The sequence below is a fragment of the Apium graveolens genome, chromosome 2 (assembly GCF_009905375.1).
Source record: "Apium graveolens cultivar Ventura chromosome 2, ASM990537v1, whole genome shotgun sequence".
NCBI lineage: Eukaryota > Viridiplantae > Streptophyta > Magnoliopsida > Apiales > Apiaceae > Apium > Apium graveolens.
Window position 1 is genome coordinate 301,927,225 of NC_133648.1, and position 72,089 is coordinate 301,999,313.

At 34.5% G+C, this 72,089-nt stretch overlaps 1 protein-coding gene across 3 annotated transcripts; it reads left to right on the plus strand.

The window, feature by feature from the left end:
• Positions 1-45,658: 45,658 nt before the first annotated feature.
• LOC141708648 (nudix hydrolase 20, chloroplastic-like) lies at positions 45,659-58,439 on the plus strand. 3 transcript variants are annotated; one of them, XM_074512388.1, is made up of 9 exons: positions 45,659-45,998; positions 46,126-46,190; positions 46,262-46,448; positions 46,582-46,662; positions 55,393-55,518; positions 55,630-55,709; positions 55,842-55,957; positions 56,532-56,652; positions 58,107-58,439. In XM_074512388.1, the coding sequence occupies exons 1-9, from the start codon at positions 45,735-45,737 to the stop codon at positions 58,111-58,113; spliced, it is 1,047 nt and encodes a 348-aa protein (XP_074368489.1). In that variant the 5' UTR covers positions 45,659-45,734; the 3' UTR covers positions 58,114-58,439. The 3 variants fall into 3 exon arrangements, with proteins under 3 accessions (XP_074368489.1, XP_074368488.1, XP_074368490.1); XM_074512387.1 differs by having other exon boundaries at positions 45,660-45,998; positions 58,123-58,439; XM_074512389.1 differs by lacking the exon at positions 46,126-46,190 and having other exon boundaries at positions 45,812-45,998; positions 58,123-58,439.
• Positions 58,440-72,089: the final 13,650 nt, after the last annotated feature.

Below are 72,089 nucleotides of genomic sequence, written 5' to 3' on the forward strand. Positions count from 1 at the left end.
CAATAAGAATGCTATTAGCCTATGCATGTCATAAAAATATCAAAGTATACCAAATGGATGTGAAATATGCATTCTTAAACGGGATATTAGAAGAAGAAGTATATGTCAAACAACCTCCCGGTTTTGAAGATGCAAACCATCCAAATTACGTCTATAAATTATATAAGGCCCTATATGGGTTAAAACAATATCCAAGAGCTTGGTATGAAAGGTTGAGCAAGTTCCTCTTAGAAAATAAATTTAGAATAGGAACGGCCGATAGAACCTTATTTATGAGGCAAGAAAATGATGATATATTGCTCGTACGAATATACGTAGATGACATCATCTTTGGTTCAACAAATGATGCACTATGTAAAGAATTCTCGGAAAATATGAGTAAAGAATTTGAGATGAGTACGATGGGAGAATTAAACTTATTTTTAGGATTGCAAATAAGGCAATCAGATGAAGGCATCCATATCCCTCAATCAAAATATTGTAAAGAGATGTTGAAAAAATTCGAAATGGAAAATGCCAAACCCATCTTTACTCATATGTCTACATCCGATAAATTAATGGAAGATCCAAAAGGAATTCCTGTAGACACAAAGAAATATCGAGGAATGATAGGTAGCTTGCTCTATATCACTGCAAGTCATCCCGATTTTTAATATAGTGTTTGTAAGTGTGCTAGATTTCAAGTCGCACCAAAAGAATCTCATTTATCAGCGGTAAAAAGGATATTGAGATATCTTAAAGGAACCACTTGCTGACTATAATATAAAATTTGAAGTGATCTCAATATTATGTGATAATACGAGTGCTATTGATCTTAGCAAAAATCCCGTATTACACTCAAGATCCAAACATATAGATGTGAGACATCACTTCTTACGTGATCATGTCAATAAAGGCGACATAAAAATGACTCATATAGATACTGAGTTCAATCTCGCTGACATATTCACAAAACCTTTGAATTTCGAAAGATTCACTAAACTCCGCTTGGATTTAGGAATGTTGGAATCAATAAAATAGATAGACAATGGAATTCTTATCTATATTTTGGGATATTTAAGCCTATCTCATGAAAAGGATATTTTCTCGATCGTTTAAGTCTCGTAAATTCAGATTTGTCAATAAAGAAATTTATTGATCAGATTTAGTGAGATCTTATATAGCTTTGATTAACCGGGAAAATAAACTGTTCAAGTAATTATTTAAATTACAATTGAGATTTATAAAGGCTAAATACATATATATACTATTTTTAAGATAAAAATTATATCTTATTATTAGTAAATATATATATATACATAGGTTTATCAAAAATCTATTTTTCGAAATATATACAAATAAATAATTTTGGATTAAATATTATTTTTTTAAATCCATCCCAAACAATAGTCAAGGCCCAAATCCATTATAAGACCCAAAAACATATCAATATATATACATATATATATAACCCAACCCAAATCATTTTATATCAGCCCATTTTTTAAAAAAAACAAAAAATTAAACGTTTTAATCTAGGCCATTGATCATTTGTTAGGTCAATCTAAGCCATCCATTTCGGTTAATATAAAACCGAATACACTGTTTGCACAGTGCACTCATTTTCATTCCTAACCCTAGCATCTTCTCTCATTTTTTCCGCCTCTTCCTTCTCTCTGTAAACCCTAGATCAAGTTCATCGTTTTCTTTCAAAAACTCGATGAATTTACACAGATACTATGCTTATTACTCATATCTCATCGTTTGTAACATACGATTGAGGGTTAATCGTGTTTGGGTTGGAAAAACGAATGATTTTGATGATAAAAATTGATGATTCTTATATGAATCCATCGAGAATCATCAAATCGAACATTCGAACCACGTTTATATACATATATACTTTCGATTTGATTCGATTATAACTAATTTGATGAAGCCCTAACCATTTTATTGAGATAATATGCAGGAGAAGAACGGAATCAAGGCTAAAATCAATCGGAGATAAAGAAAAATGGATGCATGCAGAGTTTTGGAAGTTGACTCAGTCCGCGACTGAGTCAACCAGGTAAGACCTGTAAGCCAGGCCAGGCTACAGGCTCAGGTATAAACAGATATAACCCTAAATGTGTGTTACTGATTTAGTTTTTGTGAAATTGAAGATTTGAAGCATCTGTGATTGAAAATTATTGAAGTATATGTGCTATTTGTGGAGACTACTTGAAAAATATGCTTGTTTCTTTTCAAAATAGACTTGGTTTATGAAATATTTGAGAAAATCGAATTCAAATATAATTAATTGCTTATACAAGATCATAAATTGAGATATATATATATATGTTAGTTGAGGAATTTCTTGAAATATGTCTCTGGACTGATATGAACAAAACTTTATGTGTGATAATATTTGATAAAATTAAGTCAAACATGACTGATTAATCAAAACTTGTATGTGAACTTTTGATTGAGATAAAAATTTGTTTTAATCCAAAAATTGACTCTGTTTTTGTGTTATCTGGGAAAATCAAGTTGAGTGTAAGTGTTTAAACATATGTGATCATAACTTGATATAGACATGTGTTGTGTATAATTGTATTCTTGGTATGTGTCACTGATTTGATTAAAATAAAACTCCAGATGTGATTTATTAGGTAAAATCAAGACTACAGTTGATTATGTGCTATTTGTGATCAAAATTGATATATATATATATATGTGAATTTTTAGTCAATTCTTGTGCAAAATGTATCTTGACTTGAGTTAACTGCTATTCTGGATATAACAGTCTTGAATGAATCAAACTAAACTAAGATTAAGTCAATTTCTGTGGTTTATATGTTTGTCATGTATGCTGAGTGACTCTATACAGTAATTGAGCACTATCACTTGAATGAAATCCAAAATTTAAACTCAATGGTATGATTGATTAATCTGAATGAATTGAAAATAAATGGATAATGATAATCTGTGGTTAATCTGAATACTTTTGATCTATAAACATTGTTTTAAATGCAATTGTATCTTAATTAAGATAATCATGTTAATTTGATATAACCAAGTGCTCTGTGATTAGGTAGACATATATTCAATTAATTTAATTCAAAATATGAACTGCCTTTAGATGTGAACAGATTTGGTATAAACTGATTAAGTGTGAACTTTTCTTGATAAAATCAAACTCAATGTGTAAGATGCATAGATAATACTTAATATTGTATGATCTAAAGAATCTATATGCTCTTATTAAACTGATCTTTTATTCACTTAATCAAATATAACTCAGGTTTGGTTATACTCAATAATTTAATAAAGTTATGTTAACTGATCAACTTGTAATTAACTATAATTTGCTCCCAGCCATAACTACTTAGCAAGATATAAATGATAATCCATGGTTAATCAATTATATGTGTAGAATCTCTTGAATATAACTACAAACTAAAATTGATTAGAGTAACTTAATCACTAAACACTGCTTTACTCACCTGTGTATCTTGAAATAAGTACAAAAGTGTGTAAGTTATTTAGGAATGCATACTGATCCATGGTTATATTAATGGTTATGAGAATTATGTGTTTAACAGTGTATCATGTATTTGGACTCATTGTATCTTATCAGTATCTACTTGAATCAATCTACAATGTGTCATATGCTTGTGATCTTTTGAAATCTGTGCACTTGTTTGCTTTGTCAGATTTATTTGAATTCAAAATATGATATACTTCTTGATTCATTGAACTTCTGTGTACTTCAATCTTTATCATTACCTGTGATATATGTACTCGTGTACATTATGATTGATTATACTTTAATGGTTTAATGTAGAGTTAATATATGAATTCAAAGGCTTAAAGCAAGTAATTAAAACACAAGCACACACTGCCCTCACAGAAAGACCTGGCAGGGGAGCCATGAGCACCTCTGTATCTGGATCACTGATGTGATTAATGGCCACTTAGAGATCTTAGGAGAAAAACTCTAAAATGCCATGAAGAAATTGTGTTTAAATCTGACTTATTGTTTATTTTGTGTGATTGTGTGATATTAATTGTTATCTGAATTAAATGGAATTGCACATGTAATGTAAATGCATCAGTTATGTTAAATATGATATTACTTTCATTTATTCCTTATCATTTAACATAAGCTACCTATAGATATAAATGCATTATTCTGTGTTAAAAACAAAAAGGTTATTCTATTAATATCTTTGAAAAGGTATTACACTTTCTGCATATTCAAGACAGCAAACTGAAAATTCTTAAATGCACAATTTGTCATCTTACTAGAGTCTATGTGTTAGGGTATGCTGCACTTCACCTTTATGTCACACAGTTTCCCAAAATCTGTGCTCTATATACTTAAAACAGTTTTAAAATAGTATAATTAGGCACTTCATGTCACTATTTGCCTATAACTGCTATAAAATATATCATGTCCTAGAATAACTAAGTAAATACCTAGGACTTGGACTTATGTGACACAGCATGCTTTGGCAAACTGCACTTAATTTATTCATGAACAGTGAAAGTGACTTTAAAATGAAATCATTTTCTAAACTGATCTTGGATTTTGTGCAATGTGCATGCATATATACCTGTTACTTATTGCATTCACACACACGCTTAGGCAAAGCTTATTTTCTCTACTTTACAAGTCATGAATCCAAATGCAATGCCATATTACCCTAGACCAAGACCATCCATAACCAATCCATATCTACTTCAAGATATGGAAAAGAAACAGTTTATCCACCACAAAAAGTCTACCTTCAAAACTGTAAACACTTCCCAGTCCAGAAACCCTAACCAAAGAGCCTTGTACAGAAACCCTAGAAAAGGATTTAGAAATCACACCATTCCTTTCTATCAAAGCAGAAAATTCCAAATCCCAAATGCTCAAAACCCTAGACCCTCTAAGCCTTTTCAAGCTAGGGTATATACTAGGAAATCAAACCTCAAAAATGAACCAAACACAAACACAAATAGTTCTAAACCCCCTACTCCAGACCTTGCAAACCCTTCCAACTCAAAGAAATACCTAGATCTTATCCAAAATGTGCAGCCTGGCATTTGTGTGAATCTGACTGGTGAAGTTGAGAAGGTAATTAGAACTGCTAAATGGGATGGGTTAGTCTTTCATTTGTGTAGACAGTACTTCATACATTTGATGGGTGAATTCTATTACAACATGAATATCATAAAGGGAGTAGATGGTGTGTTGCATTTTACTACCACTATGAACAAGAAGGTTATTTGCATTGATAACAAGAGTCTAAACAGAGCTTTGCATTTACCTTTACACTTGTGTGAACTTCCTTGTCATGATATTTATTCCTTGTTTGTGTTTAACAAAGCTGAGTATCAGTTAATGTTGGGTGTTCTTTGTGAGTCTGATGTGCCTTTGGGGTTGTGTGATGTTAACTGTGGTATCCATTTTAAGCATTTTAAAGGGGTATTTCAACACGTAGCTTTAATAATTAGGGCCAATGTGTTACCTAAGCCTAATCAAAGCAAGTATTTTGACTTTTATGATATAAAACTCATTTACCTCCTTTATAATAACAAGATAAACTTCAATATATCCTATGTAATCTTGTTAAACATGATAAATGCTAATCTGGTAGGATACATGCCCTATGGTCTTCTCATTACATGTTTCTTTCTGATGTGTAATGTTCACCTTCCTGAAAAATTTGCTAACTTGGGTGATTCTCATATCACCAAAGACCATATAAGACCTCAGATCTCCCTTACAACCTGTGAACCTCAAGAGGTTGAACCTACTGTACTTCCTCCAGTACTTAGAGAAGAAGACATCTTCCTCTCAAATTATGAGTCTGTGAGAGTCATGATTAGTGAGCTTAAAACTGAACTTAAAAAGGTTTAAACAGAAAATAAGGAGAGGAGATTAAGGACAAGGTGGCTTACCTAGAAAGTGTAACTATATCCTGTAAGAATAGGATTTCCTATTTAGAGAACCTAGCTGGATCAAACCTAGGGGAACCTAGTTTGACTGACCTAAAGATTATGAACTCATTCCAAGTTCCAGTCTCTAATGACTTAGATATGGTTCAGGAATTAGAGGATATAGGCTTGGATGCTAGAGGACCTCCAATTGAACTCTTACCTGATCTGATTCATGTTTGTGATGTGGATGGAAATGTGGTTGGATGATCTGTGTTTGTTGAACTTGAAGTGGTGTTTGATTCCGTGCTACTTAACTCTGCTGATCTGATGTTAACTTTTGTATCTATAACTTTGTTTGTAATGATGGAACTAGATGTTGAACTTGTAATTCTCTGGAGTGTATGCACTCCTTTTGCTTTGTAATGTTAAGATAGGTGCAAATGTTTATTCTCTTTAATCAGTGAACCACACTAATTGAAAAGGAACATTTTTGGCTTCTTGTGAATATAAAATTTGCATTTTGTTACATTTCATTGCAGTACTGTATTTATGCCTTTATGAATCACTAATATGCATCTACAGGTACTGTTGTCAATATACTAAACGGTTGTACTGATAAACTAAGGAAAAGATTTCAGTTTGCTGATAATTGAGATAGTTAAACAGTTTTATATCCTAGAACTACAACTGCTTTGTTTAAATTTGACTAGTCTACTAACCAGTTGTATTCAGTCCACTAGTTCAAAAAATATATATAGATTAGCAACTGTGTATACTAATCATTTTGCAGATTAACAAGTTCATTTCTCAAAAACTCACACAGTGCACAAATAAAATGCAAAAGAAGTGTATTTGATATTTACACACTCACATACATCACTCAGATATGAACGGTACACACTGTATTGTAATAATTGTTTATTTAACTTATAACATGATAAGTTAGAATCAGTTTAGAACAATTTGAATGTAATCAGTTGGTTTCTTAGAATATAGTAGTGTTTATCCCATGTAAATTACAAAAACGATTATGAGGTTAGATAAAAAGCACTGAAGTAGCATGTATTAGTCTTCTGGAAATGTAACAATACAAGACATAGAATATATTAGGCTCTCACATGTGTAACAATTTCTATTGCAAGACTGTACTTTGTATTATTAAATATGTACAACTCGACAGGGTCATACGTACTTCTACTAAAATATCATGCATGCAACTGAACTAAAATCAAGGATAAACAGTTATATATGTTAGTTCAAGTTTAAAAGACTTGCATAAAATAAATTTTTATTTGCAGTAAAAATCTTTTTGTGATTGCTTAAAATGAAACTATGTTTTCTAAATTTCATAGTTTGATTTAATCAAGGTCTAAAATCACAAAATTATATGTAATTGAACTTAGTTAAGGCCTACAAAGTTCGATATATATACTTGATAATTCTTTAAATTGAAAAGATATACATGGAAAAACGCGAATCACAAAACTAGTTTAAAAGGTATAAGTAGGTAAATGTTTTCTTATAAAAAGAAATTATATCTTTAAACTGCAATTAGCATGTTTTAGCAGAGTCTTAAAATTCGAAATTGTGCATGTAACAAGGCCAAATAAAATGTGCATAAATGAATTACACTTAACATGTTTTCTTACTATAAGGACTATAAAACTATCATTGTTTGCTTCAAGCTATGTATACTTAACCAAAAATTTCTCATGCTTAATCAAAAATTAGACTGCATGAATGAAACTGAAAACCAATAAGAAACTACTTGCACTTCTTCACATATTCCATGTCTTAACATGATCATATAGTTTATAAATTAGGATTCACATACTTTTTGTTATCTTCCAAACAAAAGGGGAAGAGAATTTAAAGTGTTTTATTGTAAACTAAAGGGAAATAAAAAGGGAAAAGAGTACTTAAACGAATTTAGACCCCTCAATTTTTCAAATGACTAATTTTGCTAGATAATCACTATGCTTCAATATTTTAAAAATATCTAACAAGGTTTTGCAGGATTTATCCTAAGAGAGGAATCAAGCTGAGTCCCGTAAACTCTATGTGCAAAAAATATTTTAAAACTCATGCATACACCAAGGGGAAGCACACACTTGAAAATTTTAAATTTTATGTTTGTTTGGAAAATACCAAAAAGGGGAAGATTGAAAGGATATCTTCGATATATTATTTATTTTGGTATTTGTATGATTAAACATAAAATTTAAGTACACTTAGATCCTCTCCATTAGGACATGATTTTAATTGATCCAGATCAAAGTCAAATAGTCAAACCAACTAAGTTATTTTCAAAATTATTTATAAAAGAGATATTCGACTATTCTAAAAATATCAAAATTATATTTTATGGAATATATCTCTAAGAAAATTTGATTAAATAAGAAATATCAAGTTATGATATTTTTTAGATCACAGTTGCAACATCAATAAGGAAACAAGCTCAGATAAGGAATATATCGGAAATATTCTTTAGAGATCTCGTGCTAAATCAAAAATGTTTTACTCTTCGCTCCCAAATATATTTTACATCCTTAAAAATAGTTTTTATTCAAAGTTTATTAATATTCATGGTTGAAGTATTAATATCCATTTTTTTCACCCATTCTGTGTGTTCATAAAGTAATTTTCTCCCGTTTCGTAAAATCAGCATTTCTCGGAGAAAATTATTCAAAAATACTCAAAAATATTTCACACCACTCAAATGCATTTTATATATTAGGAAATATATTTTAAGTATCTATACAAGTCAAAAGTTTGGTCAAAATATCCATCTCTTTCATTCCAAGACCAATAGTATTTTTATTCGGAAGTTAAGGCTGACAGAATCGCTTTAAATCTAAATAAATACTTCCACATACTACAATGACTTGAAATTTGGTATGGATCACCTAAATGGTATTTTATATGCATGGTAAAAATTTCGTAGCATTTCGAGAATTTTTGTCCGGGCACGAATTTCGAGGCAGTTGGTCCCACAGTTGACCACGTTTGACCTAGCTAACATTGACCATTATTGACCAAACTTTGAAGGACATCATTTTATAATATTTAGGTAATTATAATATTTTTTATGATATTTATTTAAGATTTTTTGGTGTGGTCATAATTAATGGTGCTTAATCCTTAAATAAAGTAATTAAAGAATGATTAAAGGAAAAAGAAAATATATATTTAATATATATATATATATATATATATATATCAGCTGAGATTTGAATGAATACTAGCTTGTGTTTCCTTCTCACTTGCAAAGAAACACAACCTACTTGCCATGTCATCAAACCATGTCATACACTCCATCCACCATCCATTCCTTCTCAAATCTTAACCATTCATTCCACCCAACTTTCTCTATAAATAAACCCCCACTCCAACCCATTTTAACTAAGCTAAAGAGCCAAATACTTTCTGGGAATTTTTCAAGAAGTGCCTCTCTTCATCTCTTTCAAATTCTATACACACACTTCTTCTCAAAAACCTTCTCTCTCTTAAATATATACACATATACTTAAGGTTTTTGATATCCAAGCTTTGCTTCACCCAACCAAGATTGTTCCCACCAAGTGAGCTCATCCAACACCACTTTCCGGCCTCCCGAAGGGCTGTCCAAGTTCGTCCATAGTGCCAAAATCCAGCCGAACCTCCGACGAATTTTTCCGGAAAAACTTTTCCGACCATTTTCCAAAAGTGGTGAGTTTTTAGCTTCTTCTTTGGTTTTCTTTATTTTGAGGTTTGTACTTAATTTCTCTACTTCATCTCAAGCTCCAATACAAGATCTCCTATAAAGAAGGTTCTCTAATAAAAGAGAACAAAGATTCGAACTCGGAATTCGAATAAGTACTTCATCTTCAAACCGAAGCTCTAAACGAAGAAGATCTATAATATACAAGTACTTAAATCTATAAATAACTCCTCACGAGTGAGATTTCATAAATCTCTAAAGAACTTCCCACGAGTGAGATTTCATATTTGACATCGCGAGTTGGTCAATTACTTGCATTTTATTTATCTCGACCTTGACCAACATATTTCATGAATATAGTATAATTACGAAATGTATCGTTTTATAATCTCGCTAACATCTCTAGTGTTCCGAGAGATTATAAATCGATCAATAGTGATCTTCGTAATTTTGTCAAATATAAGAGATGGATTAAATCACACGAGTTGGCCAATTACTCACACTTCTATTATTTGGATCTTGGCCAACGCATAGTTCGTGTATATAGTCCAATTACGAAAGATATCGTATAATCCCCTTCTAGCACCTTAGTGTTCTATGGGGTTTTTATTCGATATATATATTCTTCGTAATCATCCGTCTAAACTTGAAAGGTGGATTTAATCACACTAGTTGACCAATTACTTTGCATTTCATTTATCTCGATCTTGGTCAACGCATAGTTCGTGTATATAGTATCATTACGAAAGGTATCACTTATAACCCCTTCTAGCATCTTCAGTGTTCCGGGGGATTATAAGTCGATCAATAGTAAACTTCGTAATCATCCATCTAAACTTCAAAAGCACAAATTCAAAGACAATTACTTGCACTTCTATTATTTGGACCTTGGCTAAGAATCATAGAACCTATAAAGTTGCTTGAAGTTAAAAGTATACTTTGACCACATAATCGTCAAATCATAAGTATACTAAATCCATAAGCCTAAGAGCTTAAAAGGATAGGTACAATTCCGAGATTGTAACCAAAGTATTCTTCGATCCATAAATACATAATCGAAATAAGAAGAATACAAAAGAAGTCATAAGCCATAGTGCTTATACATATATAGAAGAGTTCTTATTACTCCGATAAATATATATTTTACAAAGACATAGTAATCATAAGTATACTTGACATATAAATATATATTCCGAGTTAAGTATACGTATTAAGCTTGAAGATCAAAGAAGTCATAATCCATATTAATTATACATATAAAGGACTTCTTATATTACTCCGATTAACATATAATCCATAGAGACGGAGTAATCAAAAGTATACTTGATATAACATTTTATATCTCAAGTCAAGCATACATATAGAGAATTAATATTCTTATTTGAATATTATACTATCTTTTGGTCTAGTACCGTAACATACTAATTCAACACATATTTTCTCTATACTTTGTGTTTTGTGGATTGTCTTATTAGTTTCGCAGTGAGGTGAGGTGATGTTATGTGATCTTCGTTCTAAGACCCAAGTCTCATACGAACTAGCGGGGAGTTAGTCATATTTGCACAGTGAAGAAGAGGAAAGACCCAAGACTGGATACTAAGATCCAAGACCGGTGAAAGCTAAGGAAGCCAAGTCCACACAAGGGATCTACATCAACTTTGAAGAGATAGCGGGGAGTTATTGTCTAAGATAAGTTGTGTAGGAATTACATTTATTTTGAGGTGGTGACCCTTGTGTTACGCACCAAGATAAATATTTGTAAGGGTGTAAAGGTTTCTCCGCTACTAAAGGAGCGAGTTTATATTAAGAGAAAATCCCGAGTCTGGGAGAAGAACTCGGGGACTGGAGTAGGGGTGAGCGGATCTATTAGAGGCTGCACCATCGCGAACCAGGATAAAATTGTCGTGTGGTATTTTCTTTCCTTGCACTTTATTTTCCGCACATATAAACTTCATAACCACTCGGTAAAGTTTTAAAAAAGGATAAAATTATTTTAAAATGCCATAATAAATTGTATATTGGTAATTAAACTATTCAACCCCCCTTCTAGCTTAACATAGCCCTCATCCGGGGCCTAATAGATTCGATCTGATCCGTTAATGATCCGATCCGGATAATTTATTATATATAGAATATATATATATATATTATAATATATTTATCTTATTTTTTGTTAACATTTTACCACTGTGTCGAGTCACACAGGCACAGTGTTAGGAGCAATTGATGATATCAAGTAGAAACTATCAGAAGTTCACATCAGAACTTATGTATCAACGGATGATGATGATGTCAACGGATGATGATATCGATGGATAATGATATCAAGGGATGATGATGTCAACAGATGATGTAATCAGTATTTGTCACATCAGTTGATCTTCGATAAGGAACTGGAAATGGGAACTCAAGGCAGTGAAGGACTTTATCTCCGAAGCATTGTATAGGTTTCCTTGTTGTTAATAGAATAGGATTCCTTATAAATTGTGTAGATGTGCTCTATATAAAGCACATATTAGGTTCATGATATAAGCATTGCGACATTGTTATATCTTTCGCATAACCTAGCAGCTCTCAAGGATGTTTGTTCATCCTTTCGAGAGAGTACGTTTGTAATAAGTTTTTATCAGTTAATATAAAAAATGTTGATTATGTTGAAGCTTTTTTGAATTGATTGTATTAACTGTATTCACCCCCCCCCCCCCCCTCTACAGTTGATTAAGAGCCTAACAATTGGTATCACAGCTTGTTGTTAACGTACAAATAGTTTAAGATCTGAAAATCAATCTATAATGGGAGACAAAGAAGAAGAAACACAGAATCCGAAGCCACCACCCCCAACCACATCACAGATAAGCAGCAACATGAGTGGGTATGAAGCAATCAAGGTGCATATCCTGAAGATACATGAATATCAAATCTGGAAAGTCAGGATAACCATGTGTTTGAAAGCCAATGATACTGAATATATGAACATGATTTATGATGGTCCTCATAGACCAATGAAGGTAGTTGTTTCGCTTGCAGGAGAACCAGAGAAGATGATAGAAATAGACAGGAAGGACTATACTCTTGAAGATCTCTCATTCATCATGAAGGATGATAAGGTCAGACACATCCTGCACAGCAGTCTTGATAGTGTTATGTCCAATAGAGTCATTGGATGTAAGACATCAAAAGAGATATAGGATGCTTTAGAAGTAAAGTGTCAAGGTACAACCGCTATCAAGAAGAAGGACAATACTTACTCAAGAATATGAGCACTTTGACTCAAGGGATAATGAGTCCTTAACTGAGATCTATGACAGATTTCATAAGTTGATGAATGACTTATCCCTTGTCAACAAAGAATATGATTTGAAGGATTCAAACTTGAAGCTCCTACTCGCTATCCCTGAAAAGTGGGACTATAAAGTCACATCAATAAGAGATAAATATGAACTTGATGACAGACCTCTAGATGAGATCTATGGAGTTCTGAAAACTCATGAACTAGAGATGGAGCAAAGAAGCAAGAGGAAAGGATCTAAAACTAGACCAGTTGCACTCAAGGTTAAAGAGAAGAAAAGGATAAAGCTAGGAGGAAAAGATACTCCAAAGGGAAAGCCATGATTGCAAAGTCAGATACTGAATCATCAAATTCTGATGATGACTCAAATACTGACACTAAATCAGATACTGACAGTGATCATAACAACAATGAAGACATGGATCAAATGGCTACCCTACTGGTTAAAAGCTTCAAAAAGATGGTTTATAAGAACTTCAATAAAGGGAGAAGATTTTCCAAAAAAGATTCTAGTTCCTCAAACTCTGATAAGAGAAGCAACAGAAAAAATACTGATTGGAAGGAATCGAGATATGAAAAATTTGACAAGTCAAAAGAGAGATGTTTCAACTATGATAGAATTGGACACTTTACAACTAACTGCGGAAAACCCAGAGCTGAGAAGAAACAAGCTTTGATCTCAAAGAAGAGAAACTGGGATGATTTATCATATTCAGATGATGGAGTTAATTATGCTCTCATGGCAAAAGCTGATGCTGAGGCTGACAATGCTGAATTAAAGGTACCTCAGACTATTCTTGCTTTTGATACTGATGATATCTATGAATTAAGATTATTTATTAAGACTCTGCATGTCAGTTAAAAGGATCAAACCTGATAGAATAATAGAATCAAGAGTGAAAACTTTGTGTTAAAGAAAAAGAATGATCACCTAGAAATTGAGTTGTTTTCCATGCTAGAAATTCAAAAAGAAAGAGATAATGTTGTTTATGTTAAAGAAATTTTGTTAAAAAAGCATGCTTATCTAGAGAAGGAGTTAGCTAAAGAAAGAGAAGTTATTAAACTTTGGAATAACTCAAGAAAGACAACTCAAGAAATTTTAGAGAATGGTTGTTGGGGATCAGGGTTAGGATATTCTGCTAGATCTAATTTTGATAAGAAAAGTGGAAAAGAAACTGAGAAAATAGAACCAATAAAAACTGATAGCAAGGTCAAACTGAACAAGGTTTAGATAAAGACCATTAAGTTTAATCCAGGTGCTAATATTGTTAAGTCAATCCATGAGGAAGGTACAACCTCAGCACCTAGATCAAACTTAATTACTGATAAGAGTGAACAAGTTCACATAAAATTAGTAAATATTGGTTCAATGACTCAGAAATAGCTTAAGGAAAAGCTGAAAGATCTTCACATGAAAGACGAGAGGAAAAGGTCTAGGAACAATAGGAATGGCAAGGTAGGTGTTAATAAGAATGGAAATTATGTAACCCCTCCTAATGCACCTAGAAAGACCTGTTCAAACTGTGGTAGCACTAATCATCTTGCTAATTCTTGCAAGAAGAATAAAATAAATAAATGTTGTTCCTTCTAAATCATAGTTTAGAAATAGAACAGTTAGGTATAAACCACAGAGTCCTTGTTTTCATTGTGGTAGTGTTTGATATTCTATTTATACATCTAAAGAGTATCACGGTTTGTATTATGATTATTATAAACTGAAACCCTCTTTAATTTAAAGCAAATCTGTAAATACTAATAGTAAGGATGTTAACATAAACTCTGATTAAAAGTCTTATGCTGCATATGTTAACAAACTTAAAAAGGCCAAAAGATCCAAGCAAGTCTGGGTCCTTAAAAACACTAACTGATTCAAATTACTGATTTTAGGGTGACAAAGGGAATGCTCTAGTCTTGGACAGTGGATGCTTAGGACATATGACTGGTTATAAATCCCTACTATCAGAATTTGAGGCAAAAGGTTGGCCCAAGCGTTTCTTATGGAGATGGAAACTTAGGAAAAATCTTGGGATATGGAAAAATCAAAATTGGAAATGTCATCATAGAAAATGTAGCTCTAGTTGGAGGACTCAAGCACAATCTGATCAGTGTGAGTCAAATCTGTGACAGAGGTTACCATGTCAACTTCTATGAGGAGCATTGTGAAATATGATGGCAAGATTGCATTGACTGGTGTAAGACATGGTAGTTTATATGAAGCCAGGGTCTCCACAAGTACTGATGAATCAGAAGTTTGTCTATTAAGTAGAGCGTCTGTGGAAGACAGTTGGAATTGGCATAAAAGACTTTTTCACCTCAACTTCAACAATATCAATAAACTTGTGAGGAAAGAACTTGTGAGAGGATTGCCCGATACAGTTTTTACTCCTGATGGCTTATGTGACTCATGCCAGAAATCCAACCAAAGGAAAACTTCTTTCAAGAGTAAAACTGAATCCTCAATTCTTGAACCATTTCATCTACTTTATATTGATCTCTTTGGTCCAGTGAATGTTATGTCAATTGCCAAGAAGAGGTATGCACTCATAATTGTTGATGAATATACAAGATATACATGGGTGTATTTTCTGCACACCAAGGATAAATCTTCATCCATTCTTCTTGATCATGTGAGGGAGCTGGAAAAAGGATCAATATACAAAGTGAAGATCATCAAAAGTGATAATGGAACTGAATTCAAGAATAGCTCTATGGAAGAGTTCTGCAAACTCAAAGGGATAAAACAAGAGTTTTATGCTCCTGGAACTCCACAAAAAAATGGAGTTATTGAAAGAAAAAATAGAACTCTGATAGAAGCTGCAAGAACCATGCCAGAAGAAGCAAGATTGTCTACCTACTTTTGGGCTGAGGCTGTGCAAGTTGCTTGCTTTACACAAAATGCAACGTTGATCAACAAGCATGGAAAAACACCATTTGAGATGGTGAAGTGAAATAAGCCAAATTTGAAATACTTTCATATTTTTGGTTGTAAGTGTTTTGTTCTCAAAACTCATCCGGAGCAGCTGACCAAGTTTGATCTAAAAGCCGATGAAGGAATTTTTTTGGGATATCCATTGTCTATAAAATCTTTCAGAGTTTACAATTTGAGAACAAGAACAGTCATGAAATCTATACATGTATCTTTTGATGACAAGAAGATAACAGGTCTAGAAGATGCAAATGACCATGAAAAATTGAGATTTTAAAATGAAGTACCTTATGCTGAACTTTTAAATCCTGACTCTTATACAGTAAATCCTGATATCACTCAAATCTCTGAGGTTCCACAGAACAGTGGAAATACTTCTAACACTGAAGCATATGTTGAAGGGGAGCAACATAACTCAAATCCAGAGACTACTACAAGTGATTCAACTCAAGAAATATCAGTAGAAAGATCATCAGACTCATCTTCCTCAAACTCTGATGAGTCAAATACTGATAACAATGGGAACACTGATTCAGGGGGAGCATCAGGAAATAATAGTGGTACTAATCAAAGAAATAACAGAGAGTTCATGGATCAAGGGGGAGGTTCATCTTCTAGGAGTCAACTTCCATCTGCAAGAAAATGTTCTAAGTGACACACACCTTACTTAATCATTGAAAACCCCAACAGTGGTGTAAGAACAAGAAAAACCACTCAGAATGAATGTCTCTACCATTCTTTTCTATCTAAAACTGAACCTAAGAAGGTTGAATAAGCTTTGCAAGATGTTGACTGGGTCACAACAATTCAAGAGGAGCTTAATGAATTTGAAAGGAACAAAGTCTAGACTCTTGTGCCAAGACCAAAGAACAGATCTGTAATTGGCACAAAATGGGTGTTTAGAAACAAAACTGACAGTGAGGGCATTATTACAAGGAATAAAGCAAGACTGGTTGCAAAGGGTTACTCACAACAAGAAGGCATTCATTATGATGAGACATTTGCTCCAGTTACAAGGCTTGAGGCAATTAGAATCTTTCTTGCCTATGCTACCCACAAGAAGTTTAAGGTGTTCCAAATGGATGTGAAGTGTGCATTCTTAAATGGAGAACTCGAAGAGGAAGTTTATGTTGAACAGCCTCCAAGGTTCATTGATCCAAAGTATCTGGATCATGTCTACTTAATGGATAAAGCACTCTATGGACTGAAGCAAGCTCCAAGGGCCTGGTATGAAACACTTGCTCTATTTCTGCTAGATAGTGGTTTCACAAGAGGTACAATTGACAAAACTCTCTTTTATAAATACCATGGTAAGGACTTGTTATTGGTAAAGATATATGTTGATGATATCATTTTTGGATCTACTAATGATAAACTCTGTGAGAGATTTGCAAAGCTAATGAAGTCCAAGTATCAAATGAGTATGATGGGAGAACTGAGTTACTTTTTGGGATTATAATTTAAACAGAATGATGAAGGAATCTTCATAAATCAATCCAAATACACCAGGAATCTACTCAAAAGATTTGAAATGCAAGACTGCTCAACTGCATCAACTCCCAAGGCCACTGCAACCAAGTTAGATTTAAATACTGGTTCTTCAGTAGATATAAATAACTACAGAGGTATGATTGGCTGACTCCTATATATGACTGCTAGTAGACCTGATATCATGTATGCTACCTATCTCTGTGCAAGGTTCCAAGCTGATCCTAGAGAACCTCATCTATTAGCTATGAAGAGAATTTTTAAGCATCTCAAAGGCACCATGAATGTGGGATTATGGTATCCTAGAGATTCATATTTTAAGCTAATTGGATATTCAGATGCTGATTTTGCAGGATACAAAATAGATAGGAAAAGCACTTCTGGAAGCTGCCAACTCCTTGGTGGTAGATTGGTTTCTTGGTATAGCAAGAAACAAAAGTCAATTTCCATATCAACTGCAGAAGCAGAATACATTGCCGCAGGAAGCTGTTGTGCTCAGATTCTATGGATGAAGAATCAGCTACTAAATTATGGGTTAGACTATTCTTCTATTCCTATATATTGTGATAATCAAAGTGCTATTGCAATGACAGGAAATCCAGTGCATCATTCAATGACTAAACACATCAGCATCAGGTACCATTTCATAAGGGAACATGTGGAAGCAGGTACAGTGAAATTGGTCTTTGTTCCAACAGATCAGCAAGTAGTAGATATATTCACCAAGCCTCTCTGTGAAGCTACTTTCACAAGATTGGTGAATGAATTGGGAATGATATAAGGATAATTCTCAAACTCTGATAATTAAGACTGCTGATATTTCTTGAAGCATGGTATCTTATTATGTGTCAGTAATTGTTAGATACTGATTATTGTGATAAATGTTGATACCATGATAACATGCAATGATGCTAAATGATTTTATTTGAAAATTGCATGTTGAACTACTGATTATGCGTACATGCTCTGTTATTAGTTAAACTTGCTTTGACTAATAGATTATGTCAGTAGTTAATAAATCCTGATAGCCGTAATTAAAATACTTATAATGGTCAAACCATGATTGACTGTTATACTTCATTGATTATTTTAAACTTGTTCAAAATAAATTGTTATGTAATATTTTTAATTAATTAGTGAGTTAGTGGAATATCTTTTAATTGCTTAAATGGGTTAGCTACTGATGTAAGTATCTAATTTTACTCGAGTACTTACATTGGGAATAGGAATATGAAGAGAGAGATTACTTATTCTTTTTACTTAGATACGCGTAATCGTGTATACGTATTATGTTAATTATTACATGGTTAATCAAAGAGTCCCTTCAGTTTCTAACTTATATGCTATAAATTCAAACCCTCCACTTTTAAAACTTCTCACTGCTTTGTTTAATTCACAAACCTCGAGTATACTCAATGTCTTCATTCAGAATCTATGGCCACTGTTTGCTCTCTTACCCATGGAGTTTATCGACCAGTCTCCATTCCTGAATATGGAAGGTTATATTTCGATCCCTTTCATCTCAAAGTAATCTTTAATGGTCAAGATTATTTCTCATCTGAACTCCCACAGTCGATTTGTGATCGACTTAATTCGGATGACACTCAGTCACTTCATCCTTTTAGAATGGACGTCCACTTTGAAGAGATGAGAAGAGCTGAGGAGGCTGAGTAACGACGCCTCGAGGCTGAACAACGTCGCCTCGAATGGTTGGCATTGCAAGAGAATATAATTTCTATTGCAGATTCCATGTCACGAATCTTCCATTGGAGGTTGATGAAGAAGCTTGAGGAAGCAAGAAGCATTAAAGAAGTTGAAGATGGGATAGTTTCTGGGAATAGTTTCTAGCTTGTGATAGGACTATTTTATGATTCTACTTTGTATTCATCTTCTTAATGATTAATGAAAATGTGTTTGCCTTCTTTGATTTTTTAAGTGACTGACTATTTGTTTACTTTCTTGTGTGTGCTTGAATGCTTTTAACTGTTTATATCCAAATCAGTACTGCATGCTTAATTTCAGATGTTTTTAATAGTGCATGTGAATAAACTAATCTCTGTTTAAGTTCATGTGATCACTTCAGTATAGATTACGCACACTACAAGAGGTAATTGTTGTTAAAGAAGAAATTTATGAAAGATTTATCTTAGCCAATGAGGATTATTATCTTTGAGTGTACTTGACTATCTAAAATGTCTATTCAAGACGTACTTTTGAGACTTTCTTTTTCTATTCAAGAAAGTTGTTCACACTCATTTCTTAAAGTAACACATCTTATATATTAAATTTCTTCTCACAAATGGAACACTTGAATTCTTTTCTCAAATGTAGCCAAAAATCAAGTGACATAATTCTTGAATTGTGCTCACCACTCAGAAATAACATTTAGTTGGTTAGAGACTACTTGATGAGGTAGATCTTAATGATACTAATAGAGACATAGTGGTTTTATCAGTTTTTATTGAAGACTCTATGATAGCTTTCAATAAACACATTCAAGTGTTAGTTCTTTGCAAGAAGAACAAGGTTTGAGAACATGATACATGACAGTAACCTGATCAAATCCTCTCTAATTCAAATGGAGGTTCTCATTATTGATGAACAATAACTGTCATAACCAAAGTATTAACTGTGAGCTTAATTATGGATTTACAAGGTATAAATATTGTTATTACCTTATCAGCATTTATTCTAAATACTGATTTAGTTATTTCAGCATTTAGTTTTTCATGATATAAATCTTATTGGTATGATTACTTCTAGACCTTATTTAAGGACTACCTCTAGTTGTATGACCACCGATCACCCTTCTTTAGCCACCTCTTATTTCTATAGGACAATCTTTCTGAATCTTTTTCTGTGAGATGTGTGAAAAGATTGAGAAAAATAGAATTTAAGAGAGGCGGGATCCTTCCTGGCAAATGGAGAGGTAAATGAGAGATAGGATTTAGTAATCCTTGTAGGGAAGCTCTGACTATTAAAAGTCATGAGATGTGTGGTGTGAGGAGTAGTGAGACTACTTTAAAATAATAGAGAGATTAAGTTTTATTTTGCTATATGTTTGCAGGTGCTCAGAGTACTAAAGAAATAGATGATGAACAACAGTTTGTTGAATCTCAAGTAAACTCTGATGTACTAAGGCCTATTAATCTCCCTGCAAGTCTATGTACTGATACTTTCTTGCAGTCCATACATTCTACTATTTCACCACGTGAGACAATCCCTGTTTTTGTTGAAAAATAGTCCATTTATAAAGTTTCATCCATTTCAGAATCACCACATCATTCTACAAGAACTGAGGTCCTGGAAGTTAATCTCGAAGGTCCAATTCATTTATCTACAATACTTGAAGATGTGGAGTTAACTGCTGAAGGTGTGGAAGCTTTTGAAGCTACTGGATCACATACTGCACCAATTTCTAATTTTATTCTACATGCTGAAGCTGGTGATGAAGTTCAGCAATTAGTGCAAAATCTAGTTGCTATTGAAGAATCTAATGATGGTGAAGAAGCTAATATTTCTAATGCTATTATAGATCCTGAGGATGATCTTTTCTTCCCTGAAGATATGCCAATGCATGTGAGACAACAAAAAATGAAAGAGTTAGATTCTAGGAAGAAGCAGGATTAATTTGATAATCTCTGGAATGCTCATTGGAAAGATGATACATACCCTATTTCCAGAATACAAGTTGTTGCACATCTGGAAACAGCAGAACAGAAAATTACAAATCCTGATATGCTGAAATATCTGAAAGCGTCAACTTTAGTTGTCAGATCCTTACACACAACTCAAGAAGCAACTACTACTCAAATCAGTCATATCAAGGAATCATTGATTGCTTCAAAGTCGACTACTTATCAAAAAATTCAGAAACAAATTGCACCAATAGTTATCAGACAAACTATAATATCCCATAATTTCATATATTGTTATAATTATTATTTAAAGTTGCTTATGTGATTTTTTATGTGAATTTTAGTGAATTATGTGATAACTGGAATTGATAATGGATGTTAATATATGATATTCTTTGAGTATTCTAATTTTTATATGTCCAGAGTAAAATATGGATATTTGTGATATTTTTCTGGTAATTTTTGGCCTATTATATGATTTTATAATGATTTATGGATTTACTAATTATTTTATGAGTAATTATAAAACAAATTTTTATAAAATCCGGGAATCGCCCAACCTCAACCATTTTTACGTTTTTAGGACCTGAAACTCTTCCGAAAACTCCTCCCTAACCTAATTTGGTAATTCCGGACATTTTCCGTGTTTTAACTTTTTCAATCCGGATTACGGTTTGACCCGTACGCGTTCCGGTGTACAATTTTTGATACGATAAATGTTTTGATAGACCAACAAAACCCGTATTCTCGATAGACGGGATATTTTACATTATTTTCTCATAGGGTGTATTATAAGAAGCTCAGTTTTGATAATTAACCAAATCTGGTATTAAATGGTATCATTTTTATAGTTACTTAGCGGTTAAGTAATCTATTTTCGGATCTGATTTGATCCAGTGGGATATTGGTTATGTGCTTTAAAATGTATTTATATGAATCGATCCATAATTTGGACGCGTGCTTATTTGCTGTAACACCCCCAAATCCGGGGTCGGGGATCCGGGTTGTCACGAGTTCCATTTCCCTTAATAACACCAATCTTAATAAAAAATCAACTACTCTGTACTGTGACCCCACAATAAACACACACACCACAAGTTATAGTCTCAGAGATGAATATCAAAAAAAATAAAATGAGTCATTTTATTCCAAAATTATATGCCATTACACCTTAAAAGGGTTTCTGCATAAATTTACATTTCTTTGCCATTATTACAATTGATAAAGATACATAAGTCTGGTACATCAAAAGTTGAAAGCCTAGCCTATTGGTAGTTCCTACCTCAGCTACAGCGACATTAACGCCTATAGGAAACTGCGGAACGTTTCCTATCCGCTCGCGAATTGGAAGCTTGGTCATGTTCATCTTGTCTATCTGATATTGTGTGATGAAAGAAGAAAGCAAGGGTGAGCAACAAGCCCACCAAAATAATATGTATACTAATTAACAATATATGAGCATTCTCATAGTACTCATGAAAGTCTTGGTCAAAAGAAATGAACCAAGCTGATATCTTAACGCGACCAAGTCGCAAAATATTCAGTATATATATATACATATATATATATATACTTTTCACAATCTTTGAAATCCTCTGACATGTATAATGTACACAGAGTTCCAGTTTATAACTGTATAAAAATATCGTTGCAAGGTGATCTCATATATCTAACCTTGTCTCAACATTTTTCTGAAAATCTTTGACATGCGCAAGATAATCATTTACTAGATATAAGTTTAAAAGATGAAGTTAGAAGATACTCCAATATACTTATATCTTTTTCCAAATACTACTTGAACTACCACCGTTAAATGTATAAATAGTTCATCCCATAGATTAAGCTACCAGACAAAACTTGTATAGAATCAATCTTTAAAATATCACCAAAATAAAATGAAGTTACGAGATACTTCATTTGATGCAAACATCATTTTGAAAACTCGACCCTTCCAACACTCAACAATCGCCCAACCGTAGCCTTTCTATCGAAGTGCTCTAGGTAGTGTTGCAGAAATATCCAATTGGATGATGAACTCATTACGGGAGTTTGCCGCGCCAGGAAGACCACTTACGATGATCAGTCGTAGTAGTAAAACCCCACCATTTTCTACATGTAGAGGAGAACCTGTCGGATTTACTTGTCAACCGAACACTGGACTCCTAAGGAATGGACCGTCTTAGCGGAACTTCCGGGCCATTTGGGCCAATATAATAAGGCTGGGCCGGCGCTACTCGACCACTTATGCCACTCCTAGTTCAGATGAAATCCATGACTCTGAAACGTAAAGCTCGTCCCCCCTATCCCCAAGTAGAAACTTGTTGATACGGCTCCACCAAGAAGTCGTATCTAGTTGGAAAGGAAAACTCACCGATATTTCCCAGGCGATGCCTGTTAATGAATTAACTTGTTCCAAGAATTTTACTTCCCGAGTGTTGGGTAAGTAATCAAAAACTCTTTTATCAAAATAGCAACCTTGTTGCGAATATGAAACACACCACAGAGCCGGATCCCTCAGGTTTTGAGCGAGTATTTAAATCCCCTTCGAAAGGAGGATCTTAAATATAAGAATGAGTTTTGGGATCCGCCCTAACCCTTTAAAATCATTTTGAAGACTCGAAATTTTTTTTAAGAATGTTTGGAGTGATGCTGATTTAATAAAATAAATCAGTCCAAATATATTAGAAAATATCTGAATATTATTATTTAAATAATATTCCCATAAAGAATAATCTTTGTAAAAATAATTGAAGTAGAAGTTGTAAAACTTATACTTGAAATGAATATTAAATAACCAAAGATATACTTATACGAAAGTAATATCTTTATTTGAATAATCAAAAGTAAGTTTGATTATCGACACATTATTCTTTAATAAAATAAAGAATATTATTTAGTAAATAATCGGAGTCATAAGTCCTCGAATGAATATTCAAAATAATATTCATTAATAAAATAAACGGAGTCATAAGCCCTCGAATGAATATTCAAAATAATATTCATTAATAAAATAAACGGAGTCATAAGCCCTCAAATGAATATTCAAAATAATATTCATTAATAAAATAAACGGAGTCATAAGCCCTCGAATGAATATTCAAAATAATATTCATTAAGTAAAATAAAGTTATCGAATAAACCTTATTCGAATAATTGTTTTGAAAACTATTCATATATATATATATAAATATATATATATATATATATTATACTCGTGAACATCGACTCCCGGTTTAGAAAATGTTTACCTTTGGGTCCCCTATACTAAGGGTATACGCAACTACTGCTTATCTCTAGCATAGGTATTATGCAACTATAAGCATTTGAATCAACAATTAGATATCAAGATTACGAAACAAGCATGCATATATACCATATCAACATGCTCCAATATATCGCAAGATTTGCTAATAACAATCATGCACTTATCACAAGATAATGCATATACATATATACATCACAAGTATTGCGCTTAACGATTCACTTACGTCGCTCGAGTACCCTCGGCTCCACCATTTTTAATAAATTAACCATTAAGAATTTTAAAACAATTCTTTCGCGATTACCTTACCACCTGCCTAATACACTTAACATAATTGTTTGATACCCCAATTAGTCATTTAAAGTCCTTAACCAAGGTTTCAAAGTAAGGCGAGGGGTAATGGTTCAGTCGCGAAACGCCGTTACTTAAAACGGTCGTTTCTCCTAAACCGTACATCGAATTCAAATGAACCACATATCAAAACGAAGCTCGCAACATGAACTATCTAATCATGGCAATGGTCAAAACCTAACAGTGAGTTCTCGGGTCCGGATGTTATGAACAAAACAGTCTAAAGTAAATCAGACATTACGACGGCTATGTTTACGCGATTACCAATTTTTAATCTACTCCAAACCAACCACCAATCAACCACAATTCATTCATACAACCAAAATCCATCCATACCATACTACAACAACCCCAACAACTCAATATTACCAATTCATACTTATTTCTCAATCATGAACTAAGAGTTTACTTAAGTTCATTAACTAATAACCAAGATTTTCAACTCCAAAAACATCACAAAACTAACCAATCTCTAAACACACAATAATCATGCCTCTCATCAACTAAACTACTCATAACAAGCTCTAAACATGATTACACACCCATTACACTAACCCATCATCTAAACATTAGGAAATCTAAACAACAAAACTTAAGACTAAGATCATGAAGAGTTATACCTTCCTTGAAGCTTTTAATCCATGAAGGATCCTTGGAATGCCCATGGAAGCCTTAATCTAACCTCCTACAAGCTTGATCTTTCAAAGAAATCAAGAACACAAAAATTAATTTCAAGAAAGTACTATTCACCATCTTCTTGAATGATTTATAGGAAATGCTAGGAAAGGATTTTGAAGCTAAGATTCCCAGGAAGTATGTAACTTAACTAGGAGAAGCTAGGATAATTACCTTGTAAATTAGCAAGTGAAGGAGCTTGGACTTCCCTTTTCTTAAGAAAGAGGCCGAGAGCTTCAATGGAGAAAAAGAAGTCAAGTTGTGTTTTTGGTGAAATGAATGGTTGGTTGGTTGTTTTTGGTGTTTTTGTTTTATTTTATTACTTTTTACCATGGTAACTTTTGTGTGGTTCTTAATCAACCAACAACACACCTTTCTTTGTCATGCTTATGTCACCTTGTTATGTCATCCTCCCCCACTTGTCCTCCTCTTATTGGTTTGATGACATCATCCTCACTAACCTCTTTGATTAGCTTCTAATTACTTGGCTAATGACCGTTGATCTGTTATACGGTTCGCTTAACTTTCGTTTTCGTTTATCGTTTGAGGGATCATACCCGGGATCTTATTACTTGGGTTTCCTTAACCTTTCTCAATACATTATATTCCTTTTATAATCCTCTCTTATAATCCTTGAATTTAAATCCTTTTTATCCTGTTACCTTATACTCAATTCTTTCGGTATCTGGTGGATTTTCGGGAAAAATCAAAGTGTTCGGATTTGGATTCTGACGATCTTTACATACACTTATATACCACATAGAGTACTAATAATATCCCAGAAGATCAATAAAAGAACCCCTACATAGTGTGGCATGAAAAGTTTTCTTATTCAGCATAATCAGCAAAACACTATTCATAAGGGTTTCAAAAAAATTCCAAAAATTGGGGTTATTACAGTCTCCCCTCCTTAAAAGGATTCCGTCCCGGAATCAGATAGAAAATGAATAGGAATACTCTCTTAGCATTGCACTTTCTAACTCTCGAGTAAATTTTCCCACATTGTGGTCCTACCACCAAACTCTGCCTAGTTTGATAACCCTTCTCCTAAGCACTTGTCCCTTTTTTAGTCTATAACCATTTCTGGTTGCTCCATATAGGTTACGTCTGGTTGCATGTCTATGCGCTCATATGCCCCTATTTATCTGGCATCCGAATTACACTTCCTTAACACTGATACGTGAAACACGTTATGACTTGCTACATGTTCGGGGGTAGGGCTAGCTCATATGCTATCTTCCCAATACGTCTTAATATATCCAAGGGTCCAACAATTCGTGGACTTAAACTTTCCTTTCTTTCCAACCCTCATCAATTCCTTTTTAAGGGAATACTTTTAACAATACAAGGTTCCCTCCTTCATACTCTTTGTCCTTTCATTTGTCAAATCAGCATACTTCTTATGTCCATCTTGGGCTACTCCTAGTCGTCCTCTGATTAGATCTATTATATTCTTGGTCCTTTGGACCACTGCTGGTCCGAGCATCTTGCGCTCTACAACTTCATCCTAACATAAGGGAGATCGACATTGTCTTCCCTCAAAGATCTTATAAGACGACATCTCGATACCTGACATACGATCTATTATCGTGAGAAAACTCATCCGCGTTAAGTGATCATTCCAAATTCTTCCAAGTCTATTGCACAGACTCTTATTATAGCTTTTAGCATTAGAGCTTTTGCTTCTCAATACCCATTCATTTCCAGTTCATAATCGCTACTACCTTCCGTTCCTAATATTATACTGGTTACACCTTTGCTCGTTAGCATTCTATAACCTTTTAATAACCACGTCAACCTTAGTATCACGAACGCGTTAGAATCGGAATACCACCGTACTGATACTACTTCCTTTAGCTGCTTCTATCTTCAAAAGCTTGGTCCTTCATATAGAAGTAAAAGAATTTACTTCATGTTAGTACAGAAGGTGGCCAGCCTTTACTACTTGACAAGCAATTAAACATTCTATCACACAGATAAATAGTCATTCGGCAATACCTCCCCTTCTGGAAGGGTTGTTCTTCTCAGCTTATATGAAATTAAAAGGAGAGAAAAGAACAAATTGAAGAGAATTGTATATATATAAAATATACTGCCACAAAATATCTGGCTTGGAATCTACCCCTGAACTATAGAGGTTTGTCATAGGAGAACAAAACATATATGTATTTATATCAACATCAAGAATTATAGCATCGTATTTCACATGCCTAAATATTTTTGCTATTCCGTCCATCATTCTATGGACCCATGCTCTCCCTCGAGCTTATACACAATCACCTTTGAAACTCCCTCGATATCGAAAATCGAATCTGGGATCTCATTCTAGACATCATCGTTACTAGAATTCTATGCTTGCACTGCAACCTTCCTCGCATAGAAATACGACTCTCTATTGATAAGAAGGAATAAATATTCAATAGGTAAATAATCGACCTAGTTTTTCTATCAAAGATAACTTATACGTCAACATGACCCGATTAGTGGTACTCAATCTCAACATCCATTCCAATACAACCCTCACGGTTGTAATCAGCTCATTACTCGCAGAATCATTGCTGCATTAATATGGTCCACCACTGACCTACTGTCGTCATTCACTTTCCATGAAATCTTAATATTTAACCATACGGAGTCCATACATGTCGTATAGAATTCTTCTAAGGAGTTAACATAATCACCATTCATAATTCATGAAGAACACTCCAAATTCTGACGTACTTTCATGACATGAAGCAGATAAAATTGCAGAAGAGTTTCAATCAAAGCAATGATAGCAGGTTAATACCATTCTTAATCATATGCCTCAATTAGAAGACTTAACTCAAAGGTTCGTCTAGTCCTTTTTGAAACATGGTCCTGGCTTATCTCAAGATAGTACCTTCTGAGATAGATAGCCCGCTCATGGCGATTACACGAGTTAAACCTTTACCAACTACTATTACGGTTGGGTATTGCACAGTCATCAGAAGGAATGTCAATCTTCCAAACCATAATACAAACTTTACGGCTTCAACCATCATCACTGTATTCCTCTGGCACGAGCGCCTATAATTGCTCTCTTACACTTAAAGTGTCGGCCACCTCTTTGGCCTTTCCTGATAGTAAAATTTCCTTACAATCAATGTCGTTTGAACGATCTCCAACTAAATTTTCTACCTCATTTCCAATCACTGCTTGTGTGAAGATGTTTTCCTTAAAATCTGATGAGTAAAAAAAATACCACCATTTTTCCATAAGTTATTGCCTCAGTCTTTAGAGGTTAATCATTGTTACGACTGACTCTCGATCGTACTTAGGACGTCTCTTATCTTGGGACCTTCTTGTTTTCACCATTCTTGACCTTCGTTGGGTTCAATCTATACTTTCTCATGGTTTAACATGTGCCCCACTTGGCATTATTTTTATTACGTCATATTTCCTTTATCAAAATTTCTATTCTTGAGAATTTTGAATATTACCTTTCTCCTTGTAAAACCTCTAAGGTTATCCTTGAATCGTTCCTCCTGTATTCCCTAGATACAGGGCATATCAAAATACCCTTTACTAATACTAGAACCATTGTCTATATGTTTCTGAAAAAAAATTCTCCACTGATACTTAAAGGTTGTTATTACCTTAATCTTTTCCAATTCATACTGTCAAAACTCATATTATCCCTATTAAGGGTGAAATGCCAACCTTTATGCATTTCCTTAGGATTCATTTTAAGTTACCGATGTTCTATCCTTAATTCCACCTTTAAAAAGGTACATGCATCCTTCCATGGATAAATCAAGTCATATATTCCTGATAAGGGTGTCTTATTCAATCATTTCCACCTCGATAGTATATGACTAATTTCACAATAACATCTGTATTCAAAATGAGGTCAATCAATATGGCCTCCAAAAGATAACAACGGTTATCTGCTTTTCTTGCCTAATTTGATAACGATAACAAGGATGTTCTGGAAGATATTGGTCATGTTCAACGTGAACTTCTTCTTAATAATTCCTTATTTACTTTTGTTGTTTATCTCAACAGTCACCTCAATGCTGGGATATCTCTCATTTCTGGCATTACCCTTCCTGGGTATCAAGCCACCGGTCTTACACTTCACATTCTTGAAGGTCACTTCCTTCATCCAATTTTCCTAATTTCCTACTTCCTTGTCTCCTCAGTCTATCCGCGTCTCATTATTTATCCTTCGAACTATCTCAAGGTTTCCTCGAATCCTCCCAACTTACAGGGGGTAAAATATATGTATCTCTTATGCCTTCAACCATCAATTTAACTCATGGTGAATCACCCTCATCCTGACGATTACATACTTTTCTATTTCTATTGCTACTAGTCTTTAGGGTTTCCTCATACCCAACTTCCTTATTATTCCTCAAACTCTATTGTCTTTATATTCCTTTCCACTTCAGTTTCTTTTTATTTTCCTTTCTTTTATCATTATTTCACGAACCAACACAACATAAGCATTGATTTTAAACATCCCGTCATTCTGGATTCGTGTCCTCAGAACGAATCTTGACAACTTTTACAACTTAGATTCATAATTCATCATACTCGTCTGCCTTTGTTCTGGCTCTAAAGCTTTTACACTATCTCCATAACCTTGGGAAGTACTTTCTTGAAAACAATTGACTGAACTTAAATCAGTTTATTATAATCTCTTGCTCCGTGCCTTCCTTGGCCTTTCACCAGCGGGTGGCCTCTCTCTTAGGAGGGTAAGTGACAAAAACAGTCTTTTGTGATTCGTCAATCATTTAGAATCTCAAATGATACCTATATTTCCTTTAGCCAGGCTCTTGCCTCGACTGGGTCAACCTGTTCCTTGGAACTTTGAGAGCTTAGCGACTTAAAGGTCATGAAAGAATTTCCTACCGCATTGTTTACTCAAGGTGGTGGTTGGGGATAATAGTATAAGTTCTTTTTAGACAGGTCCATGAATTGTCGTATAGGAGTACCGTCTCGGGTCTCCTTTCCTTACTCGACTTTCTGTTTCCTTAGTATGAAATGTTTCATCCTTCTCCCATACTTGGGGTTATCTTATACGTTAAAATCCTCATTTTCCACTCCATTATGTTATGGGTTCCTTCTATCTTGATGGCGACCTCCCTGACTATCTCGTTCAGGGTTTGCTCTAAATCTTATTCCTCAAACTAGCTTTCATCTAAGATTTCATCTTTAAGCTCTTGAACATTTGGAACCCATATTCTGTAGGAATACCTCATTATTCCCTTATCATCTTTCTCGGTATTAATCTTTTATCTAATTGTTGGCTCTCTGCCTTCATTCATCACTTTTTCTGGCACAATATGTTCTTTTCCGATAATTCGGACTATATTGCAATCTCAAACATCTTTTCGGTACCGGCTCCGGTTACCTTCACTTCTATTTTCATTTTCTCAAAATCTCTCATAAACTCTCCCAAAGACATTATCATCTTGAGTTTCTCCTTTTTTACTAAGGGCATCAGCCACCACATTGGCTTTCCCCGAATGATAAAGAATCTCCCAATCAATATTCTTGATTAGCTCTAACCGCCTCCTCTGGCGTATGTTGAGCTCTTTCTACGTGAAAGTGCACTAGAGCACTTATGGCTTGTGTAAATCTCGCACTTCTCTCCATACAAGTAGTGCCTCAAATCTTTAGGCCAAAACTATTGCCACGAGCCCAAGCTCATGGGTGGGGATATCGAATTTTATATTCCCTTAATTGTCTTGACGCGTACACGATTACCTTGATGTGTTGTATAAGAAGCACCTTAATTCCTTATGCGAAGCGTCACTACAGATCACAAAATCTTCTTTTCCATCCGGCAATACCACCATAGGGGCCGTCACCAATCTTTGCTTCAGTTCTTAAAAGCTGTTCTCGCATTTCTCTATCCATTCGAACTTCTCAGTCTTATGAGTAAGCCGCGTTAAAGGGGCTACTATCTTTACAAACTTGAACGAACCTCTGGTAGTGACCGGCCAATCCTACCTCTGGTAGTTGCCTTAACCATGGTCATCAATTCTTCAGCGGTCCTTTATTCATTCTTGTCAGGATCCTTCACAGGATCCTTCACAGGATCCTTCTCAGCGATAATCCCTTCTAGAACAACATCCTCAATATGAACATCATCCGGTCCCGTGTTAGGACGCTCTATCGGGTCCACAATCTGATCTCCAATAACTAATAAAACATTATCGCGTTGTTGCTCCTCAACCTCAGGGTTCGGAGTCCCGCTACCATATACGGTAACGAACTACGCTCCTATCACGATATTTATAAGGGTTCCCATAAGGGTTTTAACTGTCAGTACTACGTTAGGTAGCCCGACTATGAACTTGGCAAGAGTTCTTATTATCTTAATGAACTTATTATCTTAACGTCACATCATCTCTGAGGTTTATAACGCTTGGCTCTGATACCATTTCTGTAACACCCCCAAATCCGGGGTCGGGGATCCGGGTTGTCACGAGTTCCATTTCCCTTAATAACACCCAATCTTAATAAACAATCAACTACTCTGTACTGTGACCCCACAATAAACACACACACCACAAGTTATAGTCTCAGAGATGAATATCAAAAAAAAATAACATGAGTCATTTTATTCCAAAATTATATGCCATTACACCTTAAAAGGGTTTCTGAATAAATTTACATTTCTTTGCCATTATTACAATTGATAAAGATACATAAGTCTGGTACATCAAAAGTTGAAAGCCTGGCCTATTGGTAGTTCCTACCTCAGCTACAGCGACATTAACGCCTATAGGAAACTGTGGAACGTTTCCTATCCGCTCGCGAATTGGGAGCTTGGTCCTGTTCATCTTGTCTATCTGATGTTGTGTGATGAAAGAAGAAAGTAAGGGTGAGCAACAAGCCCACCAAAATAATATGTATACAGATCAACAATATATGAGCATTCTCATAGTACTCATGAAAGTCTTGGTCAAAAGAAATGAACCAAGCTGATATCTTAACGCGACCAAGTCGCAAAATATTCAGTATATATATACATATATATATATATATACTTTTCACAATCTTTGAAATCCTCTGACATGTATAATGTACACAGAGTTCCAGTTTATAACTGTATAAAAATATCGTTGCAAGGTGATCTCATATATCTAACCTTGTCTCAACGTTTTTCTGAAAATCTTTGACATGCACAAGATAATCATTTACTAGATATAAGTTTAAAAGATGAAGTTACAAGATACTCCAATATACTTATATCTTTTTCCAAATACTACTTGAACTACCACCGTTCAATGTATAAATAGTTCATCCCATAGATTATGCTACCAGACAAAACTTGTATGGAATCAATCTTTAAAATATCACCAAAATAAAATAAAGTTACGAGATACTTCATTTGATGCAAACATCATTTTGAAAACTCGACCCTGCCAACACTCAACAATCGCCCAACCGTAGCCTTTCTATCGAAGTGCTCTGGGTAGTGTTGCAGAAATATCCAAGTGGATGATGAACTCATTACGGGAGTTTGCCACGCCAGGAAGACCACTTACGATGATCAGTCGTAGTAGTACAACCCCACCATTTTCTACATGTAGAGGAGAACCTGTCGGATTTACTTGTCAACCGAACACTGGACTCCTAAGGAATGGACCGTCTTAGAGGAACTTCCAGGCCATTTGGGCCAATATAATAAGGCTGGGCCGGCGCTACTCGACCACTTACGCCACTCCTAGTTCAGATGAAATCCATGACTCTGAAACGTAAAGCTCGTCCCCCCTTTCCCCAAGTAGAAACTTGTTGATACGGCTCCACCAAAAAGTCGTATCTAGTTGGAAAGGAAAACTCACCGATATTTCCCAGGCGATGCCTGTTAATGGATTAAGTTGTTCCAAGAATTTTACTTCCCGAGTGTTGGGTAAGTAATCAAAAACTCTTTTATCAAAATAGCAACCTTGTTGCGAATATGAAACACACCACAGAGCCGGATCCCTCAGGTTTTGAGCGAGTATTTAAATCCCCTTCGAAAGGAGGATCTTAAATATAAAAATGAGTTTTGGGATCCGCCCTAACCCTTTAAAATCATTTTGAAGACTCGAAACATTTTTAAGAATGTTTGGAGTGATGCTGATTTAATAAAATAAATCAGTCCCAATATATTATAAAATATCTGAATATTATTATTTAAATAATATTCCCATAAAGAATAATCTTTATAAAAATAATTGAAGTAGAAGTTGTAAAACTTATACTTGAAATGAATGTTAAATAACCAAAGATATACTTATACGAAAGTAATATCTTTATTTGAATAATCAAAAGTAAGTTTGATTATCGACACATTATTTTTTAATAAAATAAAGAATATTATTTAGTAAATAATCGGAGTCATAAGTCCTTGAATGAATATTCAAAATAATATTCATTAATAAAATAAACGGAGTCATAAGCCCTCGAATGAATATTCAAAAATATATTCATTAAAATAAACGGAGTCATAAGCCCTCAAATGAATATTCAAAATAATATTCATTAAGTAAAATAAAGTTATCGAATAAACCTTATTCGAATAATTGTTTTGAAAACTATTCATATATATATATATAAATATATATATATATATATATTATACTCGGGAACATCGACTCCCGGTTTAGAAAATGTTTACCTTTGGGTCCCCTATACTAAGGGTATACGCAACTACTGCTTATCTCTAGCATAGGTATTATACAACTATAAGCATTTGAATCAACAATTAGATATCAAGATTACAAAACAAGCATGCATATATACCGTATCAACATGCTCCAATATATCGCAAGATTTGCTAATAACAATCATGCACTTATCACAAGATAAAGCATATACATATATACATCACAACAACAGTATAACGGGTAGAAAACTTGCCTGAGTGCTCCCGGATAGACTTAAGCTTAGAGTGGGTCCGATAACCTATGAACAACAACATAAGTCGGAATTAAACCCCGGTCGCTTAAGAAACTAGACTTTAACCAATTTAACCCTAACGTTTGCTTTTGCGCTTAACGATTCACTTACGTCGCTCGAGTACCCTCGGTTCCACCATTTTTAATAAATTAACCATTAAGAATTTTAAAGCGATTTTTTCGCGAGTACCTTACCAACTTCCTAATCCACTTAACATAATTGTTTCATACCCCAATTAGTCATTTAAAGTCTTTAACCAAGGTTTCAAAGTAAGGCGAGGGGTAATGGTTCGGTCGCGAAACGCCGTTACTTAAAACGGTCGTTTCTCCTAAACCGTACATCGGATTCAAATGAACCACATATCAAAACGAAGCTCGCAACATGAGCTATCTAATCATGGCAATGGTAAAACCCTAACAGTGAGTTCTCGGGTCCTGATGTTATGAACAAAAACAGTCTAAAGTAAATCGGACATTACGACGGCTATGTTTACGCGATTACCAATTTTTATTCTACTCCAAACCAACCACCAATCAACCACAATTCATTCATACAACCAAAATCCATCCATACCATACTACAACAGCCCCAGCGACTCAATATTACCAATTCATACTTATTTATCAATCATGAACTAAGAGTTTACTTAAGTTCATTAACTAATAACCAAGATTTCCAACTCCAAAAACATCACAAAACCAACCAATCTCTAAACACACAATAATCATGCCTCTCATCAGCTAAACTACTCATAACAAGCTCTAAACATGATTACACACCCATTACACTAACCCATCATCTAAACATTAGGAAATCTAAACAACAAAACTTAAGACTAAGATCATGAAGAGTTATACCTTCCTTGAAGCTTTTAATCCATGAAGGATCCTTGGAATGCCCATGGAAGCCTTAATCTAACCTCCTACAAGCTTGATCTTTCAAAGAAATCAAGAACACAAAAATTAATTTCAAGAAAGTACTATTCACCATCTTCTTGAATGATTTATAGGAAATGCTAGGAAAGGATTTTGAAGCTAAGATTCCCAGGAAGTATGTAACTTAACTAGGAGAAGCTAGGATAATTACCTTGTAAATTAGCAAGTGGAGGAGCTTGGACTTCCCTTTTCTTAAGAAAGAGGCTGAGAGCTTCAATGGAGAAAAAGAAGTGAAGTTGTGTTTTTGGTGAAATGAATGGTTGGTTGGTTGTTTTTGGTGTTTTTGTTTTGTTTTATTACTTTTTCCCATGGTAACTTTTGTGTGGTTCTTAATCAACCAATAACACACCTTTCTTTGTCATGCTTATGTCACCTTGTTATGTCATCCTCCCCCACTTGTCCTCCTCTTATTGGTTTGATGACATCATCCTCACTAACCTCTTTGATTAGCTTCTAATTACTTGGCTAATGACCGCTGATCTGTTATACGGTTCGCTTAACTTTCGTTTTCGTTTATCATTTGAGGGATCATACCCGGGATCTTATTACTTGGGTTTCCTTAACATTTCTCAATACATTATATTCCTTTTATGATCCTCTCTTATAATCCTTGAATTTAAATCCTTTTTATCCTATTACCTTATACTCAATTCTTTCGGTATCTGGTGGATTTTCGGGAAAAATCAAAGTGTTCGGATTTGGATTCTGACGATCTTTACATACACTTATATACCACATAGAGTACTAATAATATCCCATAAGATCAATAAAAGAACCCCTACATAGTGTGGCATGAAAAGTTTTTTTATTCAGCAAAATCAGCAAAACACTATTCATAAGGGTTTCAAAAAAATTTCAAAAATTGGGTTTATTACATTTACGTCTTTATCGAGTTACTCATTTTATCTTGTTTTATATGCATTTGAATGTATTCTATGTGTTTTTGGGTTTTTGTTGTTAATATAAGAATCGTTTCTGTTTATCAAAAAATTAACGAATCGGAACCCCACCGGGACATCAAACCCCACAAAATTCACTTCTTTATTTTTATAAAATTAATCGTATTTCAAATCCCCAGTATTTCTGCATTTTTGTATTATTCGCAATTTTTGAGAAGCTTTGATATAAATACTGTATGTAATTACTTTTAAAATTATTCCCCATAATTATTATTTTTGGGCCTAATTATTTTAATTAGGGGATAAAAACACCCTTTATTTATTTTTGGGTATTTATTTTTCAAAAAGTATAAATAGCCTCATTAATTATTTTAATTCATTTTATTTTTATTAAAAACAAAAATCAAGAATATTTTTGGGGGTAAAATTTCTTCAAGAACAAATAATCAAAGATTTTGGGAGTTCTAGGAATCGGTTGTTGATGCTCTACACACCAAAACAATCCTTGTTTCAAGCCCGTTCTATTGATACCAGAATCACGATCTGAGGTTAAGTAAATTACAAAATCAATTTTGTGTTCTTAAAGCTTGAAATCGAATTTTGATTTTGAGTAATTGTTGATTGATTTTGATGTTACAAATAGCTTTAAAATGACCATGAGAGTCGATTCATGTGTTTGTTTGATTTGTTTTAGTCCCGTATTGATCTAACCGAGTTCTTAGTTTTGTTAGTTTTGATCTTTGATTTTCTGGATTCTAGAAGTTAGGTTGGTTGATTTTGATTGGACAAGCGTGTTTTAAGTAAATATATCTTTAATTTGGCATATATTTCATCGAATTTGGTTAACGATTGGATGCTTTCGGGTTGTTGCCGGATTATTCGAGCTATTCTCCGGCTTGGATTTTTGATTCTGCGGCTTGTCGAATGTTGCTGCGGGTATAGTTGAATTGTACGAAGGATTTAGAGTTAATTGGAGCTGAAAACGGTTATAAACAGTGAGTTTGGGAGGTGGGTTCGACTCGTCGGAAACACGCCGGAACTCGGCCGGAATCTGGAAAATCTCCAAAAACCGGCGAGTCACCGGTCGTCCTCCTCACGAGTCCGGCGAGAGCCCCCCCCCCCCAAAACCGCTGTTGAATCTTCTTTCCTGTATTCAGAAAATCAAGTCGTGTTTGTATAATTTTATGTTTTAAAACAACAAGAAATTCAAATTATATTTTCTAAAATCATTTATTGTTAATTTCGAAAATCAGATAATTATTGTTTTAAATTCTTAAAATTATTTACTTAAATATTTTAAATTCCAAAAATTATTTTCTTTTATTATTTTCAAAAATCCAAATTTGATTTAATTATTTATAATTTATTTTAGTTAAATATTTATGGATTTAATTGATTGATTAATTCATTTAATTAATTAATTTTATTTATTAATAGTTAAATAAGATATAATTATTTATAATTAGGCCAAATAATTCCTAAAAATTATTTTGAGCTTTTAAAAAAAATTATATTTTATTGTTTAAAAATCAATTATTATTATTATTAATTGATTTATTCGTATTTTATTCATAATAAATAGATAGTTCATCCGTTTAATACGAAACGAACACGTCTAGACTCAATAAAATATTCCGCTTTTATTAAAAATACTTTTGAGACCCAAATCCTTTTGTTTCTAAAGGTCGCTTGTTCTACAAGTCATTCTGAGTCGATTATTGATCGATAAATCATATTTTTGACCGGATTCCAATTCTAAATGTATCGAGTCGAACCTTTTGACGAACTGAGTCATATGAGATATGAATTATGTGATACGTGGATTATGTGTTTATATGTTATGTGAATTACGTGCATACATGAGTCAAGAGTCTTGTGTTTGACTGTTTCCTTTATGTGTGGGCTATTGTATGGGTAGACGACAGGGTTTTGACGCGCAGTTCGTCGAGTAATTATCGTTAGACGATTAAAGTTATATCTTTTAATTGTAGATGCGGATCATTCGAGTTGATCAAGACAAGAAGTTGGATAAAGAATGAGATGGAATGGTATTGGATATCTCGCTTCTAGCAATCGCAGGAGCAGCATAACAGTAAAGTGTTGAAAAAAAGGACGGTGATGTTTTGAGACAGAATGTCAGAATAGATGCGTCATTGCGAGTATGACGAACTGCTGAATCTCAAAGGCAAGTATCCCTATCATCATTTATTGTTCAAGTGATATATATATTTTGGATTCTATTATGCAAGTATTGCTTTCCCTATTCTCAGTTCTAAATAGATAAATGTTTTACATATCGCTGAAATAAATGATTCCGTTTATGCAAGTACTCATCTGCTATTCTATGTTCTGAATAGTCAAGTGTTTTACTTATCCAACTATCGGATTTATAAATATTTTGGATTTTGAGAAAGATGACGTTGTTTTGGGTTTTCTATCCAAGTAAACGGGCGAATAAAATTTATAAGGGTGTCGAGTATTATGACCCCTCTCAATAAAATGTTTTAAGATTGGATTATCACAAATAGCGTAAGAGGCCGTGGCGGCGGTCCAGCAGAAATTTAGGTATTATACAGGATATAATACATTTAGGCCGATATGTGTCTTGGGTGCCCCATTTGTTTAGTTGGATATGCTTCGGCATACCGGTGTTGCTCCACGGCTGATCACCGGCGGCAACACACCGTCGTTCGAGAATTCCAATCTAAATTATTAAATTGTTTTGATAATCATAGAAAAATGATTTATCAACTATTTTGGTTTTGAATAAAGGTGAAATACAGTTTTAATTCAGTTGTTGATTGATGTTGATATTTAAGTTGTTATTAAATATCAAAGGTGGTATTAATGCAGATGATTGATGTTGAATTCCATAGTTTAGCGCGGGTAGGTTGTGAGCATCAAAGTTCGTATTGATATCTAAATTAATATGACATCAAAATGAATATTAATATCAAGAGTTGAGTTTTGAATGAGTTTATGATCCACTCCATAATCATTGTTTCATGTTATTGCGGTTTATGATATTTTCGTAAACATTATTTTACGAGTTTTATTCTCGTCAAGATTCAAATTATTGCTGAATCATTTTGCTCGAAATTATCCAAAAGATTTTGAATACAGTTGAAAAATAACTATCTCATTCTTTAATAAATTTTCTGATTCAGCAATTATGATTTTTAAATGTTCTGCTCCAGTACAGATGTCAGTTTTATATCAAAACAACCCCATATATGTTATATTGGACGGTGCTGAGCATTTATTCCGCTCATACTTACCTGTTTTTTTTATTTAACCTCCAGTGAGGATTAGCTTGCGCTGTTTTGCGGCATAATTGAAGAAAGTAAAGAAGAAGCTTTTGGAAGGTGGTTGGCCCAGGGTTTGCGGACTAGTGTAAGCTCTGTTATGTAAAGTTGTTTGTATTATATTATATTATAGTTGTGCATTGTATAGTTGGGACTAGTATACTTCTTTTCGAAGTTATACTAGTGGGTTAAGTTTTAAAGTTTGGAATTATTGAAAAGAGTTTTAAAAGAAAGTGAAAAAAATTATGTATAGAATTTGGAATTCTCATTTCTAGAACTGTAACCTTAAAAGATCTTGGATCAATTGGGGTCATAGATGCTAAATATCTTCCGCTGACCTTTATTTATTAGTTAAACAGGTTATTTTGGATTGAGATTTCATAGTGACGACCAAATTCCCTGACCCAGGATTTGGGGGTGTTACACAAACTGCAATTGAAGTCAGTCAAGCTAGATTGGAAGCTAAACAAGTTCAAATGTCTGATCAACTTACAGAAGTACATAATTCAATGGAGCTGATTCTTTCTCTAGTGCTTGGTGATGATGCCAAAAAGGGGGAGAAAATTGTTGAATCTAAATGCAAACAGCTGACATTAACAAATACTGATGATGAAAATCCTGATAGAGGTGATAAGGGGGGATAGAAGGATAGTAAAAGGAGAAGAGGTGAAGAGCTGGTTGGAGTTAGTGGTTCATCAAAAGCAATCACTAGATATCAATTTAGATAAGGTGGAGAGAGTAGGAGGAATGAAAGAAGAGTAGAAGATTTGACTGTGACTACAAATATGCAACAATCTTTACAAGTCACAATTACTTATGAAGACCAAGGTATTATGGAGATAGAAGTTAGTGCTGAAGCAAGTCAATATCTTCAAACTCTGAAAGTTAAAGGAAGAAAGAAAACTATGTTCTACAAGGATCCAAAGATTCAATTATTTGACTCTGAGTTAAGTAGAAGAATATTTACAAGAGAAAATCCTGGAGTTGATCTTGAACAGCTAAGGCAAATGGAGGAAGACTTCAAAAATTCCATGAAGACAACAAATACTAATATTTCTGTTATTTCTCAAGTACTTTATAAAAATGATCCTTCTAACAGACCAACCAGAGGTATAATTAAAAGGGAAATTAGTCAAGCAGAAGATTTAAAATCACAAGTTATTGTAACTGCTGACAAGAAGCTTAAAGGAAAAGAGAAGATATGAGAGAAGTAAAAGATTTCAAAGTCTAAAGCCAAAGCTGTTGTAAAGAAGAAAATAGTATTTAAATCTCAAATACCGATAGATCCAACCTATACGGTATGTCAAGCTTATGATATTGAAGAAAAATGTGAAGAAGAAAAAATCAGCCAAGCTCACCAAAGAAGGAAGATTTATGGAGCTGACCGGGCTGATACTGAAATTAATTGCTGACATTGCTCAAGTTAAAGAAGCAGTTCAGGAGGAAAAGTAAGGTCTGATATTCACTGAAGCAAGATTGAAGATGCATACTTGATTCCTGCATTTAGATAGTTTTGACATCATCAATTGGAACTTATCCATATTTCCATAATGAACAAGTTGGGGGAGATTGTTAGGAGCAATTGATGATATCACGCAGAAACTATCAAAAGTTCATATCAGAACTTATGTATCAATAGAACTTATGTATCAACGGATGATGATGATGTCAACGGATGATGATATCGACGGATGATGATATCAACGGATGATGATGTCAACGGATGATGTAATCAGTATTTGTCACATCAGTTGATCTTCGATAAGGAAAAGGAAACATAAACTCAAGGTGGTGAAGGACTTTATCTCAGAAGCATTGTATAGGTCTCCTTGTTGTTAATAGAATAGGATTCCTTATACAGTGTGTAGATGTGCTCTATATAAAGCACATATTAGGTTCATGCTATAAGCATTGCGACATTGTTATATCTTTCGCATAACCTAGCAGCTCTTAAGGATATTTGTTCATCATTTCGAGAGAGTACATTTGTAATAAGTTTTTATCAGTTAATATAAAAATTATTGATTATGTTGAAGCTTTGTCGAATTGATTGTATTAACTGTATTCACCCCCCTACAGTTGATTAAGGGCCTACCAGACAGATAGTAGTCAAATATTTTCCCACTCACGCTCAGCTCACTTTTAAAGTCTAACCATAATCCCCCTTCATATTTTACAGCGGCACACTTATCTTACAAACATAAACCGATTATATTTCCTATCTCAGAGATTTAATCATGGTATGTTGATTAATTTATCTTACAATTTGATTCCGTTTGTTAATTGTATTTACTACCTAATGTTGTTTATATTTGTTTCAGAATATGAATTCAAACACAATTACTGAAGAAGCGGAAGATAATACAATCAATTCATCTCAGAATCCAATCGAGGTTGATGGATCAGAAGATCTAAAAAGAAGGAAGAAAATATCCGCGGTATGAGCACACTTTATAAAATACAAAGATGCTAATGGAGTCGATAGATCTCTATGTAAAAATTGCAAAAAGAATTTTGTTGGGGATAGTAATCAAGGTACGAGTCACTTGGCCAATCATCTTAAGAGGTGCACCGCTAAATTATATAAAGATGCTGGACAAAAATCTGTTTTTGCTATGAATATGGCCGCGGGTTCAACTAAAGTAGAAGCATTTAAGTTCGATTAGCATAAGAGTAGAACAAATTTAGAAAAAATGATCATTAAACATAATTACTCGTTTTGTATAATTGATCATGAATTTTTTGAGTATTGTGTTAATGGTTTGAATCAGGAATTTAAGCTTGTTAATTGGAATACTATTAGGTCTGATATTATTAAACTTCAAGAAGAGATGAAAGTGAAAATTTATGAAATACTTGAGGGGCTTGATTGTAAGGTAACACTCATTACTGATATTTGGACTTTAGACGCACAAAACTTTGCTTATACTTGTTTGACTGCGCATTATATTGATAATGAGTGAGAGTTGCAAAAAAAGATCTTGAATTATAGAATAATTGGCTGGCCACATGACGGGGATTCTTTATATAGGTTTATACCACAACTGATAATGGATTGGAATTTAGATAACAAGTTGTTTGCCATGGTTGTTGATAATGCCGCCGCTAATGATAATATGGTTAGGCATCTAAAATTGTGGCTCTTCGATATAATTCCACGTGCAGGCGAGTTCTTTCATGTTCGCTATAGTGCACACTTTATTGTTCAAGATGGAATGGCTTTTATTAAGCCACTTTTAAATAATATTTGTGGGACAGTGAGATATTTGTTTAAGTCTCCTTTTGGTAAACAAAAGTTTGATCAGGTTGTTAGCTAATTAAAGTTGCAAGGTAAAGCCCAAGTTCCTGTGGATGTGCCACGTAGGTGGAATACTACGGTTGACATGATTAATGTTGCTTTAATTTATGAAGAGGCATTTGATCATTTAGCATTCATGGATAAAAATTATGCATTCCAACCTTCTCAGAAAGAGTGGAGATTGGCACGTTTAGTGCATGGCTGTTTAAAACCTTTTAAGGATGCTACTGTACATTTTAGTGGTACCAAATTTCTCACCGCAAATGTGTTTTTCCTGATATTTGTGATATCAAATTTCAACTTATTGAATGGGAAAACAGTTCGGAAGAGTTCATCTGAGTATTTGTAGGGCCTATGAGTCTGAAATTTTCCAAATATTGGGATGAACGTGGTTCGTGTCTAGCAAAAGCTGTGATTCTTGATCTGAGATTTAAAATGGATATCATCGAGTATTACTATGATAAGCTGTATGAAAGTGAACTCTCATTTACACATAATGAAAGAGTTTGAACAAGTTTCTTTGATCTTTATATAGAGTACAGAGGTAGAGTTGCAATGGATGAGAGTTCAATAAGTAATATGGGATATGGTGATCTGATCTCTGGAAGCCATGTACTTGATTCTTCGACATCGCAAACTAGTAAGTTAAATGATTTTAAGAAGTGAAAACAAAGGGAAAGGTCTTGTGGAAATCGTTATGTACCAAAATCTGAGTTTGATCAGTATTTGGAAGAGGAAACTCATCCAACAATGGGCAAATTTAATATACTAACCTGGTGGTCCGTTAATGGTACAAGGTTTCCTACAATCAGCAAGATCGTACGTGATGTACTGGCTGTTTTGGCTATAACTATAGCTTTAGAAGCCGCTTTCATCGTAAGGGGGAGAGTTATTGACGAAACACGTTCTTGTTTACTTCCTGAAGCAGTAGAGGCGCTTATTACCACATCTCGAAGAAAAGTATGTAAATTACCCATTTTATGACTACATTTATTTAGTAATTAGGCTTGCATATTTGCTTAACATTTAAGAAGTTGCCCTGTTTTTATTTTCAGATTTGACAGAAGCACCGTAAAATTAAAGAGCTTGATTGGACTATTATTTTCATCAATGTATGCTAAGCTAGGGTATATATTTTATTTAATACTTCTGATAGTTGGATCTTAATTACTATGATTTATGTCCTAAATCATTTATACTTCTGATTCTCATTTTTATTTTTAATATTGTCTTGATACTTTGTATGTTATAGTATGTTTTATATACGTATTATTTTTGTCCAATTTTTATGTGGTTATTGAGTGACTCAGTAGGCTGGAACTAAATGAATTCTAACCCCACCCTTAACTAATAGTAGAGAACATTTGATGTCATCCAGGGAAAAATGAATACTTAGTGGATAGTATGATGTCATCCAGGGAAAAATGAATACTTAGTGGATAGTAAACAATCTGATTCACTCATCTTTGTGTCCAATTTATACATGTGTGAATTGGCTCTTTTTAATAATACAATGTTTATTTTCATTCTACAATAGAGTGATTTGCCACTGTTTAGAACTTGAAGATGGACAATGCTGAAGAATAAAGATTGTAGTCCAGTTTTACATTCAAAATTTAGTATTTTAGTTTTGGTGTTATTGAATTTTAATTTATTGTGTAACTTTTAAATTGATTTTCGTATTTTGTTTCCTTTTCAATATTTTTATATAAAATATTGGGTGTAATGTAAAAAATTGTGTTTACATTTCATTTTTTTAAAAAATGTAAATGGATCAGAGCTCCGGTTTGTTCCGTGATCCTAACGGATCCAAATATGGATCGGGTTTCAAAAAATCTGACAAAAATCCGATCCGGATCCGAATCTTGTAAAATTAAATGGATCAGGATATGTATCAAGACCGATCCGATCCGATCCATTGACAATGCTAGGTCCGAGGGTTCCCAAGCGGAGCAGGAGCTCTCAAGGTTTGGAATGGTATTGTGATATGCTACGTGACTTCTTTTGTTTCTCTTTCATTCGATGCTGCAGGGAACCGGGGTAGTTGTTGTGCCCAAAATCTTACATGGGCTCGATTTAAGGCCCGTAGGGTTTTTGGGCGTCTTTGGCATTAATTGGAATGGTCTTGGTATGGTTTGGACCCATGAAAATGGATATTTGAAACATGTTCAGGTTATAATGGAAACCTGAGGTTCATAAGGCGGGGTTCCACTGAGGTTCATAAGGCGGGGTTCCACTGGTTGTGGGAACCTCGGGGTCCGTATATGAAGATGGATCTCCTCAGTATATGTTCCAGTGTAGGTGCATCTATGTGTGTATCTATGTATCAGGTGAAGCCCAGGAGGGCAAGAAAAGGTGTAAGAAGTACCTCTATAATCAATCAGGCTAGAGAGGTGAAGATGCAGGAGCAACTGCGTACACCCTACGACGGTATCAATGTTGGATATTGACTATACCTCCTAAAATAAAGGAAACATATCTTATTTTCAAGGGATGGCTTTGTATCACACTAAACGTGATAATCAATTATATTTACAGGATAATTACATAAAATTATAGACAATTATTGAAAATTATGGAATTATTGGATCTAAGGGTCCTACTACGCATGGACACTGAAAGCCCATCTGGGAAACAGTTGGGTCGATTACGGAACTTGGTTTTGGGTTATCAGCAACATGGCTTGTTGCTCAAGGACTTATGTCCAACCCAGAAAGAACTACATCGAGTTTGATCCCTATATATAGATTTGTAGATAGTTGGAAGAGGGTTCATATTTTCACTATCTACCGGAATTGGCGCAGTGATCGTTTATTGAGTATATTTGGTTAGATTGAGAAGGACTTTCTCGACCATTAATACATGGTATCTTTACTAATTCAGCTCCAAAACATAATACACTTTTAGTCATGATAATGCATCACGATACCATCACAATTACGGTTGTAGCAGCAGTTTCTGGCCCGAGAATAAGGGCCGCACGATAATTACGGTGTGTTGTTACCAAATTAATCGGACAATTAAAAGTTGGATGTGAATTAAAAATGGAGTTAGTAATATAATATACCGAAACGGAATGACATAATAAAAATTCAACACAAGGAAACGAAGAAGCATATCTAGAACAACACACACAGATAATTGAAAAGTTAGGTGTAAAATGGCGTGGTGTAATAGTAGCTGCTATGCCAATGTGTATCTCTGTAACAACAATAGATATAATACATGTATGTATACATATGGTTCATTATCCTCCTCCTCCTTTACAAGTAGTACTAGTTGTCGCACCAATTTCAGAGACTCTGCGCAGGCTACTAATTCCTTTACTTGGGATGACGTCATCAACAATCCTGAACCTCAAACTCTCTCATCCTCCTCTCTCCAGGGTTTCTTCCACAAAATCAAGCTTTGCAATCGCGGCGCTGTATGTCCATTTGTATTATATCAGTCTCCTTCAACATTTGCTATTTCTATTTCAATTGCTACTTTTACCATGTCTTATTCTATAATAAAAAAAATAAAAGTAATAATCAATTTATGATTAATTTCAGGAATATTTACATGATTTTATTCCATTTGTCATTCATAATCATGTTGTTGGCTATGTTCATCATGGGTAAGCCTCCCAACTCAATTTCCATATTTAACCCCCCCCCCATTTCATTTCTACATTTTCGGTATGTGCAGTTTTGCAGGCTATCTAAGGAACTTCCCGCATGTTTTTATATTCCCCGATGATGATTCTCAGGCTATCCTTTTTGGGGATCATGTCCAGCTACATTCAAGCCTCACCACTCCTGAGGATACAACTAGCGCTGTTGGAGATGTAATTAAGTGCTTAGGTGAACAACTGATTCCCGGAATAAGGAACGAGGTATTCGTTATTATTTTCCCATTTTCTGTTTTACGTTTCACCATTCCAGTTATCCTACTGGGTAATACAACAGATGCCACTAGTAATCTATTATGATTACTGGAATTCAACTAATAGTTGTATGTATAAGCAGCTTTACCCAGTCATGTCATCTTTTGGCACACGAGCTTTTTTCTCACTGGAACGTGCTGCAGCACCTTACTTTGGTATAAAGGTGTGTTAAGCCCTTCGTTCACATATGACTTTTACTGATTAACATGAGGGTTTCCAGTGCAAGTTGTGTATTGAAAAAATTTATGGACCATATTGTGATTTTAGGAAAGTAAATTTAACCAAGGAGTCGTTACTCTGTGGGAGTAAAAACACAAGATTAGTTGAAAAACAGGCATTTCTTGGAATTTTAGCATAACTAAAATTTATGTTACTTGGACTCTTCAGTTTGTCTCGAGTACGCGTGTCGGAAATTCGACACCTTGAGTACCCGTGTCGAACATTTAATACTTAGATAAGGACACCCAAACTTGGACATATATTTTACGTGAAAACCATGTAAATTTTTAAAAATGTTTCTGAGTCTGACGCTTCACTTCCAACCGAGTCCGAGTGACCAAGACTAAAAACACAAAATTGTATAAAAAAATACAATTTATATTTGTTAAGTAATTAACTCTCTAAAAACTTTGAGGCGTTAGTGAAAGGCATATGTCATAGCCTTGTTTATTCGAGGATTTAATTCAACTCAAATAAGAATGTAACAAGTAAATAATAGATCTACCGTCAAAGAGATCTCGCAAAGTAACATCTGTCAAAGAATTCAGAAACATGGTTCATCTACAGACTTGAGGAATTACTTCACTGGAAGAAGTTCAAAAAATTGATCAAGCCTCAGTGATATAAATCAAGATTGTGGATTTAATCAAGTGACAGAGATCTTGTCAGGGTATCAGATAATTACAAGGATTTAATCTGAAGAAAGTCAAGTTATCAAAGTGAAGACATGAAGAAACGTCACGAAAGTTAGTCACTCATGAACTAGACAAACCAGACAGTACATCGAATGTCAACATTGAAGTGGTGGAATTGATTCATAATTGACAGTGATTTTCAGAAGATTTTCAGAAGAATGGTTGTTGTTCAAGAGTAGTATTAATTCTCTATTAATTAATTAAGTCATATAATTTAATTAAGAAAATAAATTATATCTGCAAAAATTAATTTATTGATTAATTGATTAATTAATTCTGAATTAATATTATGAATTTTCAGAATTGATTTTGAATTTATATTCAATATTAATTCAGCATGACAATCAATTGAACTGGTATGACAATCAGATTGTCATACAGAAAGTCATACTAATTCAAATTGATTGTCATACCGAAAGTTCTAGCAGGAGGAGAATTGTCTTGCTAGTTCAGTTTGATAGTCTTGCTAATTCAATCAATTGTCATGCCGATTGTCTTGCTAGTTCAGGAGATAGTCATACCGATTGTCATGGTAGTATAACAGATTGTCTCACCGAAAGTTCTACCAGCTATGGGATTGTCATGGCAGTTCATTTCAGTTCTGTTGATTAAAACTAAAAGACAAGAAGAGCAGCAGACAATATATATCACGAAATACATTCAAAAAAAAAAGCAGCCGCCCAAAATATTTCATCTCTTTGCTGAATTCAAGATTATCAATTTCTAGTTTTAAAGTTAAATCCAAATCACTAGAAATCATTCTTTTGTTCTTGTGTAACTATCTAGCGGATCAAAATCCCTAGAACTTAATCTCAAATTGCTTCTAGCATTTGATCTTTTTTTTATTGCAAAAATAGAAAAAGTTTATGTCGAATTTCTTCTAAATTTGTGATAATCTATTTGAGATTAATCCCTTGTAATCGATACCGTTGTTGTAACACCTTTCAAGTTTAATAATAGTTTTATTTAACTTGAATTTTGTTTCAATTTTTTATTCCGCATTAAATTCGATTAAACGGTATAGTTTGTATTCAACTCCCCCTTCTACAAACATATTGGGACCTAACAATTGGTATCAGAGCCTTCTGATTAACGAACAAATCAAGATCCTAGACTTTTGTGATTTTTCAACTCCTTGAATTTTTATTTATTCAAAAATTCATAATGACTTCACAAAAAGTTGGAACCGTTAAAATTCCACTATTTGATAAAGAAAATTATATTATGTGGAAGAAGAAGATCCTCTTGTTTTTACATGTTGCAAATCCCAAATATCTGAACTTGTTAAAGAAGGATCCAAAAATTCCGATGGTTATTGAACCAGAGGTTATAGAAGATGTTGTAATTACCAAAACTAGAACCTATGCAAAAGAGCCTGAGGATTTTTCTCCTGCTGAAAAAGAAGAAGCCTCCTTGGATGCCACTTTAATTAATTTTAGTTGATTCCCTTGATTCCTTGATGAACAGACATGTGATGAACTGTAAAAATTTCAAACACATCTGGGAAACTATTGAGGTGATTAATGAAGGTACAGAGGAAGTTAGGGAGAACAAGTTAGAGATCCTAACCTCTGAGTATGAACATTTTAAATCCAATCCAGGAGAAGGAATTACTGAAGTGTTCGAGAGGTACAATGCATTGATCAACAACCTGAACATAAATGGAAAATATTATTCAATCAGAGAGATCAACAAAAAGTTCCTTTTAACACTGTCAACTCATCTTGAACATAGAATCACTGCCATAAAGAGAAGTTAGAGATCTGAGTGAGATTTCTTTGGATAAACTCTATGGTGTGTTAAAAACCTATGAATTGGAGCAGATTCAGGAGAAGGAAGTCTACGGGAAAGATAGAGTGGTCAGCACATCTATTGCTCTAGTAGCTGCTGAAGGTCAACAACAACAACAATCTCAACAGTTAGAGAGAATTGTACAGTCTTCCAAGGCTGAGGAAAATGTGTTAGTAGCAGAATATGATCCTCCTACTACAAATCAATCCGGTGATGATTTTTACTCCTTGGAAGAGCTGGAGTAATGGAAGATGAGTCAATGGCCCAGATTGTCAAGAGATTCTCCAATGTCAGATTCAAGAGAAATCCCAAGTTTAAGTACAAGTCCAACTACAACAGATTCCAGAAAAGTATATCTTCATCCTCTAACACCAGCAGTGGTGGATACAAAACAGGGATGGTTGATCGGAGCACCATTCGATGCTTTAACTGCAATGAGTTGGGACACTTTGCCACAGAATGCAGGAAGCCAAAGCAAGTAAGGAAGAACTCTTATGATTCAAATCAGAAGAGTAAGTCTGAAAGGGCTTATCTGGCAAAGGGAAGAAGTTGGGATGATACTGATAGTGAAGATGGAGAAGGGAATCTTGCTCTTATGGCTATTGTTGGAAATACTTCATCGTCAAGAAAAGAGGTAAAATTTACTGATGCTGAATTAGTTTATCATCTAGGAGGTTCCTTAGATTGTGCTCGTCGTGATAATGAACTGTTAAGTCAGCAGATCAAAGACCTTGAGAAAGAGGTCAATGAATTAAGACTTGTGCACATTAATCAAGACAAATTAAAAGAACAAGTATCTTTTCAAGAGAATAGAGTTAACAGTTATAGACAACTCGAAACTATTCTCAAAGACAAGATCACTGGTCTTGAGACTAAGGTTAAAGCTTACTTTAATTCTTGTTCGAAGGCTAAAGAGTTCTACAGTAAACAAGCTGTTAATCAAACATCTGGAATAGGTTTTGATTACAATGCTGCTATTGGAGAATTAAGCATAAACTCCCCTCCTCATGTCTGTGCTAAAGGTAGGGAAGTACCACATGTGCTTAAGGGTGTTGATAAACCCCTCTATAAAGGATCAATTGCTGAACCATTTAATGAGACCTCCTTTATTATTCAAGAAGAAATACGTGCTGAAGATTGTGCTAATGAGAAGGTTGTTTCCAAGCCAGTGTGTCGAAAGCTCCAGTCAAAGTTGTGAAAGCAACTGAGACTAACTCAGACACACATGAGTTGGATAACAAAAATGTCATGTCTACCATGCATAATTTGTTTGTTAACCCCTCTCATAAAGTATGTGTTCCTAATTGTATGTCTTGTGTTTTTAATTTGATGTATACTTATTTTAATGGTAAGCATGTTTCTAGTGATAAGACTACTCCTCGTCAGCATGTGAATAATAGAAAGCATTATAGGTCTAAGACTGCTAGTCCTTCTAAGGCTAGAAAGGAGACATTTGTGCCTAAGCCTAAACATAAATTTGTTAAGGCTGTTTACAAGGTCAAATGTCCAGTTATTGAGAAAGTCGAGAACATTAAAGTTAAGAATGTTGTTTTGCCTGACAAAGGTCAATTCTACAAGTATGCCGGGCCCAACCAAGTTTGGGTTCCGAAGAAGATTTAATCCATTTGTATTGCAGGGCATTAAATAGGTGGAACCGGCAGAGTGGATTCTTGACAGTGGATCGTCAAGACATATGACCGGAGATAGAGCCCTGCTATCAAATGTGGTTGAGAAAGCTGGCCTGGTGGTTACCTTTGGAGATAACAGCAAAGGTTTAACTGATGGATATGGCTGTTTACAAGCTGATAATGTTATCATTGAACTTGTAAATATTTTCTGTTTTTTTGCTATATTAATATAAGTTTTTATTTGTACTATCTGTAATTGTAAATATTGTTTGAGATATTACAGTTGTTAGGAGTTAACAATTGTATCATATATGAAATTGAATGCTGATATCTCTTTGATAGATATTTGGTATTTAATTTATTGATATATTTTTTTAATTATATTAAAATCATATGCAACATAATTATTGGTATCTAAAGTACTTGACAAGTATCTGTCAATGATATATTGTTAATATTTTGTTGCAGATAGTTGTAAGATTTTAAGTTCTAGTAAATTTATATAAGTTGTTATATCTAAAAGATTCACTATAATTTGAAACAAGCAGCATAGTCATTCTTATTAATATTATTTTTCAACAAACAATGATGTTGATTATAATTTTATTAAGATAAATTATGGAGTTTTTGACATGAATGAGAATTACTTAGACTTTACCCTAAGTGATCAATGCTTTAACAAAAACTCATTCATATTGAAAGACAAATCTCTCTTTCTCTTCCTAATACTGCTAGGTCATCAGTCTGTGTCTTATCAAATCATTTATCTTTTTAGGCATAAAAACAGACTTGTGCACTCGAACAGTTTTAGGAGAAAATCAAACTTCTTTCTACATTAGTGATTTCTTATTCATTTTAAAATCTTTTGAAATCACTATTATACATCATTTCTCTCAAAAGATTAAATGTATGATTTTCATTCATTATAGATCTTAAGTACATTTTATCTCTATATTGCCATATGTTCTGTGATACAGGTTCAGTCTCCAATGACTTTCTTTCATTGACAGTCATGAAGTTAAAAACCCACAACTTCTATCCCAGACTGTAAAGACAAACACAGAAACAGAACCAACCAACACTCTCTTACCACTAAAATGTAGTATGAATGAGCGTGAGGGAGATAGTGCCTTAGTGCACCACATAAGGAAGGTTCTGAAGTCAACCCAGCAGCTCTGTCTCCTACAAAGATGAGTAGTATCTAAACCGAGACAACTGCTAGACCCCATACATCTTCTCAAAAAGATGTAATGGCTGAAAAGGCACAAAAACAGTTACTAGATTCATTCTCTCAACATGGTGCGTCTATTGAAATTTGTCTGTCGGTCAAGACATCCGATGTAGTGTCACCACCTCAAACATAAACAATTCTTGATGCACAAGGAAAGGTCACACACACAAAGGATGAGTTGACGGAAACAAGAGTTTCGACCATTTTAAGGTTAGATTCGATTGTTCAAGGTTCTTTAATGGACCAATTGCCTTTACAGGTGTTAGGAGAGGATACTGATCCAAAAGCAATATGTTAGTGACAAGTGTCTACCTCCCCAGGCTTAAATCCCCTGGATGCATCTGCGGATAGTGGATCTGACATAGGCGCAGATCGGCAATTTGTTGACAATGATTCAGATATTACCTGATGAGTCACAAGGAAATGTCTTCACGGACATTAGAAGGGAACTTTGATCTTTATGCTAAATTCGTTGGATCATTGTTTACCTTCCCAGAATTCAAATCTGGAACCTTAAAAGGGAAACTAACAACTTTTAGATTATGACTCAGATTCATTTGACGAGTTTAACGAGGATGGGATTTGCGAACTCCCATTGCACCACCTGTGACCTCCTTAAGGATGGCTAAGGTGATTTTTCTTGCAGGTACAGCTGAATTTTGGAGCTATGAGAGGAGTGATACACTTGTGAGAATGAGTGTAAACACGAGTTGAGAGAAGAGTGAAACACATGTGAGGTATACTAAAACAGAATCACACACTCACAGTGAGGAAGAAAGAGAAACTACTTGTTATTTCTTTTCCAACCAAGTGGAATATGAGAACTCCTTCAGACAACGGCATACATTCCTTCTTTAAGGGGGGAGATAAAAACTTAAGTAATAGTTTGGAGGATTCCTCAACTAAGGGGGGAAATAGCAGGGAAGAAGAAAAAGATCCTACATATGTACACTACACCACACCATTGTTGTTTGTAACTACGGATCCTATTGTACGGGAGAGGTGGTAAACACAAGGTGATTTCTTAGTAATCAGAAGAAGTGGTTTGGTTCATCACTATTCTTCATAAGGGGAGTACCATTGGTTTTTATCTGCGGATCCTATTGTACGGGAGATGTGGTAAATGAAGGTGATCTCCTTTAAGCAGTTAATTCTCATAGGGGGAGAAGCAAGAGAGATATGCGCTTCTCAACAGGAAATGTGGTTGTAAAAAAGAAGATGAAACTACTTGAAGATATGTTCAGTCTGGAGGAACATCTATCTGGAATCTGGAAAATGTTAAATATAATCCAGAACTTTTCTGCTATTTACTTTGCATTTCTGTTTACATTTTTTTCTTATTTGTTAGTTGAGTTATCCTCTAGGTATTTGTTGTTATTGTCTAACAAACAAATAGGGGGAGATTGAAAGGCATATGTCATAGCCTATTTGTTTATTCGAGGATTTAACTCAACTCAAATAAGGATGTAACAAGTAAATAGTGGATCTACTGTCAAAGAGATCTCACAAAGTAACATCTGTCAAAGGATTCAGAAACAAGGTTCATATACAGACTTGAGGAATTACTTCACTGAAAGAAGTTCAGGAAATTGATCAAGTCTCAGTGATATAAATCAAGATTGTGGATTTAATCTAGTGACAAAGATCTTGTCAGGGTATCAGATAATTACAAGGATTTAATCTGAAGAAAATCAAGTTATCAAAGTCAAGACATGAAGAAACGTCACGAAAGTTAGTCACTCATGAACCAGACAAACCAGATAGTACATCAAGTGTCAACATTGAAGTGGTGGAATTGATTCATAATTGACAGTGATTTTCAGAAGATTTTCAGAAGAATGGTTGTTGTTCAAGAGTAGTATTAATTCTCTATTAATTAATTAATTCATATAATTTAATTAAGAAAATAAATTATATCTGCAAAGATTAATTTATTGATTAATTGAATTAATTGATTAATTAATTAATTAATTCTGAATTAATATTATGAATTTTTAGAATTGATTTTGAAATTATATTCAATATTAATTCAGCATGACAATCAATTGAAGATTGTCATACCGAAAGTCATACTAATTCAAATTGATTGTCATACCGAAAGTTTTAGCGGGAGGAGAATTGTCTTGCTAGTTCAGTTTGATAGTCTTGCTAGTTCAATCAATTATCATGCTGATTGTCTTGCTAGTTCAGGAGATAGTCATACCGATTGTCATGGTAGTACAATAGATTGTCTCACCGAAAGTTCTACCAGCTATGGGATTGTCATGCCAGTTCATTTCAGTTCTGTTGATTAAAACTAAAAAACAAGAAGAGCAGCAGACAATATATATCACAGAATACATTCAACAAACAAAAAAAAAAGAAGCAGCCGCCCAAAATATTTCATCTATCTGCTGAATTCAAGATTATCAATTTCTAATTTTAAAGTTAAATCCAAACCACTAGAAATCATTCTCTTGTTCTTGTGTAACTATCTAGCGGATCAAAATCCCTAGAACTTAATCTCAAATTGCTTCTAGCATTTGATCTTTTTTTTATTGTAAAAATAGAAAAAGTTCATGTCGAATTTATTCTAAATTTGTGATAATCTATTTGAGATTAATCCGTTGTAATCGATACCGTTGTTGTAACACCTTTCAAGTTTAATAATAGTTTTATTTAACTTGAATTTTGTTTCAATTTTTTATTCCGCATTAAATTCGATTAAACGGTATAATTTGTATTCAACCCCCCTTTTATAAACATATTGGGACCTAACGGTTAGGAGGATAGATTATGATTAGCCTTATGATGCATGACAAAAGATTAAAGCGAATTATAAACAATGAATCATGTGATCTCTCAAGAATAATTAGTCATATTATTCTCTAGAAAAAGTGTATATCAAAACTGAATACTATGTGAGGATTACATCATTATATACTGATAATCGAATACCTAATAAAATAACTTAATGGACGAAGACCCATAAACAATTAGGCTTGATTATAAATAAAACACTTAATTAATAAACTCCTAGTCCCACATCGATCTATATGATTATATTAAAGACGAAACATTAAAAGTTTAAGTTTGGTTGTTGGTCCTTTGGTCACTCACTCCAGAGCCGTCAAATCAAATTGACGAGAATCTTGAGATATAATCTTAAAAATTATTATTCAATGGGTATAAGGTTCGAATCCCACCATCAACATATTAAAATTATAATTTACAATATAAAATGATAAAAATAACCATGTATCACCTTAAATATAAATGTTTATTTTAGAATTCTCCTTTTGATCTGCCTTTAGAATATTAGTTTAATTGGTTATCTAATGAACTAGTAGGCCTATGGAGTTCACATGAATGGCTATGTGGAAAAGGATGGGCAGAAATATTTGTGGATAGGGAAGAGAAATGAATCCAAACCCACCTACCCGGGGATGCTTGATCATCTAGTTGCTGGAGGGCTGGTTTTTACTAACCTTGATTGAATATTCTTTTTGTTGCGATCTTACCAAATATTATTAGTGAACTGATACTGAAATTTGTTTTTTCTCTTATTTCTGTCATTATTATGGCAGCCTCATGGTATATCATGTGGAGACAATCTTGTGAAGGAATGTGAAGAGGAGGCAGGGATACTGAAATCTATTGCTAGTCAGTAAGTTCTCGTTGACTGTTAATCTGTCATAATAGAGCATATATAGCTAGAATTTTGTAACTGAATAGATTTAGATTCATGCAAACTTCATGTTGTGTCATTGTCTTAGTCTTAAGCATGTTATTGCAACAGAGCCATACCAGTCGGAGTTGTATCGTATATGGACATTGATGGATACAGATACAAGCGAGATGTTCTGTTCTGTTATGATCTAAAACTTCCAGAAAGTTTTGTTCCAAAAAATCAGGGTGAGCCGTTCACAAAACCCTTGAAATGATAAAGTAGAGAAGTTTGCATTCTTTGCGTGAAGTTCTTTGTTTAAGTTGTTAGTATTGCATATGTACCTCCTTAATGAAATATACAACTTCAAGGTCTATAATCTTTCTCTAGGCTGGTGTATCTATAATCGTGTATGGCATTCCTTGTTGAGCACAACCATATACACAAATAATCTGGACCCAGTCACTGAAAACAGGGATGTGTACCTTTTGACATCTTGATATGAAAGTATAAATTTATATGAAACTGTCCTCTAATGTTAACTACTGGAGGATGTAAATTAGTATAGCAACAACTTTACCACATTCTGTTATTCTTTGTCAATTTTCTAAATGTAATTTGTATTACTATTACTTGTTGTCATTAACCTCTCTCCTTTCTACCTTTTGTTGCCATGTGTTTCATTTGCAGTTAAGTCCGAGTTGGCATCCCTGATCATTTTACTAGCAATTTTCTAGTTCATAATAGAAAGTTTAAAAAATTTTATAATTGTTTTTGGCAACATATTATGTGCTTGTATTATTTTAATATTTTATGTTTCAGATGGAGAGGTGGGGAGCTTCAGATTGATCCCTGTACAACTTGTAGCAGATGTCATACAGAAGACAGAGTTCTTTAAACCAAATTGCAATCTTGTCATCATTGATTTCCTGTTTCGACATGGGTATGCAGTTTACTTCAGAGAACTTCCATATGTGTTAGATGAATGATTGTACTGTGTAAAGTCTTGATTAAATAAATTTGATTCCCAGGGAATGGAGACATTAAATTAAGATCATATGCTGTTGACATAAGCATGTGAACTGATGCTATATATAGTCTTCCATATGCTGTTTATGCTTTGTTTGATATCAAAACATCTAATTTAGCTGAAAAACTATATGCATGTGTGATAGATGATAGTCGGTAGATAGAAGGTAGCAATTGGTAACTCTTTGTTTATATATAAAATGAAGGTCAATCACAATAAAATATCTACTTTCTCTCACACACACAGACACATGCCTCCTCTGACGCTTAAACCCTCGTTTTCTTGTTGCCAAAAGAAGAGGGGTATCCACAAGCCTACAATGCTAGATATAATTGGTAACATTTTTATTGCAAAAAGTAGTTCCAATCATCTTTGAGGGACACTGATGTAGGACTACACCTTTATAGTTTTGCTTATTTGTTGTTAAACGATCTAGCAGCCACCTAGATAATTTGTAAGGCATTATCTACAGCGTGGCATGTTAGTAATAGGATAATAGCCCAAATATGATTTGTAATGTCTCCATAATAATATGGATCTATAGATATTTTTTCTAGTTCTCGTACATATAAAAAAAAAAAGCCTTTGTAAAATTATGGTAGCATTCAAAACATTAACTTGTATTGTTTGCCATCAATATCACTGTTTTATCTAACCATCAACTTTACTGCTTGACATCATAGCTAATCCAATATGCAACACCATGTAGCCTTGTTAGTAGTCCCACCTTAAGTGTTCTTGCAAACAAGTATCGGCCAGCGACCATATCTATATATTTAACAGAGGAAAACTGAATTATAGCAGACTTCTCCATTCCAACAGTTTCGAGCAGTTGTATAGGAAACAAAAAAGTCGGTTTTGTTTGTTTGATGGTGCTTGGGGTATAGTCTTTTTAGGGTTAATTAAGGTACAGTCAGACTTCATTGTTGATTGCAAGTACATATTATGTTCATTTAATGACAAGTACTTATATTGCATTTCTTAATTGCATCTGTCATGAGCGCGTATATAAATATGAACTCTATTTGAAGGAAGCTAGCACTGGAAAACTTGGAAATTATATTGTACCGAATGCAACCCGCAAGGGATCTAAATTTATTCTAGTCATCTGGACGCCAAGTTTATCATTCGATTAATCTAAATATAATCTATGGACATCGTAAACCTTGCTCGATTCAAAAACCTCTGCGCTTCTATATTCCATTTCTGCAACATTATTCTTGGATATATACCGTGTCTTGATTAAAATCTGGTTTTTATTTATGCGAATCATCTATGCATAGTTGTTCCAAGTGCTTTTTATTTGGTTTTTAGTTAAGTTACTCTACAGAAAAAAAGAAGTAAGTTTCTATATCACAGATTTACAGGTATTAATATTGGCAGGTACATTAAACCGGAAGATTCTGGTTACTTGGAACTCTTGCATAGTTTGAGGAAGGTGGCTTGCTCCTAATTTTGTTTGTCCCCGGTTTCAGTGTTGTGGAGGGGGCCTGCTACGACATGGAAATTTAGTGAAATGAAAGATTTCATTTTCAATACATGTACTTGATTGTGTGGAGTGTAATAAAGTTACACTTGCAACTGACATAATGATAGTACCCCCTTCCCATTTATACAAATACTGTAATCAGGTACCAGGCGAGATAATGTAAGGGCGAATAATTACCCTCAGATTAATGCAGTCGTATCTTATTTGTTTCCGTTAAGTGTACAACTTCCAAATGTTAGTGTGTTTCTTTTTTTAATAATTGATAGTTTTGTGCAATACATTATTGTTATGCATATTATTTGGAACTCTCAAATTTGCTTGTATTTCTTAAAATGAATCCATATAGTACAATTAAAGATTAGATCATAGGAGATCATCAGGAATTTCACGCATTTGGGGACAAGGGATACATGATTCTCGGATTTTATTATTTATTTTTTGTTATTTTGGTCTAAAGCAATTATAAGCATGCCCTTTTTATTAAGGCCTAATCATTATTGTATTTAAAAAAAAAACAAAAAATAGGGCATGATTATTTATAATTTTTCTTTTTAAAACACGGGACAAACTATTTTACAAATTAATTTTTTAATGAAAATACATATAACTGTTTTATTTAAGAATAAAATGTTTGTAAGAAAAAAGAAAGTGGAAGTGGTTGACAAACAGATCTACCTTTGATACAATTACAAACTGGATCGTTGTTATAGAATTTCTATCACATAATGTCTAACCTACAGCACAGGGTGATTCCAAACACATTCCTATATTTTGCTCCCCGGCTGCCCGTCATAGAAATCAAACATTATATTTCTTTAATATATCATATCAAGGGACCCTATCCACAACCATAGTTGGATAGGGTCCACTTACAACCAACAAATCAGGACCGTTGAAGAAAAAAATGAATGGCTGGGATTCGCTACTGCCGCTATCTATATTAATTCATTTATTAATACTTTTTTATCTATATAAATAATAATTTAATAAGATATTATTCTTAATATTTCTGATTAAAGATTGTATATTAAAAAATACTATAAAATATTTTTATAGTAAATTAAATATTATATTTAATATTTAATATTCAATATTTTAAAAGTATTGAAATATTAAATGAAATTAATAAATTCAAATCCCTTCAAATATTTAATAATAAATATTAAAATAATAAAGGAAAATATTTTTGATATTTAAATATTTTAATTATTCAATATTTTTAATAATAAATGAAAATATTTGAATATTTGAAAATATTAATAATGTTAAACATTAATAATATCAAATAAACACAAATATTATACCTCCGCAATGTTTCATTGCGGACCCGCAATGTTTCATTGCGGTAGTCGTTTTCCCTTACACACAGACACAGAAACTCAGACACAGATACTCGCATATACACGCAGAAACTCAAAAACAGACACTCAAACACGACCATCAGCGACATTGAAGCGATTTGAGACAATTTCAATCACAACCACTCCACCGATCTTCTTGTTCATCAGGTATACAAACGATTTATAGCTATGCACACACTTATACACACGATTACACCAACACACACACGATTATACAATAAGTTTGAGTTTGAGTTTGAGTGCGATTTTATTCGATTACTATTCGATTTTTTTTATGTGAATGTGATATTTGTTCGAAATTATGTTGATTATGTGATAATTAGGGTTCGAATTAGGGGTAAATTAGTTAATAATTAGGTTAAATTAGGTTTCGAATTAGGGGTAATTTAGATTAGGTTAAATTAGGGTTCGAATTAGGGGTAATTTAGATGGGTTTTGTGTGTATTTTGTAGTTTTTTTGATTTTAAGCTAATTTTTAATTAATGTCAATGAAGTGTTTGATGAAAGTCCTCTGAGAATTAGTTTGTTTTTTACATTAGTAAGTAGCTGAAGAGTATCATTCTTAAGCTTGAGATTTTTTACATCAGTTGTCTAAACTGTTAAAGTGTGAAGTACAATATTTTAAGATCATTGCTTGAATTCAAGTACAATTTATCTGACAGTAAACTTTGTTTTTTGTTGCATTCTGGATAGAGTTTTTATGTCCACAAATTGTGATAATGCAACTCTACAAGATGACATTCCACTCATTAGAATGTCATTTATTTATAAGAACATAGTAAGAATTCTTAAACTTGTCATTACCTATATCTTCTGCAGTTGTTGAGACACCAGATTGATACAAAAATATTGTGAATATCTTATTCTAGTATTCTTTGCCATTCCTCACTAATTTCTTTCTTCATGTATATCTAATAAGAGAATCTTTAAAACAAATGTATAACCAGTAATTTAACCAAGAATTGTGGAATCATGCTACATTATCTAATCTTATATCTACTACTCAAGTCATAAGAGTCCCGATAAATAATATTATCATTCAGAAGGTGTGGGATTGGTGTTGTTAGTGACAGCATTGAAATTTCTACTCAAGATTCTCAATGCTGGTTCCATGGCTAAAGAAAGAGCCACAATTTTAGTCCAACTAAAATCAGAATTTTGACATATCGAAAACTGGAGTTTCAAAACACAGAAGTAGTTGAAGAGTATCATTCTTAAGCTGAAAGAATGTTTGTTTTCTTTTTCGTAATTACTGTTTGTTTGGAGTTGTACTGATGTGCTTTTTGGTTTAAAATATTGCAGATACTATGGACATGGAGTGTGGACCTCTTGATCGATCCTTGCTGACTATGCAGGACCGCCATATTAGCAGTCTGATCTGGGAGGGCGGGGACAGGAATACCGTAGATGTTAGACAGCTGACAGCGAGGATGGGTGAGTGGCATATACTTCCAGATCAGCAGGCTCTGTTGGATGCATATGGTTTTGGGGCGTTCGGCAACCCCCGAGTGGTTCGGCAAAATGACATCAGACTCATTATGGCCTTGATTGAGAGGTGGAGGCCAGAGACTAACACATTCCATCTACCGTATGGGGAGATGACTATTACTTTGGAGGATGTTTATATGATTCTGGGATTACCGGTTACTGGCCGTCCTCTCACCCAGGGCGAGCTTGAGCACCCGAAGGCGTGGTTCATGAAGAACTGGGAGGATCCGTCTATGTCAGAGCAGGAGCGCAGGGAGTTCTATAAGGATGGGCTGCATTTTAACCAGCTGAGGAACCGGTACGGGGCGAGAGCTGATACCAGAGATATGGATGCTGCTCAGATTGAGGTGCACTGCAGAGTGCATACACGAGCCTATATGTTATTTATTATTGGAGGCATGCTTTTCCCTACATCTTCGCGGGACGTGGTGCATCCCCGGTATATGCAGCTGCTGATGGAGGAGTCGGAGATTCGTGATTATGCATGGGGTGCAGTTGTTTTGGCACACTTGTACAGATCACTGACTTTGTCGGCTGATAGGTCTGTTCGCACCTTTAACGGGTGTAGTCTGCTATTGATGTTGTGGGCTTACGAGAGATTGGCACCCGGGAGGCCGGAGATTGCGCCTCAGCAGGAGATTCGGTGGCCGAGGGCGTGCGTGTGGGCCGAGCCAGTGAAGGTTAGTAGAGTAAACCCCCACCACCATACACGTAACTACCGGGGTGATTTGGACAGTTTACAGCTACACTGGGTGACATGGCAGCCGTATGCCAGACTTTACGAGAGAGAGGCTGATCCTGATGATGTTGATGCTACTCATTTCCCGGTGTGCCGTCATATGGCTCTTGGTCGTATCCCGCTGGTAGCATTTGAGATCATTGAGTACCAGTATTCTGATAGGGTACTGAGACAGTTTGGGATGTGCCAGAATATACCGGATGATCCGTTTGACCACGCTGTTCTGAGGTTGGAGAGACAGTCTTCTTTTCAGCGGCCTCACCGTCTTGCTATGCATCAGCAGTATGTTGCCGAGTGGGAGAGTTATGTGGCTACGGGCGGGCCGGAGATTGTTGAGGGCGGGTTTGTATCTCTCGCCGAGTATATGCAGTGGTTGGTATAGACGGGTAAGTAAGATGAGGATCACTCGTTGTGTACCCCCTGAGGGCGATATCATACAGCCCCGTGACTGGAACCCTCAGCAGATGATGGGTGATGCGGTATGGTATTCTTCACTTGTTTCCAATTGTAGTCTTTACCTGTTTTCCTACAACTATTTAGGTTATTTTCCCGTGAATTATCGTTAATTCCCTACAACTACTTGTAAAATGGATTAAAAATGAAAATAAGGACTTATTTAGGTTATTTTTCCGTGAATTATCGTTAATTCCCTACAACTACTTGTAAAATGGATTAAAAATGAAAATAAGGACTTATTTAGGTTAATTTCCCGTGAATTATCGTTAATTCCCTACAACTACTTGTAAAATGGATTAAAAATGAAAATAAGGACTTATTTAGGTTATTTTCCCGTGAATTATCGTTAATTCCCTACAACTACTTGTAAAATGGATTAAAAATGAAAATAAGGACTTATTTAGGTTAATTTCCCGTGAATTATCGTTAATTCCCTACAACTACTTGTAAAATGGATTAAAAATGAAAATAAGGACTTATTTAGGTTAATTTCCCGTGAATTATCGTTAATTCCCTACAACTACTTGTGAAATGGATTAAAAATGAAAATAAGGACTTATTTAGGTTATTTTCCCGTGAATTATCGTTAATTCCCTACAACTACTTGTAAAATGGATTAAAAATGAAAATAAGGACTTATTTAGGTTAATTTCCCGTGAATTATCGTTAATTCCCTACAACTACTTGTAAAATGGATTAAAAATGAAAATAAGGACTTATTTAGGTTAATTTCCCGTGAATTATCGTTAATTCCCTACAACTACTTGTAAACTGGATTAAAAATGAAAATAAGGACTTATTTAGGTTATTTTCCCGTGAATTATCGTTAATTCCCTACAACTACTTGTAAAATGGATTAAAAATGAAAATAAGGACTTATTTAGGTTAATTTCCCGTGAATTATCGTTAATTCCCTACAACTACTTGTAAAATGGATTATGTTAGGAATATATGTGCATTAGTTTGATGATATGTTTAACAAAACACTTAAGTAGAAATCTAGTGTTTGTAGCCTCAACGGATAAGACCATTTTGGCTATCCGTTGATGGTGTAGCTTTACTTAGAAATAAGTCTAGTGTTGTAGCACATTTCAGTCTCTGAATTTGAGATATAATTCTTAAATGTTGAGGGAAATTATAAGTCATGTTGACTACTAGAGGATATGCAGATAGGAAGGCCAATTATAAATATTTCATGCCTTGTAATTTTGTATAAATGAAATGGTGTCAACGGATAACTTAAAGACCTTCAACGGATGAGAAACAAAGCTTCAACGGATGTCTCTAAAGCTTCAACGGATAACATCCTTCAACGGATGAGTGCATCAACGGATAGAGCTTTAACTGCTAACACATCAACGGATAAAGCCATCAACGGATGAAGGCTTCAACGGATGTTCTGTTAAATAGCAGTTGACAAGTGGTAGTTGTACCTACAAACAGAGGCACATGGGTTGACAGAGACAACTGAGATGTGGTAGCCTAATTCAGGAACATCAGAAAAAGCAGGCGTTCTACTCTAGTATAAAGAGGCAATAGTCAACAATGCACTAATGTAAAATGGAGAAGAAACAAGTGGAGAACTTATTTTATTATTATACTTTTTATCTTTGTCTTCACTTGTAAACTTGGTGATATATAAACCAAGTAGCAGCTAGTAATTAGAGAAGAATTTTTCCAGAGCTGTTTAGAAAAATCTTGAGAGAAAAATTATCTAGTTTGTACTAGGACGCAGCTGTGATCAACTTCTTGAATCACAGATTTTCTGAAATACCATCTCTGGTGGAACAACAATCCACCAGAAAAGTTTTTAAGGTCTGTTGTGTTCTTTACATTAGTGTTTGAATATATATCTGTCTGTATTAGCTTAAAGCAATTCATACACTTGTTTATCTTAAACACATAGCCCTTGAAACTGCTCAAAACTTGAAAAAATTTTGAGATTTACATTCAACCCCCCTTCTATAAATCTCATTGTTAGTTCATTAGGAATAACAATTGGTATCAGAGCTAGCTCTTGACACACAAAGAGTTTAAAGATCTTGGAAACTAACAAAGATGAGTAAGAAGGATATTGGAGTAAAAATCCCAGTTCTTGACAAAGACAGTTATCACCATTGGAAGGTGAAAATGCACCTTCATCTACTCTCCCAAGATGAAGGTTATGTAAACTGCATTGAGAGTGGTCCTCACATTCCCCACAAAGTAGCCACAGTTGCTACAACCACAATTGCTGTTGGTCAATCCATTCCAAAACCTAGAGCAGAATGGACAATGGAAGACACAGAAGAAGTCCACAAGGATAAGAAGGCTATGAACATTTTGTTTAATGGTCTTGACAAGGATATGTTTGATAATGTGATAAATTGCACAACTGCCAAAGAGGTTTGGGACACAGTTCAGCTACTGTGTGAAGGTACAGAACAAGTAAAAGAAAACAAAATGCAGCTTCTCATTCAACAGTATGAGTATTTTCATTTTGAAGAAAATGAATCTTTAAATGACACATTCAATAGATTCCAAAAGCTGTTGAATGGACTGAAGCTGTATGGTAGAGTGTACCAGGTGAAGGATTCAAATCTTAAATTTTTAAGATCCTTGCCAAAGGAATGGAAACCCATGACTGTCTCCTTGAGAAACTCTCAAGATTATAAGGACTTCACTCTTGAAAGATTATATGGAATCTTGAAGACTTATGAACTAGAGCTGGAACAGGATGAGGTATTGGAGAAGGGAAGAAAGAAAGGAGGTTCAGTTGCCTTGGTAGCTGAAAATGAGAAAGAATGCAGACAAGAAACTGTGAGATCTACATTAAACTCCAAAGATGGCATAAGCAAATCAGAATTAAGCAAGGGTAAGGAGCAAGTTGCTGAGAATGAAGAGAACTCCAGCCAAGATGACTCTGATGGTATTGATGAGCATCTTGCATTTCTGTCCAGAAGATTTGCAAAGATGAAATTAGGAAAAACACTAGAGCCACTAAACCTCATAAGAACATGGTGGACAAATCCAAGTTCAAGTGTTTCAATTGTGGTATAAGTGGACACTTTGCAAGTGAGTGCAGAAAGCCAACTTCTGAAAAGAAGAAATTTGACCAAGTAGATTACAAAAAGAAATATTTTGATCTGCTCAAGCAAAAGGAGAGGGCTTTCATTACTCAAGAAAAAGACTGGGCAGCTGATGGAGAAGAAGAGGATGAAGATGTGGAATATGTCAACTTGGCTCTCATGGCTGATTCTGAGGAAAATGAAGTTAGTTCATCAAGCAACCAGGTAATCACTACTGATTTAACACAGCTTACTAAAGAAGAGTGCAATGATGCTTTTAATGACATGTCTACTGAACTGTATCATTTGCGTGTGTCTCTTAAATCTCTTGCTAAAGAAAATAGTAGGATTAAAGAGAACAATTTGTTTTTAAGTGATAGAAATGTTGTGTTAGAAGATAAGTTGATTGACCTAGAGAAAACTAAGCTACATTGTATATCTGTTGAAAATGAACTAGCTGAATCTGTTAAGAAAGTAGAAATACTTTCTAATCAATTAGAGAGACAGCAAGAGGTGATTAAAGCCTGGAAGACAGCTAGGGATGTTAGTGCTCAAATTGCCAAGGTCCAAGGAATTGAATCATTCTGTGAGACTGCCTGGGATAAAAACAAAAAGAAAATGGAATTAATTGATGGGCTGTCAACGGATGTGGAATCAACGGATGATGAAAGTTATCCGTTGAAGGAAGAAAAGGAGCATCCGTTGAAGGTTCCTCAATTAAAACAGGCAGATATTTCTAAAAGTAAAAATCTAAAGAAACTCAACAAAAAGTTTGGTTCAACTTCCAAGAACTTTGTCAAAGAAGAAGCAAGCACATCCAAAGATTTCAGTAAGGTGAATATAGGACACATGACCTTAGAACAATTAAAGAATAGGCTCAAAGTGGTTGAGGATAAAAAGGAAACTAAAAGGAAATCTAATAGAAATGGGAAGGTAGGGGTTAACAAACATAACAATTACACACCTGATAAGTATGCTCCTAGAAAAAGCTGTGTGCATTGTAGTAGTGTTAATCATCTATCTGCTAATTGCAAATCTATTAAGAAAACTCCCATTCCTGTACCCTCTTCCATGCCTAATATGTCTGCATCACCTCTGCATGCAATGCCTGTTATGTCTCAACAGAATCCTTATGCACATTTTGCAAACATGCCATATTTTAACAATCCTTATCTTGCTGCATTTAGTATGCCTCAAATGCCATACAATATGCCAATATGGAATAACATGCTTGCACAATCCATGCCTTATCAAATTCCAAATGTGCTAAATGATTCTGTGACTAACCCTACACCTCAACCAACTACATCTAAGATCAAGGTTGACTCAAAGTTACCTAAGTCTAAAGATGCAGGAGGAATGAAGTCTAGGAGAAAGGCTAACAAGAATGGACCCAAGGAAACTTGGGTACCAAAATCAACTTGATTGATTTTATGGTGTGCAGGGAAAAAGAAGAAATCTATGGTACTTGGACAGTGGCTGTTCAAGACACATGACAGGAGATTTCTCCCTGCTCACAGAGTTTAAGGAGAGAGCTGGCCCTAGCATAACCTTTGGAGATGACAGCAAAGGGTTTACTATGGGATATGGCTTGATTTCAACAAGGAATGTCATAATTGATGAAGTTGCATTAGTTGATGGTCTCAAGCACAACTTACTGAGCATCAGTCAACTATGTGATAGAGGGAATATAATTTCCTTCAATTCAGAAGCCTGTGTTGTCACCAGTAAGAAAGACAACAAAGTGGTTCTAACTGGAGTTAGAAAAGGAAATGTGTACTTAGCTGACTTCAACTCTACAGATGCAGAATCTATTACTTGTCTCTTCAGCAAAGCAAGTTCAGTTGAAAGTTGGCTATGGCACAAGAAGCTATCCCATTTGAATTTCAAGACAATGAATGATCTAGTCAAAAAGGACTTAGTTAGAGGAATTCCTCTTGTTGAATTCTCAAGGGATGGTTTGTGTGATGCTTGTCAGAAAGGCAAACAAAGGAAAGCATCATTCAAAAAGAAGCTTGAAACAACAATTGATGAACCATTACAGCTGCTACATATGGATTTGTTTGGACCAGTCAATGTATTGTCAATTGCAAGAAAAAGATATTGCTTGGTGATTGTAGATGATTTCTCAAAGTTTTCATGGGTCTATTTTCTTGGATCAAAGGATGAAGCAAGTGAAATCATTATCAATCACATCAGGCAAGTCAATAATCATCCTGACTTGAAAGTTAGGAATATCAGGAGTGACAATGGAACTGAGTTCAAGAATTTGACAATAAGGCTGTTCTGTGAAGAAAATGGAATCATGCATGAGTTCTCAGCTCCAAGAACACCTCAGCAAAATGGGGTAGTTGAAAGAAAGAACAGATCTTTAATTGAGGCTGCCAGAACAATGCTTGAAGAATCAAAGTTACCAACATATTTTTGGGCTGAAGCTGTTAATTGTGCCTGCTACACTCAGAATATTTCTTTGATCAATCAAGCTAAAGGCATGACTCCTTATCAGTTGTTCAAGAGAAGAAAACCAACTCTAAACTTTCTTCATGTCTTTGGATGTAAATGCTTTATACTGAGAAATCAATCTGACCATAAAGGGAAGTTTGATGCAAAGGCTGATGAAGGGATATTTGTTGGTTACTCAGCTGGAAAATCTTATAGGGTCTACAATCTAAAAACCAACATTGTTATGGAATCTGTGCATGTTGTGTTTGATGATAAAAAGATTGATGGACTAACAGATGAGGGACACCATGAAAGACTCAAATTTGACAACATTGAGATATATTATGATGATAGTGAAGAGGAGGTTGATGGAAATGACACTTCAAAAGGGATTCAAGATATGCCCTTGGATAATGCACAGAATTCTGCATCCGTTGAAAGAGGCAATGCAGTATCCGTTGAAAGACATAGTGCATCATCCGTTGAAGTACATAATGAAGCATCCGTTGATCATAGTTCATCAACGGATAATCGATTTACATCATCAGTTGATAGAACTCCAAGTTCCCTGCAAAGGACCAACAACTCAGGGGGAGTTTCAACTGATCAACACTCTGTCTCACATCACGACAATACTGAGGCCACCTCATCTAGAGCACATCTTCCACCTCAAAGGAAATGGACCAAGAATCATCCCTTTGAACTGATCATTGGTGATGCATCATCTAAAGTGCAAACAAGAAGAGCTACTCAAAATGAATGTCTGTATAGTAGTTTTCTATCTCAGGAGGAACCTAAGAAAGTGGAAGAAGCCTTAATGGATCCAGATTGGATATTAGCTATGCAGGAAGAGCTGAACCAATTTGAGAGAAACAAAGTTTGGAAGCTGGTACCCTAGCCAAAGAACAAGAGTTCCATTGACACAAAATGGGTATTCAGAAACAAGATGGATGAAAATGGCATTGTCATAAGGAATAAAGCCAGATTGGTTGCTAAAGGCTATTCTCAACAAGAGGGAATAGATTTTGATGAAACATTTGCTCCAGTTGCAAGACTTGAAGCCATCAGAATCTTTCTAGCCTATGCAGCTAATGCCAATTTCAAAGTCTATCAGATGGATGTCAAGAGTGCATTTCTAAATGGGGAATTGGAGGAAGAAGTTTATGTAAGCCAACCTCCAGGTTTTGAAGATCAAAATTTTCCAGACCATGTGTATTATCTGTTGAAAGCACTCTATGGACTAAAGCAAGCACCTAGAGCCTGGTATGAGACTTTGTCAAAGTTCCTTCTAGATAATCATTTCACAAGAGGTACTGTTGACAAAACTCTCTTCTTTAGAAATGTTAATGGCTCTAAGATACTTGTACAAATTTATGTAGATGATATTATATTTGGATCTACAGATGATAAGCTTTGTAAAAAGTTTGCTAAATTAATGCAAAGTAAATATGAAATGAGCATGATGGGAGAGCTAACTTACTTTCTTGGGTTACAAGTTAAACAAGTTAGTGGTGGAATTTTCATTAGTCAAACTAAATATATTTATGATCTTTTAAAGAAGTTTGACTTAATGGATTGTTCACCTGCAAAAACTCCCATGGCCACTGCCACTAAGCTTGAATTAAACAAGGCTGAAAAGTCTGTGGATATTACAAGTTATAGAGGCATGATTGGCTCACTTTTATATTTAACTGCTAGTAGACCTGATATAATATTTTCTACATGTCTCTGTGCTAGATTTCAAGCTGACCCTAAAGAATCTCACTTAGTGGCTATTAAAAGAATTTTCAGATATCTCAAGGGGACTCCAAATCTAGGAATTTGGTACCCTAGAGAGTCTGGTTTTGATCTAATTGGCTACTCCGATGCAGATTATGCAGGTTGCAAAATAGACAGGAAAAGCACAACAGGCACCTGTCAATTTCTAGGAAACAAGCTTGTATCATGGTTCAGCAAGAAGCAGAATTCTGTTTCCACATCAACAGCTGAAGCTGAGTACATTGCAGCTGGTAGTTGCTGTGCACTAATACTATGGATGAGGAACCAGTTATTTGACTATGGTATGACTGTTGACAAAATTCCAATATTTTGTGACAACACAAGTGCCATTGCCATTACTGAAAATCCAGTGCAGCACTCAAGAACCAAGCACATTGATATCAAGTACCACTTCATTAGGGAACATGTGATGAAAGGTACAGTGGAACTTCATTTTGTTCCAAGTGAACAACAAATTGCAGACATATTTACCAAGCCACTTGATGAATCAACATTCACAAGATTGGTAAGTGAGCTAGGTATGCTTAATTACTCTTAAAATTCATGTCCTTATTGCAATTTGTATTGAAGCCTGAAATGTATTAGCTGCTAGAACAAATTTGATTTTTAACACAGATTATTCCATCAACGAATATTCCCTATCCGTTGAAAGTCAAAATTGTTCTGTCAACGGATGTTCATTATCCGTTGAAAGACATATACATTTCTGGAAATTTTTATCCGTCAACGGATAAAACTGAAGTGCTCTTCAACGGATGACAGTTTACTTTATCCGTTGAAATATCACATCAGCCGATTCAGGTGTTTCACAGCCGTTGATTCTATTGTATTAACCGTTGATACTCATACATACAGCTGTATGTATTTGTTTTAAAGGTAGTGTTTAGAATACTTACAGTTTATTCTTAAACGGCTGAAATTCACTTACATATATTTATTGTTTAATCTTTTATTTATGCTTTTTAATTTGAGAAAGTATATAAGCCCTTCTGATTTTTCATTTTTACTTTACGCTTTCTTGAAATTTCAAAGCTTTTACCATTTTCTCTCTGCAAAACCTTCAAGTTATTCTCTGCAATTTCTACTCACAACAATGGCACCAGTAGTAAAGATTATGTCTCAATCTGGATTCATCTATGAGAAGAACAATTTCATAGCTTTGGTAGAAAAGAATGAAGCCCACTCCGATTATCACAAAATGATGGACTTCATCAAAAACTGTAAACTTAGCTATGCAATGCTGGAAGCCCCAACGATTTACTGTGAAGTAGTTGAGGAGATTTGGACAACTGCTGAGTTCAACTCAATAGATATGACTATCTCCTTCACTCTCAAAGGTAAAAATCACTGTGTTAACTGTGATGATTTACTAGCATGTTTTAAATTACCTGAGAACAATGCCATGACACCACACACTGATAATGATGTATCCAGCATGTTAGATTCCATAGGTTATTCTCTTAACTCTGCTAGTTTAGGGAGTATTAAAAGAAAAGGCCTTAGGAAAGAATGGAGTTTTCTTGGGGATGCCTTTATCAAGGTTTTCTCTGGGAAAATTAGCAATTTTGATGCCATAACTTCATCTCTTGTTAATATGCTCTATATGCTTGTTTCTGATAGGTATTTTAATTTTAACAACTATGTTATGCTAGAATTGGGTACTAGATTAGGTAACAAAGCTAATAGATCTAATAACATCTATTATGCTAGATTCTTTATGTTATTGGCTAACCATGTTGCTGAAGGTTTGGTCATAACCAATGAGAATAATAAACTCAAGTGCTGGGCACAAGAGAAAAGAGTTCTTGCAGATTTATTGAGAATGGATCTCAACAGCAGTGTGCCATTGGTATATTTACCAATCATGAATGCACCTCAGGTAAGTGAGGTAATTGCTTCTACAACTCCTACTTCTTTCAACCCCTCTATTTCTTTATCTTCTAGTGTGGCCATGGAATCTGTGACAATGCCCCAACAGATTCCGACCAAGGTCACCAAAACTAAACTTTCAAAATCAAAGACAAAGAAAACTACCTCTGTTGTTTCTCAAAAGACAACAGTTGTAACATCTACCATTAACCCTGAGGGGAGTGAACAGGGTGTGAGTGGTGAGGGGAGGGGTGAACATCAAAGAAACCCCCAGGATAAGGAAGGAGAGATAAGTGCTTCCCAAGCTAGCCAAGCCACAGTTTCTCAAAAAGCTGTGGTGGTTGAAAGGGTTACTAGCATATCCCTAGCTGCATCCTCCCAAAAGGATGTAACTATTGAAAATAGTTCCCAACCAGGAACACAGAACAAACGAGGGAGGGACAATAAAGCCAAACACTCACCAACAAAAGCCTTTATTAGAAGAAAGAGAGCCAGAACTCAATCTTCTACACAGGGTGCACACACTGCACAGATACATCCATCTGTATCTATGCCTTCTCAAACTCAGTTTGATGTGGCTCCAACAAATGTGGAGTCACCGCCCCATTCTCTCACAATTAACACACATCAATCACCACACACTTCTTCACCATCTCTAGATGTGGATATGTTATTCCCAT

What these genes read in the sequence shown, in the direction of transcription:
- LOC141708648 (XM_074512387.1), top strand. Translation starts at nt 45,735, where the DNA reads ATGGCGTGGTGTAATAGTAGCTGCTATGCCAATGTGTATCTCTGTAAC. An exon ending in GTTGGCTATGTTCATCATGG is followed by an intron (nt 46,191 to 46,261) that starts GTAAGCCTCCCA and finishes CGGTATGTGCAG; the next exon opens with TTTTGCAGGCTATCTAAGGA. An exon ending in TTCCCGGAATAAGGAACGAG is followed by an intron (nt 46,449 to 46,581) that starts GTATTCGTTATT and finishes ATGTATAAGCAG; the next exon opens with CTTTACCCAGTCATGTCATC.